Below are 72089 nucleotides of genomic sequence, written 5' to 3'. Positions count from 1 at the left end.
AGGAAGTGCTAAAATATACTATAAATTGAAGTAAACAACAGGTCTCCAGATTCTTTGTAGGACAGGTATTGCTGTTGTGCATGGGGTGGAATGCCCTATACTTTCATTTTTCTCGTTACATGAGCCTTTAGTGATAAACAGACATATCTCTTAAAAATATTGCATTTGCTTCAGTAAAGCTGGATGTAGTGATACCCAAAATATATAATGCAGGTTGCTGAAGAGATTCTTCACTGAAATTGGCAGTCACATTGGGAACCAGCTGTTGGCTGTAGGTAGATCATTTTAAAGTATTTTTAAAAAAGCTAGAGGATAATTCTAAATTTCTATAGCACAAGCCAAGATAATTCCCTGAGTGGTCTAACCAAGAAAATGACACAAGTTCTTGACACAGTACTACCAGATCTGATACAGCTTTTGTCTGTGATCCCTTGTACTAGAGAATTAAAGGAAGTGTGATGAATTCTGAGTGTGGCTATTGTAATTGGTACACAGGATGTGAAAGAAAAAATATATAGAATATGTTCGGTTACATACAGGAAATAATAAAACCTCCCTGGTTTATGCCTGCCTATAAAGGTGCTCTATTCCAGCTGGCCATCATAATGATAAAATACATTTTAGGTGATCATGGGGAAGTTCTTCCTGTGTGTTCAGCAAATCCCTCTGAGCCTCTACTTTATAGATACAGTTGTATTTATCTACCTAAAGGTTGTTTGGAGACTTTGAGGTCTTCATATGAAATTTATTGTTATTCACATGAAACTTATTATTATGCAATCTAAGAAGAAAACCTAACTTCCAACCCCCTGAGTGTTACTACCTGAGAGAACTTTACCCAGGTGAATGACATTGAGGTGATGTGAATACAATCTTGCTGATAGAGTACACAAGTTACCAGCTTTGTGGTTTGAGAAGGATTTAAACCAGTAAAGTGATACCTTCTTCTATTGCAGTCAGTTTAACGTGAAAGCTGAAACTGCTCTCTACCTTTCAGGTAAGCCAATGTATATAGTATTGTGTGTTTCAAGTAACAACTATTCACAGCTTTGGCAAATAAAAATAGGGTACCCCTAATTTTGTATGAAACATTTAACACAGTTTTTGGCCCAATAATTAAAAACAAATGTCTTGATGAATACCATGGTAGAATAAATAACAGTGAAACTGTATACTGTTGATAACTATTTACACACAGGATATGCATCATTACTGCCTGGTTTTGCACAAGAGACTTGAACAGAAGTGTAACTCTTCTATTATACTGTCATGCTAAGAACTAGGGTTGGATTGTACAAGTATATTAGAATTAATATTATTTAAAATATCAGTGGTAAAAATCAGTAGCAATTACAGATGTTAGAAAGAGACTAAATAGAGATGATGCAAAATAAAATATACTATGAATCTGATTTTCCAGTTAGGGACTCTGAACTACTGCTTGCTCTGAGTAGCACTTTTTTTTTGTGTTCTTGTATGCCCTGATCAGGTGTGATGCAATCAGGAATGCTATTGTATATGTGATACTATTTTTATGGATGCAGATGCAACACAGAGATGAAATAAATATAGGAAGTTCATATCTCAAATCTCTTCTGCTTTTTAGTACAGTAGGCTGCAGCTTTGGCAGACACTCTGCAGCTGCTTGTTTATTCTTATCCACATTTCTGAAGATTTAGATTCACTAATACAAGTATTAAAGACTTTACTTTTCCTTAAATAACACCTTGAATAGCCTTGTAGCTTCCTTTTACCCCTAGTTCATTCATCCCAGCTCTTGGTGACTCTGTCCCTATAACTGCCATGTTTGTACCTCACAGAAATAAAATAGTGTGACCATCCAGTACAAGTGGCTGGAGTTGCAGCTGTCTTCTGCATGCTGCAGCAGATGCATGGATAGAAGTGCCTCCTGAAGGCCAGGGTTTCTCAAAATACCACACATGACATTAAGCCTAAAGAGACAGATAAACGTCTAGTTGGTACATAGTGCTTTATTCAAGAAGTTGCTGGGGCTAACAGCATTGGACACAGAATTCTTTCTGTGCTGAAACTGAGGGCCCCAAGAGGCTCTTCACCACCAAGAGTTGCCTCTGGTTTTTAAGAGCATCCAAAGTGTGTCCTAACAATGCTTCAATAATGAGAAAACACAAAATAATTACCCACCCCAACTGGCCCACACTAACTTTGAATTACAGAGCAGGAGAAGTGAGTGTAGTATTTCAAGGTGAAGGGAATTTTGTCTGCTTTTCTTGTTATTTAGCCAGAAGAATGTTAAAATACTAGTGGCCATCATTTCATACTGCCTACATCTGCCCCAGTAAGTCCCTAAAGCAAAACACTTTTCTTTTTCTTGTTTTGTTTCAGGATCAATTCCAGTGCATAAGACTGTCCTCTATGCATGAAAATATAGGCATCCATTTTACGTTATTTCAATGGCTTTCAAAAGATGAGGACAAATGAGCTATACAATTTTTTAATTTTTTTTTTTTATTAATGTGTCAGGAGAAGAGGAGCTTTTTTCACTTCAGAAGGAGATAACCTTAGATAATAATTAAAAAAGTGCCAGTCTCACAGTGGGGTCTGCATTTACTGCTTCCCCTGATTTACTGTGAGACAGATAAGTCAGGGCAAGTTGCAGGTATTTTTTTAAATCTGACTTCTTTTTTTGGCTGATCACCTATAAACTGTCACTCACCTGTTCTCCTACCCAATGCCTGTAGGAGAGAGAGAAAATTATGGCTATATTAATCCATTTACATGCCTTTCTCTGTCCCCTCCCACCTTGGTGCTCATGGGTAGGTGCAGCTGCAGAGCCCCATCAGGGAGCACCACTGAGCTCTAGCATCTGGGTCCTCCAAGCACAGTTGCTCATGGTGTGTGCAAGGACGGCAGTCCTTCCTCTCACTGAGGCATGTATCTTACAAGTACATACAAATCTGCAGATTTTAAGGAGAAATTTGGGGAAATGACATCTGAAATGGACACACGTGAATGAAGATTGTTTGATGGATAAATCTGCATGTGGGTGAGCAGATGTTAGCAGGTCGTTCCTATTACAGACTTGCATCATTCTGGCAGTTTCTGTCCAAGTAGGACCATCTTTACCTAGATCTGAACACCCCACGTTTGCAATTCAGTTCTGTCAGTTTAAAATAAAAGTATAAAGAATACAAAGTTTCAGCCACTTCTAGCGGACTTGCAATGCTTTCTTATTGCTCTTTTATCCCAGGTCTGTAATTTCATTCTAACACAAGCAAGAGGCATTACACTGCAACCAAGAGAAATAAAAAATGACAGATATGTGAACTCAGAGTATTTCCAGTGGTCCATTTCCACTCTTTCCCACAGCTTTATTCTTCTCAAAGATAGTTTTAAAAAACAGTTATTAGTTTCAAGCTAAAATGTTTTGGATATGGGCAAGTATTATGGTTATTCTGCTACTCTTTTACCAATTGGATCCTGCATTGAATATTTCCTTAGAAACCCCACAGGTTAGATGTAGTTAGGTGGAGCACACTACTTTCCTCTAGGAGCACTCTGCCACTTGCTGATTCAAAACACTGTGATGACATGTTTCACAAACCTTTTAGCTGAGTTTTTGGATAAGTGTGATAGCATTTGCTAGAGCAGCTGAGAAGGTTTTCTTTGCCCCCGACCCTTAAAAGGGTCAGACTGCAGTGAGACAGGGAGGGAGATGACTCCATTCCCAGAAGTTAGTAGACAGCATATGCGAGACACCATCCTGGTTTCCAGCACCAGACTCAATTTTCAAGGCCTTTTCAGGAAGTCACTCAAGCTGACAGTAGTGGAATATAAGACGGTTTAAAACTTATTCCAGGTTATTTGCCCAACCAGGTGGTAGGCAGTGATTTGTATGCAGATGTAGAAGATTATTCCTCTGTAGATTTAATGAAATCCTGTTATTTTACTCAATCCTAAACAAAATGAATCTGCCTTTTTACTTGTCAACTTGAGCGGAGATGACCTAAATCTGAAGGGACTAAGTACTGCAAAATTTACTCCAACTAGGATCATTCACCAAAACAGTTAGGGAATTGTTTGTTTTAAAAATGTAGTCTAAGTAAATACTAATCTTATTATTAGAAAGTGTGTTTATTTAGATAGGCTTTCTCATAGAAGTCTAATGTTTGTGCATGACTAAGACATAGTATCCTCAAAATTTAATATAAAAATAGCTCTATGTTTAGGAAGAATAAATTAGGAACTATGGTACAGTATGATAAAAGTAGTCTTCATTTGCATGTGCTAATTAATTTCTACTTTATCCCATCAACATTTGGGAGTAGTGGCCTTATTAGCAGGAATGAATTTGCTTATAGTCTGAAACTAAACACTGAACAAGCCCAGTGAAGGTCACCCTTTTTCCTTTCAATTATCAAGGTTAATTATAAAATTAATTAGGTCAATTTGTAACTTTGATTAGGAGAGTTTACCTTTTTTCGGCTTTGACACAGAATCTGGATCTGCAGTGAAAGATTTTGCCTTCTGTACTAAGCTCAGTAGTTTTGTGACATCCTTCTTAAAAACATCTCCAGGATTTTGCTACTCAGATAATGTCAAATTATTGAACTCAGAGTGGAGAATGTGTATTTATTTTATCTTGTCATTATCATTTTCCTGGTCTGATTCAATAACAAAATCTGGTTTTATAAAATAGTTTAACAATTTAACAGGAAATTGATTAAAAATTAATTGGTTTGTGTTCATTTCATGTACTGTTAGTTACAATTATAATCCAGAGCATTGATATTAGTCATGGGTAGAATCTTACCTTTATTTCTGGTTATGTTCAATAGCCTTGCTTCTTCCCATAATTATCCTAAATTTTGTTCTTTGGCTCTTATAAAAATGAGGGATAGATGAGGACATATATTTTACTTAAATTTTCTGCTGCTGTCTGGCACATACTAAAAGCATTACTATAGCTTGATCCTAAATAACGTTAAGGCCCCAACATCATAGATGTGCACAGGCTAAGCACAGACATTCTTCTCAAGAACTTGCAGTATAAATAAACATGGGTTAATTGACAAATACAAAAAGGTCTGTGAAACAAATAATTATCCCATTTACTGGTGGGTAACAGAAATTTTAATTGATTTGCCTCCTGTGACAAATCTGTGCCTGGATCAAGAATTTAATCTTAGTCTGAAATTCACTGCCTTAATGAGAAGAACATCTTATTTCAGCTGTAATATGACCCTTTTCTGATTAAACGGACTGAGAAAGCATTAGTAGTTAACTTCTGCAACCTTCTGCCTCTTGGCAATTAACAGAGGGACTAATTCTGCAAGGTAGGGAAGACTTTCTGGGTGTCAGCAAACATTTCTCTTTCCTTCCATAGCCAAGGAATTTGAGGTTTTGGTGATATTAAAAAATCCAATTCTGATGTATTGTCTGCTTAAATGTGGGAAATGAAAGTGCCAGGTCGAATAGGCAAGTATTAGTAGTGGTTTGCATCCAGATCATCAGAGGTAATTAAGTGGCTGGACTTCACTTTGTCTTTGGCGGGTGTAAAGGCATCCTGAAGTGACATCTTCTAAAGGAAATTTCTGGTTGGTCTTCATTTACTCTAGTGATCCCACCTGATTCCTCTGCTCACACATTATTTAATTTCATTGTTATTTCAGATATAGCCTTCCTTCTCTGTGTTTTCAAAACACTTTAAATTGTCTCTAACGGCAGTACAACAATAGGGCAGGTATTGACCTTAAATATCTCCCTCTTCTGCGTAGATCCGGTCTTCAGGGCCTGACTGATGCTTTACTGCTGTCACAGTCATCAACCTGAAAGGGATGCGTGCCACTTCTCAATACTGTACATACAAGTTACTTCTCAGCTGGACCTTTTATAAGCATGATTATTAGCCTGCTAAATAAGAAACTAGTTCGGAGAAGAAAAATGGATTCTGTTCTCCTAGCGCAATTAGGCATACCTAACCCTCCAAAACCTGACTCATCATCTACAAAGGCTTTGTCAAACTGTACCTGGGTGAATAGCTTCTCTTGTTTAATTTGTCATATCCGTTATAGAAGCACAATGTCTTTTTTTCGTTTTAGCCTGACTGACAGGCAGCTAGTATGCTCATCAACTTCAATGAACTCGGTGCTTCTATATGAGGATCCATTTGATAGCAACCATGAATCCTTTCAGTGTAACAAAAGTCACTAAAATATGTAATAATCTCCCTTAAAGCAGGAGAGGTAGTCTAGAAGGCATCAACATTTCTTCTGGGCTATTTGTTTAATACAAGACAGATTCAACTAGATATAGTTATGTTCCTTATCTTAAGGCTATCAGGGATAGGGGCCTTCAGTTATCATAAATACCATATCAGCAGGTTTTGCATTTTAAAATATAAGGTTTACATTTAAAAAAAAAAGGCAAAACTATAAAATAGAGAAGTTTAAATAGAACTCTTAAAATTTCATTTTCTCCTTTTCTCATCCGCTTTTGCCATATGCAGACTTTTTTTTTTAATTAAGAGATCATCAAAGTCATCTTCCCCACTCAAATTATCATATCTTAGCTAGTCTTTAGCTATTGAACAATCTGTTTTTCCTCCATCTGCTAGCTTGCTCCTTCTCATTATTTGCTGCTTTCATGCCATCACTCTATATTTGCACTCCTGTGCCTTCCTGTGTTTTCTCAACTGTTGTGTCTTCAACACATGAAAATCTAGTGGCTTCCTCCTTGTCTATTAGAAACTATATACATTATTTCCTTTCAGTATTGAAGCAGGAATGTAATAAATTCAAATATTTGTTACTTCATCTGAGATGACGACCAAATAAATACCTCCATAAGTATGCCCTTACATTTCATTGCCCATAGCTATGGGTAGTAATGAAAGATAGAGCAAGTTGTTTTCTTTTGTGAGCAATAGTCAGGAATGTCACAGTCAGTAAAATGCAGCAAACTGACAGGTACTTGCTTGAAATTTTGTTGGGGAGTATCTTGGATCTACCTTTCTTTATACTGCAGAGACAGACTGTATTATCTGTGCCTAAAGCTCTAGTAATCTGCAGGTGTCACCTGAGGAATTCAAGCTGAGGAGGCTACAAACTGCTTTGGTCCTAATTGTTCTGCTGACCTATTTCTTTTTGCTGGTGGAGATTAGGGTACACTGGCACACCATGTAATCATAGGACTCTGTCTGTGCTGTACATGTCACAGAAAAGAAGCTTACATTTTTCTTTTAATAAGTGAAACTTGTTTAAGCATGTACACTCCTGGCTTGTCAGCTCCCTGCTGCTGTGGCTTAGCTTTTTGCCTTGCCTTGTCCTCAGATGAGTCCTGAAGGTCACTTGCCTACACACCAAGCAAATGTTTTAAGTGTTAACAGAATGAGAAGCCTTCTGCTAAAACATTGTGTAACCCTTAAAAATATACTTAGAGGTGATCAAATAATAATAATTTCAGTCATTGCTTTATCCTCACACTGACTATTTAGCAAAAGCTTTGAGGCTTGGAAATACTCTTGCCAGGATAATCACTTCTTGCCATGTTCAAAATGCTTCTGAATGGAGCAAGCAAAGCACTTCCAAAAGCATTCTGAAAAACCCAGCAAAAATTAACATTTACTGTTATTTATGGAATTGCACTGGGTATATTCCATTTTGCCCATCTACAGATGTAGTGAGTCATGATCACAGTAATACTGCTATGGATCACATAGATGCATATTGACAAAAGAAGGGGAGCCTCCAGCATCAGTTTACAGTGATGAAAACTGGGAACAGATTGGGAATGAAGATAAACCAGGTGGCTTTGTTTAGCCATGGCTGGGCACCACTGTATGCCTCTGTGTCATTGCTCACTCTGCAACCGTGACTGAATTAATGTGTGTGTGGGCGTTTGTATGACCATTGGACAACACTGTGAATGAACACATCAAATGTATAAACCTCCCAATCATAGCCAACTTATAATTTTTTTCCTGTAATTAAGCCTTTGTTTTATAGTTATTAACTTGCAGTGCCCACAGAGAGGTGTGTTCGAAGGGAAAGCCGCTAAGCTAGAGTGCATTTTTTTTACGCAAGTCAAGGTAATTTTGCAAATGGACAGTGCCTTCTCACTGAAAATTTAATCACCCTGTGTACGGGGTTGATACCTTGAGTAGAGCTAACATCTCCATTCATTTATGCTTTCATCTTGGGATGTTGCAGCTTAGTATGCAAGAACAGCAGAAATCAGTGCAGTAACTTTGGCAATTATCACAATATTTATTGTGCTTCATGTGAACAAGACTGATTTATATGGGCTGCAAGTGGCCTGAAGATATAGCCTACTAAATTTCCTTTCCTCCAATGCAAATTCTGGATCAATGTAACAGACAAAAGGAGCTCTACTACCCTAGTATCCTGCATTCATTCTTTAGGCAACCTGAAGTTCAAGTTTGCTTCAGGGTATTAGAGCTGGTAGCAGATACTGCACTAGAACATCAGTCTTCCATAAATTCAGTCAGCCATTTCCTCTTTTACTGGATTTCACTGAGAAATGATGACCCACAAGCTCATAAGTAGCAATGAAGGTTTCGTCTCTACAGTGAATGTTTCCTGTTGTTTTGAATATGTATTTTAAAGTCAGAAGTTAATAGGAAACTTTACAGTATTTTCCCCAAATTATCATGTCTTAAAATCTGTAAGAATTTTTCTCCATGTGAGATACATTGCAAAAATACAGACATTTGCATGACATTCAGTGTCCTTTTTACTATCTCCTCTTGGCTGGCTGCCTTTAGCTGCTTTTCCTTATGACTACTAGAAGTTTCAGACCTTTTATCACTTCACTCCCGAACTTTTTTTTTCAGCTCAGAGTAATTGTGTGAAAATGGCTTTCCATCCACTTTTATCAAAAGACTGAACCCTGTGTCTCCCCGAGGCTGGGGCAGCAGCAGATCAGCAACATGAGCAACATCTCTCCTGGCTGGTAGGATGCACCTACTGCTCCTCATGCCCTCATCCTTCAAGTCAGTGAAAGGGAGACTGTAGAAAAGTCCACTAATACACAACTACGGCTTGTTAGGTTTTTAAGGTTTTGCTTTTTGTTTGTTTGTTTCATTTTGTTTTGTTTTAAAAAGCAAAACAAAGCACTGCAATCTTGTTGAGGGAGCATCAGAAATCAAATGCAGAATGCTTGTCAATTAGCTTCCCCTGGAGCAATACACAGCGATTTGCTTGTTTATTGGTATCATGCTAGTTTTGAGGAATCTTAACCAAGATGATGGCCTCATTTTTCTGTACAAACACATTCAAGAAAGCCAGTTACTGCAAATACAGTAGACTGACACAACATGAGTGAAAAGAAGTCTGGGGAACCTGAGTCTATGGGTGGAAGAGGGGAAAGCGGAGTGACAAATCCAAAGTCACCCTGAGCCTAGGGAAAGCTGGCTATAAATGTAACCTAGACATGATGGTCAGACCAGTCTGTGCATCTGTTGACAAGTTTGGGGGATAAAAATTAATGTACTTACTCTAAAGACCATGAGTTTTCATCTGTTAGGGAGAACCAGACGTCTTCAATGGGAAAGAAAAATATACCACAAAATGCTGAATGGGCACACCAAGAAAGAGGAATTATAAAATATTTCTGACGAAGTCACTGGTATATTGAGAAGAATTTGTATTCTGCAACAGAACCCAGGACAGTTTGTGCTACTTTCTTGCAATAAAACACCATAAAGAAACAAATGGTAATTATGTGCACTTCCTTTATATGCAGCTGAGAGATACCTTTAAGTACTGCGACAGCTTGCTAATGTACCACAGTATTTGAATAAATACCTGAAGTAAATAGGTTTATGAAACCTCTCATAAACTGCCAGGTGGATAAGGGACTATTACGGAAGTACCGTTACTTGCTCAGTTTTCTTTTTGTACAAGCTGTTCCTGACCAGATCTATAGTGACTGAATGCAAAGAACAGAGGCAGACATGGTGTTTCAAGGAAAAGGGCGCTTATTTTCATGATATGAATTCACCTAGGCTGCACTGGAATATGAAGACCAAATACCCCAAGGTAAATACCTGTGAGTTGCAATTTAGTTTTCAGTAATTAATCTGTGACTACTAAAACTATAATCTTCCTCATCAATTTTCTTGGAGGTCATTTGGAGGCTAGTCTTAAGCACTATCTGCTGCTAACTCAAACATCAACATCTAAAAGTCTTACCATTCAGTTTTACATGATTATGTGTTTTAAAAAATATAGCTATCAATTACAGGATAAATGTCATAATTAAAAAAAAAAAAAATCCCAGGATTAAACCTATGCCTTTTATTTGTAACGGTCTATACTAATTCTTAGGGCAAATAGAATGTTATACAGTGTAGCCCAGCTGTATTTCCTCTCTTTTTCTCTCAAAGCCCTGAATTGAGCCCCTTCTGCATTTTGAGTTTTTCAGAAATTCAAGAACGATCTCAGTCTGATTCTTTTTTATTCTTTTTTTCCTCCTCAGACTATTGTAGCAGTCTTAAAATTTGATGTCTCAAAGTTTCATTATTCTTCTGAAAGAGTGACTATTTTCTCATTTCATGGTACCTTACAAGGCAGATTGTTTTTTCGGAGTGGACTGTGTGGGGCCAGGGCACTCGACCTTGGCAGGGCAACATGGTTAGGTAGCTCTGACAGTGAGAGGGTGGCCGCAGGAGTGGGAGCCACGAGGCAATGCAGCTTCTCCACCTCCTCACATGCCATGTCCAAGGTCTCTTCCCATGGGAACAGTCCTAGCATTCTAATGCTGGGACAAAATATTAGGCAGGTTTACCTTCAGAGTTATCTGTTTTCCATTCCTCATCCGCTGATTAGACTTTTTTGTTTCTGTAACATTTTGTATTTAAAACACTTTATCCTAGCATGAGACGTTTGTTTGTTATCTAAACAATAGTGGGGCTATTGATGCTCTCAAAAGAACACTGACCTTTAAGCATATGTACAACATCTGTAGGAAACAGCTGGAAAATGTATCAGGTGTTTCTTCATGTAAAAGTGCAATGTAGTGTTCCTGCAAAGCCTTTTTCAGACCTCCTCTCTTCACATCAGGCAGCACACAGCAGTGCTATTCATTAAAAGCTGAAAAAAAATCCTCTATTGAGCTGAATATTCTAACACAGAGAATATAAAGTTGCATAGCTTCCCATAGGTGAAATTAGTAGTGCAAAAAAAACCCAAAAACCAATGAACTTTTTACTATGGCTTTTAGCTTTCGTACACTCATTTGCTAAATAGCCTCCTTTTTAAGATCCATTTTTCTCCCTTCTAAATATATGCTACTAAAATGACTCCTCCTGACTAATCACTCCTCAAGCGTTTACATACATTAGCTAATTGGTTTGCAGGGGTTAAAGTGAGTGGTTCGTAAACCTCAGATAATGCTGGCAAATATTCAGAGATTCAGATGATTATCCAAAATTTATCCAAACTCATCTCACCCTCCTCTGGCTAAAACCTCAAAGACTGCACTTACAATAAGGATTGTCATTTTTTCTTGTTTCAGGTTGGCTATAAAAGCAGCAGGTCTTTTGCTTGTGCTGCTACCTTTCAGTTTTCCTTAAGATACTTTCTATGTAGACAAATGTTTCTTATATACACTTCAGATTTTATGGGCAAACAATATACCTAAGTGGATGGCAGATTGAGAAGGGATTTTGTCCCTGAGTTTAGGGCATCATATTCTGGCCTTGCTTATGCAGCTGTGTTATGTGGCCATGGCAAGGCCCCCCATAGCTCAGCACCCTGTCACTAGTTTCTGATCCTTTCAGTGCAGCCATTCCAAGAGCATTCACTTTGTGCTGGTGCCTGGGCCTATAGCTTTTTTCTTGCAGGATACAGCTGGTGACACATGACCCCTGCATGGAGAATAAAACAAACCAGTCTTAGGCAAGGGGCAAGGTCTACGGGTCTGGACAAAAGAACGAGCCTGACCCTCTCCAGTCCCCCATTTCCTCTGGTACATCCCTTCAGCTGGACTGAATAACAAATAAGTTGTTCAAAACAATGCTTTGTTTTCTGAGGCAATCCTCTCTCCTTGCCTTACGAGGGCTCGCTTTAACCTTGACTGGTATTACAGTAAAACCAAGCCCTGTTTCCTAGCTACAGAGGCATTTCTCTGCTCTCTGAGGCTTTTGGTGTGCTCCCTGTGCTTCTATTTTGCTTGGACATCGGGCCAACTGTGGGCAAGCAGACACCTCTCACCCTTCCGGCAGGGAAGGCTCCGATGCGGCCGGGGCTGTGGCCAGGCTGCCTGGCTCCTGGGAGGATGTGTGGGTTTGCTGGGGGCCACCAAGCACCGATAGGTCCCTGAACCAGGTCTGGCTCAGTGCATCACCCATTGGAGCAGGGGCAGGAGAAGCCAGAGCCTGTTTGCTATGCTGTGTAAATATGCCATAAAGTAGAGGGCCTGGGTCATTTACTCTGCGTGTCAGACGTGCACCCTTTGCCCCTGCAGCTAAAGTGAGGGTAAAAGACAGTGAAGGATTTGACTGTCACCTTTAGAAATACATGAGCACTCTCCCCTCTTCCCCTGTCCCTGAACTCTGGGATTGTATTTCATTGCTATCTGAGTGATCACAGAAAGTTTAACCTGCAAAATTATGCACTGTAAATGACAACCATTTTCCTCTCAAGGTGAAAGACTTGGAGATGGAGAGAAGAGGGAGAAAGAGAGGCCCAGTTTCCATGGCAACTCTATGAAACTTATATGCTGTAGGAAAATGTCATTTTCCAAAAAAGACAAAACTTCATGGACAAGTGGTACAGTACATCAGAAAAAGAAATTGCAGTTTTAAAATGAAAAGCTCATTTGCATTTATGGTTTTGAGCTTCATTTTCTAGTTACAAGACCCAATTGTGCACAATTTAGTGGAGAAAATTATATTCAACATTTCAGGTGAATAATGTAGATTAAGATCAAGTTCAGTCAGAAGAAGTTCATTGTGACAGACTTGGGTTTGGAGAACGCAGGGGTGGATGGATTCTGCTTTAGTCGGGTTAATGCTGTTGTGTCAGAGAAATTGGCTGGCATTTTACACCCTCTAATAGACCTTGCAAAGTCAGGATCTGTCCCTAACTGTTGAGATTCCTGCCACAGCTTGCAATTTCAGCATGTAAAGTTATACCTTCTAGATTCCATGTTACCTTTGATACTATCAATCACCATCCATTGTAAGCCACATTGCATAGGAGAGCATTTTATGATGAGCATTAACGTTGTAATATAGCAAAGAGCATTGTTAATGAAGCATGGAAAAAGAATAAATTCAGCTAATGGGTATATGTGTCAAATTTCAATTAGGGATATGTTGGAAAGGGAAAGAGAGAGATGAGCATACAAATTAAACCTTTGACCTTCAGAGTAAAGGGAGAAAAACCTGAGAGAAAAGGGAGATGTTCAGAGATGTTTTCCTTGCTGAATGTCAAAGAGTCTGAGCAGGAACTCTGAAGTACTGTTTTCTCTTTAATTACCACTATATAAGGAGTGACTCAAAAAACTGCTGGTTTGATTCAGCTGGTTTATTGACAGCTATATTACTGTTTGTGCTATTTACTGCATGGGGAAGATATAAAGATTGCGAGCATTTTATGGTGATGGAAGACAAAATCTCACCTACATGAAGCCTAGGCAGAGGATATTAAAACTTATCCTTCCCTGCCTGTGAAATGTTACTGGAAAGAATCTCCTCACTCCTCTTAGTCTTTCAAACAGGCCTTAGTTGATTCGAAGTGTGCTTTAATGCATAATCTGATGATCATGGTTTTGAATGCAAATAAACTGTAGCGGGAGGGGTTGCAGCAGGAGCACAGCTGAGCAAGATGCAAGGTTCGGACACAGTCCAAGGAACCTGGGAATTGGTAGTTTGTTTGCTTCAATACTGAAGTGAGTGATAGTTCAGATACGCAGCAATGGGTTCACACAGGTGCTATTGCACCCCTCTATGCATGTGATTTAATATCAGTTGCTCTACTAAAACAATGTGGGTTGAATTCAGCTTGAATTTAATAGGGAAAAATTGCCATTAAAGGCATATATGTCAGGGTTTAATTTAACTAATTTGTCTGCTCTTTCTGCAGCTCGTGGGGAAACTGGTAAGACCTGGCAAGAGTCTGCCTCCAAGGGGGAGCTCTTAAGTACTGTTGCCCCTGCAAAAGCTAATGTTCTGATGCTTTCTGACTTGTTGACTGCTAGAGAAATGTGCTTCCCTGGACACTTGTCCCAAGGAGTTTGGCTGCTCCCTGTACCCATATGCCCCCATGGATGCCTGCTCGCCACTTGGTGCCAGCCCAGAGGGACACCTCAAAGTCCCCTTGCCCTGGGCACAGCATCCATGAGGATGAAGGCAGTGGATCAAACACACCAAGCAGATGTTTCACAACACTTCTGTGACAGATGTGAGTTTGTGTTTCAGTTGTAGTGTTGGTGCAGCTCTTCTGTGTGGTGTACACCTGAGGACAGTGCTAGGACAGATACCTCTGCATATGCCCCATCAGATTCAAATGCCAGGCAGCCCAGCAAGGAAACAAAATCCATTTGTATTATTTCCCCCCTAATCAATTAATACCTCTAAGTGCCAAAAATAGTTGAACATTTGGCCAGGAGACGAACCCTCTAAAGATCTCATAGTGCATTCCTGAATCGTTGCCATGGGTTCTCATTTCACACAGAAGTTCATCGTCATGAGGATCTCCCTTATATTTATTTTGCCTTCCCTGATCACAAAAGCCTCTGGGTCCTTGATGGTGCAAGGCTTCCCTCTCATCTCCAGACATCCCTCTTGTCTTTTCAGGCATGCCACCTGCTCTACGGGTGTATGCAGCCAATTTCAGATTTAAACACGGTATGGTGCCCTAGTTTGAGTCAAATTCAATGCAGGAGGCAAGATTATACTGTTACCTGCTGTGTAGTAAAACCTTGAAAGGGATGAGGGAAAGGAATCTCTATGTCTTGGAGAAAATTCTCCTTTTCAGTTTCAAGCCACCCTAGGCTTACCAGGAGGAGCCTGTGTGGGCCTTGGTGCCCTTTGACCAGGTCTTTCACCTATAGAGTTCAGTTTCCATCTACAGATGTAAAGCAGATTTTTCAGACATCACAATCCCTGTATGACAAATACTGGATTTGTAGTAAGTATATGTAAATGACTGTTATCAAAAGGGTATATTACATGGAAAATTGTGTCCCTCTTCTTCAAAAGCTTATGAAAAGACTAGAGAAATGTTGAATTTATCCTTCGCTCAGAATTACTAACATTTTTCTTAGCAAATTTTTCCCTACAACAGGTAGGTCAGAAATATTGGCATGATTATCCTTGGCATTTGCTAATGGAAGTATGGAAAGCAAATTATCCTGTTAAGTCATATGACATCACTTTTTTTTTTTTTCATGACTGAATGATGTATGTCCCTATAAGTAGGTAACACATGAGTATTTTTAAATGACAAAATTTGCTTTGACAAATCGTGCAACCTGAAAACTTAAATTCTCCTTCTTCCCCTCTGGTAGTGTATATTTAAAACTGTTTTTTCCTTCTTTTGTATTTACTTTTATTCGGTAGTTGGAAAGAAAATATTTTCAGTAGAGTAGCTTCTCTGGTATAATGAACATCTACATGCTTATTTCCAACTATATTGATTGGTTTTAATAGCATAAATAGGTCACATTATTGTTATTGGATAAATATTATACTATGGAAGCATATTTCCAGTCTTAATATTCTCATTTACAGATTGGAGAAGAAGGAATCTTCTGTGAACTTCCTCCAATATTTACTTTCAGCTTCTGTTTAAGTGAACGTTCTTGCCAGAAAACTTGTTCAATAGCATATTTGGGAAATGCAAATACAACAGGAGAGCTACAACCGTGAATTGAATTATATTTCTTCATCAGGCAAAAATTCATCAAGCTCTGTGTCAAATGAAGAAAGTCAGAAATTGTCCATGTATCTGCTTTCAAGACATAGTCACAGTCAAATCAGTTTTATCAATCTCAAATATTAAAAATCAAAATAATTATATTTATTGGGATTTTATTAATCATTTAACCAACAAGTGTCTCATTTTTAAAGTCACAGACGTTTCAGAGTTTGTATTTGCTCTAGTGGTTTTGAACCATAGGAAAAATGTAGTCATATTTTTTAACTTTTAAGAGCAATTCCATAACTAATAGAGGCTTTCTTTAAAAACAAAACCCCACATAAGCTGAGGTTCTCCAGGCACTGCAATACTCAGACACACCTGTGGCCAGATACAGCAGGTTTGCACTGGGAAATGAGGTCCTCCAGTTTCTCATCTGGCTCATATCATCACAGGACCTGGCATAAAGATGCAGCTAGCAAAGCAGATGGGTGATCCAGCACTGTATTAATTGAGAGTTTCCAGAGTAGCTCCTTGGGAGGTGGGTACCGCAGAGCCTGCAACGTGCATCAGTGTTCCCCAGTGAGGATTTTGTTCCTGTTTAGGCAAATTCTTTCCAAATAGGTTCAAGCTTCAGATAACTCTTTTTTTCTGTTCCACAAGAGATGATCAGCTGAGTGCTACAGGCTTAGTCCTGCCAGGCAGTGTTCAAAACCACAATACTTGTTAAAATCAGTGAGGGACATCTTGACCCAAAGCTACATCCCATTTGTCTCTTGCTAGTAAGGATGGAGATCTGCCATCCTTGGCAGCTGATTGGAAACAATATCTAATGCAATATAAATCTGATACTGGGGTGTTGTTGCCAGACATAGAGACATTCCTCAGTACATTAGAAGGAGGAGTCGGGTGAATCAGAGAAGAAATTAGCCTGCTTTAATTTAGGTCTGGATATGCACACCACACCAAGAGTTCAGTATGCTCAGAGAGTCAAATAGATGAAATGCAGTAATTTGTTGCCAAGACAAAGGGTTTAAGCACAATGGATACGTGTTTACATTTTACATCCCTGACCTTGCCTGTGTTGTGCAGATTTTAAAATTATATTGGTAAGAAGAGGATGAGTATGACTATCTTCAGGTATAAAATGGAGGGGGAAGGAAATTTAAAAGGCAGAAAAAATTAAAAGTATGAAGAGTCCTTCTACCACAAGGAATTTTTCAGGACCTTTTTGCTACTTGATGCAATATGGATTTCTACAATACATTGTTAGAAGAATGTCATAAAACATAGATTAATTTTCATCCTTTTGATGTGCCATTTAATGAAGTATATGCTCTTTCATACTTGACATCAAAAAGCCAACCGCTGGAATTCTTCACATATACATCAAATGAATTTTTGTGTTAATAGGTATAATCATCTAGGCAAAAGAATGCTGCTTTTATATCAACTGGTTTGCAGCTGATTTGATATAGACTGTCTAATACCGGTGTTTATTCACTAGAGTAAAACGAAAATGTATGTGGAAGTTCTGCAGCCCCTGTCCATTCTGTGTCCCAATCCCAAATGAAAGGGAACAAGATCTCCCTTTCTGGAAGTTAGATTTGCAATTTTAAAGAATAAATGTCTAGTTACCTCTGGTACCAGTGAAGGGCAGTAACTAAAGGTGGTGGAGTATGTTAAAGCTAATGAAAGCAGTGTTAGAGTCACTTACCCATTCGATGCTCTGCCAATGCTAGTATTTCGGTAGCCCTGAAACATGTAAAGGGCAGAAGCTGATCCTGGACACATGGAGAGAACAGCATGGACTGAGCTTACCTAGTCTACTGCTTCCACCCCTGTGAGGTTTTTCCGTTCCCTGTGACCTCCCAAAAGAGAATTAAGCATGGTTTACTGATTATAGGATAGTAGGATGATAGGATGTGTCTTGTTTGTCAACATGTGGACACAGCAATCTGAGTCCATTAAACATGTCTTGTATTTGAACATTCAGTAATACTGCAGTTATTCTTATCCATTATTTGGCTATTCTGTTGATATTTAAAAATAAAGATAATTTTCCCAATCTGTTCTGTGCAGGGAGTAGCACTGAATGGGAGATTGGCTATACCATAAAATACTTAATTGCTAGGTATTAAAAGACTTCATGGTTAGTGGTCACCGTCAGACTGGTCAAGTCATAGACTGACAGGTCCAAATCAAAACTTTGTGATACCAAAAGCATACTGGTTTTACTGATAATCATATCTAAAATTTCTTTGAGCCTGTATGCATACTTTTAAACATGTCCAGCATATTTTTACTTATCAGCATTTGTGGCTTTCATTTTAATCAATGTCCTTCTCTTTAAACGGAGCTACTTTCAACAGTTCCAGCTCTTATAATTGTGTCTATAAAGTGAATGCAATTACTCTGAAAGCACTTAGCAAAAAACTTATTAGGTGGTATGTTGAAAAGATGTTCAGCTTTTCATAACAGTCCATTTGCTTCTGCAGGTAACTATCGCTTTCAAGTAACAATCACACCACAGGTATCTTGAGCAAGTTTTGACCTGCAGAACGAATTACCTCCTAGAAAGACCAGTACATTATCTGGCTCTGTTGCTAAAATAGTTTCATTTGACTTGAAACACCTTGAACATATTGGTGTCTCAGCTCAGACAAGTTTTGCAACTTTTATCACTTCTTATGCCTTTGTACTGGTGCAGACAGCTATCAGTGTTGGGAGAACATGGAGAAACTTCCTTCCTTTGAAATCTTTGTTCCCATTGCTTTCAAGTAGTGCTTTTAACCGTTGGTTAGCTACAAGTGTAAAGTCACTAAGCATTTTGGTTTTTTACACAACAGTATTCCTTTGTGGGGCTAAGTTATTTACCATTTGGCCATTGTCTTTGACTTCTTGCCAAGTCTGCTGCCATGGAGGTATTATTTCCTGCCATTTCTATGGACTTCACTGTGGTTTGAACAAGTGTCCCGGTAGATAGCAGTGTTGCCTAAAAGTGTTGAGAATTTGTGTGAAGAAAGCTTTCTACTATATATTCCTAAAATTCATTTTATATCTTAAGACTATTCATTCAAACACAATATGGGCAAATTGCAGGATGCCTCCCAAAATATAGGCTGTAACAAGTATGGATTTCGACATTCATTCGTGCAAATTTCTGCATTTTATCAACCTGTTCTTCTCTGTACCACCCAGTCATTTAGTGCTTAGAGTCTGAAGACATTTTAGAAAACCTGTGGAATTACATTTTAAAAATAACTAATGAGAGAGAAAGCTCTGTTTTTGTTTCAGAAAAAAAACTATCGTCTCCAGTGTCTTTATGATGATTTGATATGCAAAAGCTCTTTAAATTCTTTTTCTTTCTCATCTCCAGTGGCAGGCTCAGCTGAAGCAGTTCTCTAAAGCAACACAGGATAGTCCTATGTACTGTTTTGCAGAAACACCATTTTTCTGAACTAAGCTGCATGTAAGTGAATAAGCACAACCACTAGTGCTGGTATACAATTTGTTCCTGCTGCTATTCCAGGAAACATCACAAATAATTTTATTTTTTTTTAAGTATTTGGATTATATTAATACATGCCTTGTCACTGATTAATTGCTAATCTGTAACTATATCTTCAGGTCCTAAATTTAACTATTGCTTTCCCAAGGTCGTAACAGCAGAGGGGTATATGGCCAAAAAATGTCTTTTGAACCACAATTGTAAATAAGGCAGATGATTGTTTGGTTATTGCTTGGGTATGTGTTGCCCAATTTTGTTAAGTCTAATGTCACCAAGTCCTCTCATCATGACAGTATACTTTATATATGTATACACATAAAGTTTAATGTAAGAAATTCTGGAATATTAATCTGGAAACTAATGCTAGTCCTAGTGTTCAAAGCTTTGAGCTAGAAGCCCATTCTTCCCATGGACCTCAGACTGACAGGTGGCTTTGCAAGTGTTTTTAAATATATCTTTGAAGATTTAAAAATAGTTTTATACCAGAAGGCAAATATACAGTAGCTTCTTCTGTGAAGCTTATCTTTCAATTGGCAATAAATAGTGTATGGCTCAGGGATTTTTGATATAGTTTGCCCTATTTATTCTGTTATACCCGAATGGATTGCTTTAGTATGCTATTGAGATGAGCTGCCAGTCTGGAAGGTCATTATATGGTAATGAATTATCATCTTTTCTTATCCCAGATACTGAAGCACAGCTTTCTCAGTCTGCAGTGCTAACAATAGGGGTCTGCGGTGAGAGGTCAGCAGGGGAAGTGCTTCAGGCAAGGGTCTGTAATCTGCGAGGCACGGGCCACCAGTGGACCTTTCCTTTTATCAGTGAGGCAGCTATCTCCTGGGAGGTTGCCATGTCTTTATCACACAGTAGACTTTAAAACATATAGTTTTCCTGTGAATTTCTACTGCTACCTTCATTGGGAAAGGTGACATTTAAAGTTCCACATCATTTACTATAATCTTGTTTGAGATATTTTTCTCCTTCTCTTCCCCCCCCCCCCCCCTTTTTTTTTTATTATTTAATAAGCACTCTATATGAATATTCTCTGGGGCAAAGCAAATTTGAGAGAAAAGCATGTTTTGTTTTGTTTTTCTGGAAGATTATATCATATAGCAACCATATAGAACTGTAATGACCTCTAACTGAAAACTTTGTTTACCCCATGTTTCACTTTCCAAGTATAAATGAATACTCAGTGAGTAAGATGTCTAGCTTGAATTGAAAATTAAGGTGAATCTTGGGGAGCCAGGTCCTTGGATTGAGTATTGGTTGAAGTTTGTCTTTATCTGATGTAGGTAAAATAGCTTTTATTCAGTATGTGTCCTGAACAAGACAGTCTGTGGTATTAAGAAATGCCAACTAATACATAGATAACTGAAGGTGAATTTTATGTGAATTCCTCTTACCCAAAACTCTTCAAATGTTGACAATAACACAATAATTCTGATAAATAAGCTGAAGAACAATTACTAGCAGTGGGATAGTTAGCTAGCACCTGAAGGCATAACTCTATAAGACAAATGCACATGGACTTTGACAACGGATAAGATGGCAATCTACACAGCAGAAAACTCTCCTCCCCTTACCACCTTACTTGTTTGATTATTATCATTCATCTTTTGCACTATATGGAAAAAGGAATTCTAGTGGAGGTAAAATACCTTAGAAATTACCTACCCTTTCTTTTTTATAAGTAAAAGCTCTCTGTCCTTATAGCATACTTATAATACAATTTCCTTTCTGTCTGAGAGATGAGCTACACCCCATCTGATTCACAGGGCTCAATTTTCAAGGAGAAGGCCAAAGGAAATTTCTGTGGGTGATCCGCCTTGTTATTACAAGAGAGAAACTGATCTGGCTGCAGAGGTCTTGCTAAAGCTGAAATTCATCAGGGTTCTCCTGTTCAGAGTTAAGTTACTGTATCTGATTTAGGAAATAGGCTGGAGAAAAAAAAATCATGTTCAGCTCGTTTAGATATCACCTATAAATATAGTTAATTTCATACAAGTTAAACATGGTTGTAAGGTGCCAGGAAAGTAGATGATGCATAAAACAGGCCTTCCAGAAAATAATTCTACAGTAAATTGTACTTTTGCTCATAATGAAGCTATATATAAACTACACAATGAGGCAAGTCATGCCCATATTGAACTGTTGAGTAATATGCCAAACTATTATTACTTCATTATTCTTGATTCCTTTATTTCCTACATAATTCTATTGTTTCCCACTTTAAAAAATGTTATTTTCTGTATTAAAAAAAATAATGAAGGTCAAGAAACATATTGCTATGAGTATATACTGCATAGAAACTGAATTATTTGTGTTGTCCTTTCAGTCTTACAGAATTAATAGCAGGATCAAGTTTTAAAGATCCATAGATGGTTCCCAGAGCACGCATTAGAAAATTGGTGTGATAAACAGAGTAGAGTCTGTTTTCTATTTTTTAACTTCTGCTTCCTATTTGGTGGTGGTAAGTTTTAAAAAATTTGAATATTGGATTTATTATCTAATCTAAGGAGGTGTGTGGACTGGCATTCTCCATTTTCATTCTGTCTCATTGCATGAGAATGAATGAGATCTTAAGAAAGCGTTGCTGGAGAGGCAAAAGGGCTGGTCACTGCAACCACTCTGCAATTATTCCTGGTAAGCTCTGTGCATCCTGGTAGATAGAAGCTTGATTTTCATAATGTCATGTGGCTATTTATGTAACAAAGATTAAAGGCACATTTTAACAGACATTTGGTTTCTAAACTTGCTTATTAAAAGGAAACAATGGCTTTTTTTCCCTGGTGATATTTTAATATAATGGAAATCATCAGAATGAGCAATCATTTTCTGAGCAGGTGCTTAGCATCATTACCCTGTATTAGGAAATGTAAAGACATGATATATAAAATTGAATCTCTGGTGTCACGTACTCTCTAGTAAATGAAAAATAATTTCACTCCTGTCAGTTGAGCTTAACCAACATTAAATCAGTGCAAATGAGATCAGAATCAGGCCCTGAGACTATGCAATATCTTGAAGAAGAGATAGTGAAGTGTATTATTTATCATTAAATTAATTTTGCATTTCCCCAAACTACTCTTATTGGCATCAAGTACACTGAATATATTTTAAATATAAATACCAAATTACAAACCTGAGTACACTTCATTTGTGTAAGCCATAAGTTAGAACTTGTTTTCTTTGCTAGGAGTGGCATTAGCAAGGTGTTTAAATAAAGGAAAAATGATGATAGGATTACTAAAGAAAACAGTAGCAAAATATGCACAGCTAGAAGACCTTATGTTAAGGAAATAATGTACAGTAGCAATGTATACTGAAAATCCTTGCTAATTGTTGTGTTTAGAGTAATGTGCATTCTGCAAGGATGCGCCGTAGCTCTTGAAAGCCAAAACCAAACTATTTTCTTGCTGAACGAAATTCAAAGACAACAATCTTTAAAATAATTTTGATGTAAAAAACATAGTCATACAGAAGCTTATACTCTTAGATTTGGTCTTGGTCTCAGCGTGTTTGTATGAATGTTCTTGATTATTGCTTGCTTAATTGAATATAAATTTATATTTGACATACGTACATAGTTGACACATATAAAGTTTACTTTTGTAAATAGTTTCTTAGTCCCACAGGCTCTAGCAATCCTGGAAAGAACTCTGGTCTTAGGCTACTAGCCATGCAATTAATTGTTTCTCTGTGGTAATCGGAAGTCTCAACACATTTTGCTGTTTTTTAATTTGGAAACAGTTTCTGATTAAGGAATCTTGCTCAGATTTTGTGCCTGTGCTTTGTACTCCCCAAGAAATTAATCTTAATAGAAAATGATCAAGTAAATGTATGTGTGCTCTGAAATCCATGTAGATTAGAAGTTAAGGTGCTTTTGTATGTGAAGAGCTGCACCCCAGATTAGTCTGATGCATAAAAACGTTCCCCATCACTTTCCCCATCCAGAACAGCTTGGGCAAGATGGTGTTGACTGAACAGCTTTGCCCTCAAAATGGGGTTTTCACTGTGTAGGTACAAGTGCAGCCTCACACAAGGTTGTTTTTCAGATTGTACTCTTGTGCCAAGGTGCTAGACCAATTGCTGTAATTAGGAATTCAACACATTCTAATTTTGGAAAGCAAATAGCATTCTTAGTGCAAACCTTTACTTGAGAAAAAAAACATACAGTAAGCTATAATTCCCAGAAGTCTTTGAGAGAACATTTTAAAGCTGGCAGAGCGGAGATAAATGCAAAGAAAAGAAAACACTTTGAAAGCATGTTTCAAGCAAAACATTTCAAAGTGCTACCAATAAAAAGGCCAATAAAGGCTTCCATTTCCACATCACTCCACAATTGTAAACCTGTGCAAATAACTTTTTCTTAAAAAAACCCAACTCCTCAGAGGAGTCACCACCCAATCAGTCCTAATAGCAGCTGTCTGGTACTTCAAGAGTTTAGGAGAAGAATTAAGGAAATCCTGCAACTGGTGACTCACTTCACACAAAGGTAATTGCAGATGACCTGAGCAAGGTCCCATCTGGAACAAAATGAGGAAAAGTCACAGAAATGTGCTGAGGCAGGTTCTGTTTCCCGGTGTAACAGCTGGTGGGACAAAATTAACTATGTCTTGAGTTTGAAGCCATTGGTAAAGGGAAGAAAACCCAGCAAAATATACATACCTCTTGCTAATCAGAAGAGAGAAGATGGTATCTGAAAATATGAGAAAGCAAGGCTAAAGAACAACCTGGAAGGCTGATGATGCTCTGACTTTTGAAAAAGAAAGTTCAGGTCCTGTTTTGTCCTCAAATGCAGTGTGGCCTTGTGCAAGAGCTTCCAAGATCAGTCAGCAATACAGAAACTACTAACTTGCGAAACCGTAAATATTGTAAAAAGCACTGCTAAAGAGCATTTATTTTTCTTGTGTTTCCATGACTGATAGGATTATCTCCTCCAAGTCTACTTTTGCAGTTATATATGATGACATTCAAGAACAGTAGAGAAAAAGTGGCATCCTTCACACAAGATGCGCTTTAGAGCTCTTCTAACTACCCTCATAGTAAGACTTCATCCAAGTTAAAATAGCATCCCATAAGTGAGGCCATATCAACCAAGAAGTCATCCTTCTGTTATCTTAGAAAAACACTGGATTCAAATGTTCAGCTAGGATGCTAATCAGGTATTTTGCAATCTGTTAAGTGGTAGTCTATAACCATCAGAAGTTACAGTCCTCTGCTAAACCTGGTAGGATCACAACAATACTAATGGTTCTGGGACTTCTAATGGGGGGAAAAAATGGCTGGATTCTGGAAATGAGGCTAGTTTCTGCACACATTATCCAGAGACCCTCTGTCTTTGGGAAGATGTCTTTGCAAAGGCAAAATGAAGTTGGGATTTTCCAGGGCAGTCTAAAAGTGCTTGGAGATACTACTTCCATTAGCATAGAAAAGCTGAAAAAATAAAAGCAGATGTCATAGGAAAATATTTCATGAATAAGATAACTCTTTACATTGCATAGCTGCACTTTGTGTTGCTTTCCAAATGCAAGTGTCTGCACAGGGTACTGAATGTTACAAATCTGTTTGTGTAATAACAGATCCCTCCCTCTTCAATATGCAGGGAAAGCAAGATACAAATCTCAGTTTTATGGATCTTAGGTGTTACAGCATTAAGTGCAACATCTCTAAAATCCCACTGAGACAGATCTCAGTTCCTTATTTCCCCAAGTAGAAGATGCACTGCACCTAGAGTATTTATTGTGGGAGACAATCAATGGATGTGCTGGATACTATGAAAGGACTTCAGATATAGTGCTTGTTGGTTGCTGCAGGAACAGGGAGAAACACCCTCTCAAAAGGGAAAACAGGGAATGCTCAGGATGAAATCCCTTTGGACATTTTGCCTCAGGGTAGGGTTTAGTATGATTGCTTTTAGGTGAAGGCAGCTATGTAAGGTTACTTTCCTCCCAGATTTATAACTAGCTTGATGAAGGGAATTATTGATTACTGATGAAATGCTAATGCCAGGCTAAATGTAATTTATTCAAGAGGTAGCTATGCCATTAATGAACAGAAACATTACTATATCTGAAGTTTACAGGAAAATGTAAAAAGTAAAGCTCATGCTCAGGGTGGTTTTACAAGGTATTTGAAGATTGTTTTTACTCAAAATAGTAGATGAAAATTCTGGGATTCCATTTTTAATACTGTGTTCTTATGAAGTCTGTATTTGATCAGAATATAGGAAAGAATTAGGATCACAAACAGATTGTTTACTGATCGACCTGCTGCAGGTGCAGGGCCATGCAGCGCAGGGCCACCCACAGAGCCCGGGGCAGGGGGCTGGGGGTGTTCCCTGGGTTGGCACCAGGGAGCCCTGGGATAGGATTGGGAACCCAAGAACATCTCTGGGACGTGAGCTGTGTGTGGGGAGTAAGTAGCCTTGAAAGGGCGAGAAGAGCAGCTGACTTGCTGGCAATGTGTGTTTTAGGGGAAATTTGCAGGTTCTGCGAAGATCACAAAACAGCCAAATGGAGCTCAGAAAGGTCAAGAAACTTGGGGCAGCAACGACAACACTTCTGTGTGGCACTAAAACTTATCATGGAAATTTTTGCAGATGACTTTTACCTCTCAGAAAATAAAGGCTGATAATGAAACTATGGACATGAGCTTAATGATCCCAGTGTGAAAGGGCTCCTATAAAATGATTTCTCCTCTTGTTGGCTGCTTCTAACCAACACTTTAGAAACAATTTACAGCAACAAAAGGCGCTTTTTTTTTTTTTTTTCCCCTGACCCGAATGTAATAATTGCTGCATTTAGTTTATGGTTCTTCTATTGAAAAAGAAAATAGAAAAAAAAAAAGACGATGATCAGAGCAGAGGACATGCGGAGCCAAAGGAAGTAAGTGACAGATGGCCGCTGAATGACCACACAAAATCATAACATCAGAGATCCTGGAAAGGACTCTGGTCTAGGGAATGAGTAGAACAGTGCAGTTTCCAAAACTTAAGTAGGTACTTTTGAAACATAACTCTAACACCACTCTGAAGTATTTTTAAAACTCCTCAATATTGTGCCTAAGGGGGAAGCTATTTTTTTGTGTTGCCGGTGACTTCAGCAATGAATTTTGGCAAACTCAGCTGAGTTCCCTCACTGCACAGTACATGGTAATGTTCATTATGATTATATCAAACACTACTCATTCTGTGCAGAATTAAATTTGATCTAATTTTGAAATGAATTCAAACTCCTTAATACCCAGGTGTGTTCTGGAACTATTTTTTTCTTGGTAATTAGTCCACCACTCCTTGAAGCTTAATTTTTAAAATTTTGTACAAAACTCTTACTGCATTTTACATTACTGCATTTCAAATGGAAAATATTTAGCAGAGCAATAAATGGGTCTTCTATTCTATTTTTTTTTTTGTTAGCGGCCAAGAAACCACAACAATGGACCACAAAGATCCCTGAACTTGCTGTGTTTTGCTCCTGAACAAGCAGAATACCTTTCCAATCTCCAGGGCTGAAACTCTGGAGAGTTTTGAGTGTTAAAAGTTTCTAATCTTTTATTCTGCTTTACTTATCCAGCAATACATATTCATGAGGAAGGTCATTATAGCAGCACCCAGTAGTGTGGCTCCAGTTTCAAGCGGTGGCACTCAACGCTTAACAGCCAAACTCACAGAAGAGCATTGCAGAACTGAACATCGATGTAGTTAGAAGAAAGCAATTTTCTGAAACCTAATGAAACCAAAAAAGTTTTCACTTACACTATTGGGCTACCAGGGGAAAAAGAGATTCCTAACTTATTTGAGTCTGTCTTCCTACAGATTTTAAAATGCCATTTTGCCTTGAGAGCGCCCAGGCAGAGTGCTGCATAATGTATTTTTCCGATGCAAGAGGAGTGCTGCACAGGGTGAGTGAGGATGGTGTGCTGAACATCACAGATTCAAATAGCCTGGTCGCTGAATTTCAGAGAAGACTGGACTGAAAAACAATGCAAGGATCAGGTTTGTTCTGCTACAGCCGGGGTCTGTGACTACTCGACATCTTGATGACAGACTTGATGACACCAAAAACCTTTTGGTGTAAAGCAAACTAATAACCAAGCGAACTTTGGGTAACAATTAGATGCAGAACTGAGAATTGAGGGGAAGCTCCTGGAGTCTCTCTCAGACTGTCTGAGCTTGAAGGAACTCTGCATGTCCCAGAGCTATTTCAAATCTGTCCACTGGTCCCATATGTGAGCACATACAAATGCAACGTGAGGGCATCCCTCCTGTAAACTACATTTCTCAAATACCTGAAAACCCAGCCACCTTTGAGTACCCTGCTTGTACTCTCAGTAGAGTATAAAACTATTTTTCAAGTAATTTATAGTTTCATGATAATAAAACTGTATGCAGATTACTTAAAGCTAAAATGTTGCTAAGCATTCAAATAAGTATATTTGTTAATATTTCCCAAATCAAGCATTTAGTTCAAATTACTGCCTGTATCAATGTCAACACATTTCAATGTTTCAGTGCATGTGTTTGGATGAGTGGGTGGCAGTAAATGTAATATATAACCAATGTATTTCTATACCACAAACTGGATATTACTTTCTTATAAACTGTGTTTTGTCAGAGTATTAGTTTGACTCATTAGATTCAAGTACTTATATATGTATGAGCAACAAATAACAGCAAAACAAAGAGAAGCACCCCTATCCCCCAGCTGAGGCTACCCCTCTTTCTCTCTAGCCTTTGTCCACTGACTTTATCTCCTTTTCTCTTTCATGTTCTGCCAGTGTGACCTTGATTGTAACCCATAGCATGGAGGAGAAAGGCCATTTCCAGCCATTCTTACATATTTATGCCTCGATAGGAGGAAGATGCAATGCTAATGAGAGAGGCTGGTGCCACGATGCATTTTCTGCAGGTCACTACAGAAGGAAGTGAAAAGAAAAAAAATCTCAAAGTGGCAGCAAGTCCCTTTTATGCAGTCTGCGGCTGCTAGTGTCTAAATAGAGATCTTGCTCCTGCTCCCTTTCTAGGACCTGGCAGCCTCCTGTTGGTACCCATCTCTCATGCAGTCTGGGTCCTGAGGTTTTTTTCCCTTTCTTTAGTGTTAGCTTTTATATTCACTGTTCTGTGGGATTGTCTGTCTCCACACTGCAGTCAGGGTCCCTCACCTTTTTATTTCAGTGATTACAAGGTAAGATTTTGTTGCATCCTTATCACTTCTGTGATCCTGGAGATGGCCTCTGCACCTTCCCTGTACTTATCTGTATTCTGCCCATATTGACCTGAAAAATTGTTTCTTCTCCTCTGAACGTCACCTTCCCTGCTCTTGAGCCTGTGCCAAGTGACTGTGTCTGACACGTCCCCTCTTGACCTCCCTGCCCGTCCCTGGCATTGGCTGGCTCACTGCAGGGATAACTGAAGTACATCTGGTGGTCTCACACCAGCACTGTGGAGCCGTGTCCATGCTGCAAACCCCACATTCATCCCTGGCAAACTTTGGGCTGCCAAAATCAGAGCTACACCAGCACACCCCATCCCTCCGCCACTGCAGTGCTGCTGGGCCAGGGGTGCGGCTTCAGCTCCAGGCTGGCCTCGTTCTGGCATGGTGAAGAAGGTGGTTTTACATAGCTGCTCATTCCTGCTATTTGCAGCACTTTTGTAGCCAGAAAAATGGCCTTCTCTTTCCAGCGGTTTTAAAATGGCAACTTAGTTTTAGGGTTTTTTTGAACGAAGAAGTGATCTTCCAGAGCTGAGATAGCTTTTATCAGATTATTCTTAATATTAAACAATGATGCCATTCAAAGAGTTAAAACCACCACCTTCTAGAGACTATTAAAAATTCAGTAACCTTGGCAACAAAATAAAAAGCGATACTGGTTTAGTTGTTTAAAATGAGGAACATACACCCTTATGTGTGTGAACATATTGTTAACAGATTGGTTTGGGTTGTTTTTATTTTCCTAATTGTTTGGCTCAATCCTACATTTCCTCCTCTTGCTTCCTTAAACATTCCAGTATAAGAAAATACCATTTTTTCTTCATATAAAATCTGTCCTACATCACAGAACATCATCTGATCAGGAAAAAAAATAAATCTTCTCTCTGAAACAGAACCAGAAAGTATCCAGAAAGTGGTGCAGGACCCTATAGACACTCTTGTCAACTGACTATAAACAGAAAATAAAAGTATGCACTCAGGTAATTTTTCAAGGCAAACTGAGTAGTCACTCATGATTATTTTCATATCAAATCTTTTAGAGTGTATAAACTTGCTCTGTTCCAGTTGGTGCTTTTCAGAAGTCTAGATTTGCATTTTAAAAGGTTAAAAAGTGCAGGGAGAGGTAGATAGTATGTATTCCAGGTTAGGAATCAAGAAGAGAAATATTCCCTTCAAGGCTGAAGTCTGGTATAACTCCAGAAGCAGAGATGTGTGTTAAGAGCCAAGTTGGTGAGTTTGGACAGTGCTCCTAAACATGGAAATATCTGGGAATAGCAGGAAAAGACTGGATGGCCGCATGCCCCAGCATCCAGCATCACCAAGGTTGCTGGTGCTCTGTACATCTGCAAGGCTTCGCAATTGAAACTTGTTCTTATATTTGGCTGCCTGAGCTTTTGTGTGCATTTGCAAATTATACCAGAGTATTCCCCTCATTCTTTTAAGGGGCTTGAGGCAGTAAGTTCAGGCCATCTAACAGCAAACTACAAAAAGTGCTATGTGTTTTCTTTTTTTAAGCTTATGAAATAATTTGTTTCCTGAAGCTAGTGATAATATGGATTTGGAGCACAGCTTTCCCAGATTTATTTAATAAAAGGTTACCATTTTTCTTCCAGCAGAAACAAGCAGAGAAAAGAAAGCTATTCTCCTCCACACAATGGAAGGTAGGATTATAGACTAAACGCAAGGGAGATAAGAAAGGTGAATCAATTTAAATGACCTTTATTCAAGCTTCATTGAAACAAATGAATAAGAGGATTTATCCCCCAGAAACTAAAGCAGAAATAAGAAAATAACGACTAAATAGCAAACTAAAGGAAAAATTCTAATTACATTGAAAGAGATTTGCCAGGGTTTCTTAGTTGAAAATTAAAAATAACTAAGAGTATGATAAAACATGTATAAATTAAAGCTGAGCAAACATAATAAAACCACTTGCATAGCTAAGCTGGGAGTAGGATATAGTGCAGTGCTTGCAGCTGAGAAATGGCTTTGCCTGCTTGCGCCATTAACCTTCTAAAATTTAGTCCTCCTACTTTATGGATCGACTGTTTTAGAGATTAATTGGGTCTCTAATTCTGTGAAATCCTGTTTTTATATTTCTCACATAGGACAGGACCCTAAATATTCCATTGCAGATCTAGGCAAAAAAAGCAAGTAAGCGGGGTTTTAATGGAGTCACAAACAATAAGTGTGGGCTCAAGGTTCAGAGGATGGGGTAAACCCTACCATGGTGCATGGGATCCTCAGCCTAACATTTGATTGCCTGGTTGTGCAAAGCAGCGCCATCCTTGAGGCAAGTTTCAAGTGTACAAAGACTTGCTCCCCAGCACAGGTGGGGAGCGTGCAGTGCACACCTGAGCACACCAACACCCCTCACAGCCCTGGGCACGTGCCTGGAGGTTTTGCCGCTTGTGGCCAGCTGAACACTGCTTCTAAGCACGCTGAACATCATCTGCCTTGCAATGATGGGCAGAATTCTATGTGGTTTTTTCCAAAAATTTTTTTTTTCATATGTTTTAAACTCCCCCCTTAATTTAATAAACTGCATATGCAGTTCTAGTGCCTTTTTTTGTTTGTTTAGCTTAAAACCTATCTCTTTGTCTCTTTTTAATGTGGGAATCAACCAACTAAAACCATTAATTACATGGTTATACATTTCTGCCAGCTCACAGATCCTAGAGTAATAGATTTGAGCAAAGTGATGGAATTTGGCAGCTTTCCTTTCCTAGCAAGATTATGTCAGTTGCTACTAAATCCATCGATCCAGTGAGACAGTAATTAGTTAATTTAATGAGAAACAAAGGATTTTAGCCTGCAGAATTTACAGTACTAACAAGACAGGTTATTATTGGAAGCTATTTCCAATAAAAACACTTCAATCAGCCAACAATATTGTCCCTTGATTAAAAAAAATGGGACATCATTTATCGTTATCACCACAGGGTTAGGCTAATGCTAGAAAACATCCTATGCTTATACTGGTGTTGTCTACAGTTATAGAGTGCCTGTTTTGTTTTAAGAGCATTAATATGAATCACCTTTGTGAACATCTTTGTAGGGTGCAACCACGTGTATAGATGGGTTTAGTTCTTTTTAATTACTTCCCCACCAGTGAGGAAATTTCTGCTGGTGCCTGACTGCCATGGCTGCCAGACAGCTGCTGGGGGCAATGTGCTGGGCAGGGGAAACAAAACTTTGACTTGGAAAAAGCAGCTTTCCTTCTCAGCAAAATGTGCCCAAGAAGTATTGGTTTGGCTGAGGGGTTCAGCATGAGCTGAACGTACAAGAAAACTGTGTTGAACTTGCATGATACTGGAGACTGTCTTTGCCATATCTCTAAGCACAATTAATTGTTCTGAAGGGACGTCCTAAGCCTGGCATTTAATTTAACTCAGCAGAGATGTAGCAACTCTGCTTTGTAGCAGAAACAAGCAAAGAAACCAAAACTCTGCTCAGCAAAAGAGCAGACCAAATAAAGCCAACCAGGAGCCAACTAAATGAAAAATGTATCCCACGAGCCTCTAGTCATTCACTTGTGCTGTGCAAGGGCAGCTATAAAAGCATCTCACACACACCCACACCCACACACCCCCCAACCCTGCCCCAATTTTCACTGTGCAAGGGACTTCTGGTAAGCAAACATATTCTGGGGACAAGTGTCTCCTGCAGTTCCAAGAAGTCAGAGCAGTAGCCAGGAGGTGCAAGGTAGTCTCCACACTTTGAATTATTGGAAATACATACCTAGTGACTCTGGCCTTTGCAGTGGTAGCCTGTGTTTGCAGCATGTTTTAACCATGAACTGAGAGCAAAGATGCTACAGCAAGTGGTAATATTGCTTATCTCCGGAATTGTCTCTAATTCTGGCTTTCACCACAAGCTTCATGGCTCCTTCTGTGGGTGATATTGCTTATTCTCCAGCACCCGTTTTGCAAATAGTCTGAACACTTCAGATGGCTTTAAGGAAGAAATGGGAAGATGAGAACTATTTTGTGGCAAAACTTTTCTTATACTAAAAATATTTAGAGAGGCATGAACTTCCTCAGGTGTTTATTTAAAAGCATCTTCAATTTACAGCCAGCTCCAGAATCATTGCATAATATCCCCATCATACAAGTAGTAAGTCAGTTTACACGTAAATATAACATGTCTGTCTCTTGTATTTCTCTTTGCTTACATAAAATAGACATTTAAGTACAAAAATATTGTGATTAATTTGGGGAATTAGTTGTCTGAGTACTTAAACAATTCACATACCAGAAAAATAAGAACTATTTAACTAAAAGAAGAGTCAGTGTCTTCTCTGAAGATGCTTTAAAAGATTATTTAAAGCTTATAAATATTTAAAGACCTGCATAGAAGCTAATGGATTTTTAAGGAAAAACAAAACAACAATGTGTTTATGAGAAACAGTATCATATCTTCTACTAAACCAATTAAATAAAAGAGTAAATCCTATGTTGTGACTGTGTTTTGAAAACAACCTCTGTTGAACTAGATTGTATCTGTTGAGATACAGTTGGGATTTTGTTGAAAATAATATTTCAGCTTAAACAGGTAAAGCTGCATTGTAAAATTTTTACATTTATAAATAGTAAATAGGAGCATTGCATGGCCTTAAAGATCAATGCAAAGATGCATTTTTCTCATCCTTCTTTTTCTTTGCTGCAAATAAAAAGCCCTGGCAAATATCTGATGCCCATGTTCATTTTAAATTGTGGTTTGCCTGAAGACAAGACCTTCATGGTCTAAAAGCGTAGATGTGATGTTTCTGAGGGGTTAAAAGAGAAATTTAAATCTTAACTTTGTTAAGAAAACTACTCAGTGCAATAATTTCTTTTTCCCTGATGCTGGTGACAGAGTGTGTGTTTAAGCACATGTTTACACAAATACTTGTGCATTTGAAGGTGAGCACATACTCAAGCATGTGCGGTAGTGTCTGGTTAGCTAGGTACTCATATGGTGTATCTTGGCCACTCATGAGGAAAGCTCCCTGATTTCTACAAAATTTCAGCTTTCACAGAAACAACATGAACCCAAACACCTTCCACTTTTATGCTTTTTGAGTAAACAAACATCTATTTCATTATAGCTCTGTGTGCTAAATGTGCATTTTCCACTTGGTAATTAAGCTTGATCATGAAGACAAAAACACCATTTGCACATAATTTGAAGATAAAATAGTAGTCTGGTTTCATTTAGTTCAATGCAAAGCTGATGTGCACCATGCCTACCTGAGAGGAGAAAAAAGTCCTTGTTACTGTAACCCTTGAATCTGTAGAAAGTTGAAGGTGATGTGAGTGGTATGGGGTTTTTGTGGTTTTGGGGGTTTTTGTGGTTTGTTTGTTTGCTTGTTTGTTTTTAATGCTCTGCTTCAGTCTCACTGAACAACTTGACAAATGTTAAGATGAAACCTCAGCTGAAGGAGATTCTGCAGAAATACTGTCCCCCTAGCAACACTGTTACTATGCACAAGGAGTACATAAAACCCCATTCCCCTAAAAGACTGCGTTTGAGAAGGAAATAAAATTTTATTTTATTTTTAAATAAAGATAAGGTGCTTGCAAATGTTTCACGTACCTCTAAATATACTGTAAGCACAATTTGAATAGAAGCAGGATTCATAATACAAACTCAGAATAAAGACTGCAGTACCGAAGCAGATAACTAGTGGAACCACAGATACAGATCTTTTCTGTGAAAAGTGTGTTTCTACCATTATGCATTGGGAGAAACAGAGCATTTGATTTTGATTCCAGAGAAATAGAAGTAAAGAGGACAATAGCGTTCACAAAGGGTAGCTGCTATAATAATAGGAGAGGGCATGTGAATGGGGAAGGATTGTGGCAGCCTAGTTATCATCACCTAGAAGAGGCCTAGACCCTGCAAAGAGAGATGGTTCACAAAAGACAGTCCTGCAAGAAAGCAAAGTGAATAGGAGAGGAAAATTAATCTTTTCAGCGGCCAGATGAAGGATGCACTCAGAATAATATGCGTCTAGAAATAAATCCTTTTTCTCCTCTCTCAGAAGCTTACTTAGGAACCACAGCTTACAGAGTATTAACAATTGCATTGAGTTAATGAATATGTGTCACATTGGTGCAGTTTACAATTGACTAGCAAGAAGCATCCAGTATTTTTTAAAAATTCTGTTGTATCCTTCAAACTGTCGCTAAGGAAGAATCATATCACCAGGAATCTTTAAGCAAATTCTTTGAATATGTTGCTTTTAGTGATTGTATTCTCTTTATCCACCAAAATGTTTGTGAATTGTTGTATGCATGTCTGTCACCTTGCTTATATAAACAGTTTCAATAGGATGCACAGGGTTATATCCTTATATATTTGGTCACCAGAAACAAAGGGTTTGTTTCTGTTCCAACAGCACAAATGCACACAAAAAGCAGACTGGACTGCTGAGAGCATAACTACGGGTCAGCCACGCTGTGAAATCTCGGTTGATATCCTGGGAAGAGGGACGCAAGCTCCAATGCGCTCATAGGCTCTCGGGCACCCCATTGCCATGAGGCTGGCAGGGCTCTGGCACTGACTGGCAGTGCACAGCAAGTCATTCTGATATGCAGAAATGGCCATTTAGCACTCTTGCCTCCCCCAAGGAAGCAGGGGTCCAAGTCCCAAACAGCTATACAGTACAACTCCGGCACTGCGGTGTGCCTGCTGCTGCCACCCCTCAGCGGGGACACGGACCCAACAGGTTCACCAGCTTCTGCCATGTCTTGGCACTTCAGCCCCATTGCAGACCTGCAGAAGGCAGGCAAATGAGCCTTAGGGAAAACGTTTTTCTTTCCCTCTAAAAACACACTTCCAGCAGCAACCTCTCTTTAGCCTGTTTTACTTTCCCAGCTGAGCAGACCCAGTGCAGGTGCAACCTAATGGAATGCTTCTGATTTTGTACACCCACGTTCACGATGAGTTTCTCTAAAACTGCGTTGTTCACACTTGCAACAGAGGTTACCAATTATACTGCATGTCTTACATGGCAACTGTTTACAAGAGAATTACATTGTTTATATATTTTTGCTGCAGTTAACAAATTATCTTAAATGTCAAGTTGCTTGATACAGAAATAAGGGAGTTTATTGTATGCTTTAAAGCACTACAATTGTTGGTAAATTGCATTCAGCACAGAATTATAGACATTTAAACATCATTTGGAAGGAAAATACTTTCCCATGGGATTCATCTGACATCATAAACTATGAAAGTGAAGGCTTAGCAATTTATAAATGTCAGCAGAACAAAACCACCCCAACTTCTGAGCACGAGTAGTCACGTGCAGTTAACGGTTTAACTAACAGTTGCACTGTACTGCTATTGATTTCTTATTGCTTTCCTGAAATTAATTTGATAGCTGTTCATTTATCATTAATTGTGCTGTAAGCCTTAGAAGGGCTTGGCAGCATGGGGGAGCTCAGCCCATGAACTGGACCCAGTCATTTGCAGCATAATGATTAAAAGTGAGCCACATCTGTCATTCTGCATGTAAGAGCCACCCATAACCACCGTCCTTGTCCTCACCACTTCAGTGTCACCCTGGCAGGACTTTTTATCAGCTAATGCCATTAAGGCACTTAAAAAATTGGTGTTTGCTGCTTTCCTAGAGAGGTGCTGCCAGTCAGGGGCTGTGGCTGGCTTGCAGGTGCAGGCCAGACCAGCAATGAGCCAGCACCTGTGCCAGCACCCGCTTCTCTGCTCAGTCACTGGCAGGTGGCCAGAGCATCAGCGCAGCAAGTCCACCTCTCTCGGCTCCACAGGCAGGTTGGTGAATCCCAACAGCTTCAGATAACATCCACCGCCTCAGGAGTTTGTTGGTGGTACTGTTGTCTCACACTGACCAGCACATTTTCTCCTCAAGGCTGACCCACTGCCTGGGAAGAATTTCTGACACATCTGGAGACCTGCCATACCACATGGTTGTATGTACTCCCTCCCTCACTTCCCCTCCCTCTCCTAATTGTCTTCCCTAAACAATCCAGTTCTGGTGAGCAGAAATGCCACATTTCAACACCCTTGCTTTCCTCCTGGAGTCCCCTTGATCACATAATGTGCATGAGAAGATATGGTCTCTCCGTCTGCCTGCAATCCCCATGCAGTACCCCAACCTGAGTGAATCATGGTGAACTGCCTGTCGTATTCAACCACTGCTTATTTGGGAAAGTGCCACCAGGGCATCACTTTGGATCACAGGTTTGGGTAAAGGAATCCAGTTTTTCAGGATTAGAAGGACAGAATATCCCTCCAATGAGATCTGCAATTTGCCTTTGTTGATCTGGCCAAGCTCTGGAGGAGCAGCAGCCCACCAGCACCGCTGTTCACAATGGGAACGACTGATCCACAGCCTCTCAGCAGACCTCCATCACAGGTCAAAGGCAAAAAGCCAGAACAACATGCCTGCTGCTTTGCTTCTTGACACTACGGTGCTATATTTCAGCAGACTGAGAGTATGGTCTGCTCCACTAGGTAATGTTGTGTCAGTACTTGGTCATTCTGATATAGATCCTTGTTTTTTCCAGAGTTACAATGGTAAATCATAAATATTTGCTCCGGTCTTTGTAAGGAGTGTCAGTGCAAAATTTCAGAAATGCCTACTTAGTTCTCTTGTCTGTATTTGCTCTATTTAAATGGAGTAGTAAACAGGGGATGGACAATTACACAAAATTGCACTAGCAAACCATCACTGTATCATAATATACACTTTCTCAGACAACAGTGTCTTTCTGTACCTATCTAGCAGCAGATCCCTAGTCGGTGCAGAGGGAGTTTGATTATTAATTATGATGATAATGTAGTATGATCTGCATTTGCTTCATACATATTACATATTTCACATGGATAATAAGGGGAACAGTGTAAATACCCCCCAAAAAGGCATAATGGATTATAATACCTAGACAGGGATTTCAGAAAGAGAAAGAAAAACATAATTGTTGAGAAGTATTTTAGGGTAATCTGAAGCAAAAGGAGTCTTAACAAAACTGACTGTGGAAACAGGAATTAGAACATCCCCAAGAAGAGTGTTGTTTTCATGTATTTTCTCTCAAGTAACTTGTGATTTAGAATATGAACACCCTGTGCAGACTGACATTAAAAATGAGATTAAATAGGAAGAGGAGAAAGGAGGAATAATGTTCAAAAGGAGGAAAAGGTGAAAGAGATGCATGCATTAAAAATGGTAAATTGTCACTCAAGTAACAGTGACAGAAGTATGATAGATAAATTTAAGGATTTTTTTTCCCAACAACAGAATCATTTCAAGCTTTTTTCACATTTCAATGTTTCTTCTTATTTACATCAAAATGTACTTGATCATCACAGGCTATGAGAAATGACAGCAACAATTTTTCTTCAGCTAGGACAGTCAGTACTTATGAAAGAAGATTGGTCTACAGCAACTCAAAGTCCACAAACAGCCGATGCAACTTTCTGTTCCCAGTCAAGTCCCTGCACTCCATTTGACTTTTGTACAATGTGAAGGTTGTATTTATTGTAGTTGTGATGAGTAATTAGCTCATAACTTTAAAGAGTTTAATTAACAGAAGTGCCATATCAAGTATATGTACTGTTATTATGGAGGAAGGAGAATTCTTATGTTTGAAAGGTTTTAAAACAGGAACCCCATCATTTTACAGTGTTAGGGTAAGGAAGACTGCTGTTTGCTAGCTTCTTTTCTCTGAGCTTTTTATATGGGATACCATCTCATATGTCAGATAACATTTCATTATTTCTCATGGTAATGATCAAGTCATATATCATATATTCTAATAAATCTTAGATTTGCCAGGCTAGTGGAGTATCAATAACATTACCTTTCAAAATGCTTTCAGCATTGGATACACAGGGCTACATCTTTCACATGGGGTTTTTTGCAGTTTATCAAAATGAAACATGACTCCTACTGTAAATGATATTCCCACTTAGTGCTTAATGATACATCTGCTTCCCATCATCCACAAGTTCTGATGGTTTGCTAAACAGATATTTTGTTTAGTGACAACCTGTATGCCAAACTGAAGGTTCGTTAGCTTCAACCTATCAGCAACAGAAGCTGGTGTAATTACGAGTTGGGTCTACAAGCTAAAATGGCTGTTACTGGAATAGAAAAAAGAGTTTAAATACCAGATTTAATACTGCTCTGACTTCTGTAAAAAAGATCAGTTTTAAAATCTGAAGTGCCATCAAATACTGTTATTGCTTTCCACTCAAAAGGGTAAAAATGGTGCTCTGTCAACGACCCAGAAGCTAGCACTCTTGGGACGGAAAATGTAAGGGAGAACATAATAATATCTTTTTGTTAGCTTCTGGTGTACTTGATAAGCCGTGTGGACACATTCAAAATTTCACGGGATTCAGGGGCAAAAGGGCATAGAAAAGCCTATTGCTCCGGCCCCCCAAATCTGTGTCCTATTTGGCAGTCTCTAAACTGGGTAGCACCCTCTTCTGTTCAATCTGCAACTCAGCAGGATTTTAAGTACTGTAGGTTTAGGCAATCAGTTTCCAAGTGTTTTTTGATGGCAGAACATGGGAATTACAGTAGACTTACAGCAAGGTAATTTTGGAAAATTAAGATGTGAAAAAAAGATTAAATGCATTTTATTAACTTCTGTCTAAATTAACTTTATATTTAATTTTCTTTTTTTTTCTCTTAGACTCTAAGCTTTTTTCAAGAAATTTTCTGAACTTTGACAGAGTCTCTTAACTCCACCAAGGCAATAATCTGAAGGAGTTATAAGTACATGTTTTTGTTGTCATACATAGTTAGTAAAAAAACACAGTTAACTTGTGATTGGTATCCTGACTGTACATCCAAGACACATTGCTTATCTTATTATATCTCATACGAGTGGCTGTTGCACTGTTTTCAAAATAATTCATGGAGATTTTGATTCTATGGACAGTTACACTAAGTTGACTCTGCAAAAGTGAGACTTAGACTTGTAAGAAAGAAAAAATAATTATTTTTCCTAATTTCAGTTACTTTCTAAGGTAATCAAAAGCTTGTTTGATCAAATAAGAAAGAACAGTACATAAGTTCATATTTAAAATATGTTTCTCACACACCATATGTATAATATAACTTTACATCATGATAAATAGGGTGATTTCCATGAACTGACCATATGAGATTTCTGTATAATTAGAATAAATTGCTAGCATAGATAACTGATGATTTCAAAAAGAATCTCAATGGTAAAAGTTCATGCCATGACCTAAAATGGGGTAAGTCTCATGGCCATGATTACTTTGACCAGCCATAAATTAAAAAGCCAAGCTGTATCTGATCTGGTTTCAGCACGAAGCCACTAAATCTGCTCAGTCTGAGTGTTTAAAAGATCAGCAGGTAGAAACCTCTTTCTAATGTTTGTTTCAGAACCATCTGTCCTCACCCTGAGTTTGTCCCTGGAGATTGCATGTCCGTAATTTCAGGACAGAACTCAAGGAAAGTTGCCCCTTCCCTGACATATGTTGCTTTCCTGACGACAATCTGCAAACCACAGATAACCCGAAATTAACTTCCATTTCAATTTTTAAAATCAGACCTCCTCCAACTAGACCTCACTTGATATCACCAATTTTAGAGCTGCTTTACATGGCAGCAAATTATCCATGCCGTTATGCACTGATGTTTATTAAAAAGTTACTATTTGATATCCCCAAAGTGGCTGTAGATTATTATAACCATTTACGGTTCAGGAATGGAAATGGCCAATACTGTAACCACATCCAAGGCCCTAGATCGCCTGGTCTACAACAATGATGACAATTTATTTGCAGAGAATGGGCATCTACATTTCTAGAAAAGAAGAGGTACTCAGGGAAATTAATGTGTACAGAAAGAAAAAAATCTCCATTTTTATCTCTGGAGAGAAGTTCTCCCAAGCTTTTGGCCAGGCCGGTGTGTGGAGATGGGGCTTGCCTCCTTTCTCCATTCCATTCACGCTGAAGCTCAAACTCGGGAGCAGATGGCTCTCTGGCCATCACTCAGAAACCTCTCCTGCACACGTCTCTGACAATGCATCGAGCTGTTAGAGGCTGACCGTGATCCTGAGCATCCCAGGGACATGGCCTTGTCAAAATAAAGTTGACCTCTAAATGACACTCCAAATATTGACACCTAAGGTGCTACAGGGAGAAAGCAGAAAGTTGATTTAATGTGAGCCTTTCACCTGAGTTTCCAGCCTTTGCCATGCTCACATCAGGTTAAAGGAAGGATAAGAGGCAAATTATTATTTTTGATCTTACCTGTCACTCAGTATATTTCTTCCTAAGAAAGCTGATAGCTCAAGAGACACTCCGCAGGCACCATTTTTTGGCACTTGTCCCAAAGGAAAAAGTAGCAATCCACTATTCTGAAAGATAATTCAATATTTAACAAGAAATTATTTTTTTTTAAATATTGCACCTTTTCTAAGTGAAAACTCTTTAGTCACTTGAGAAGATCATACTTCCGCTTTTGCTTAAAGTCTCCAGTTCTGCATAGTTCTCTTTCTGCCACTATGGTCCCTTTTTTCTTGACACCCACAGGAAGGCTGGGGATGAGGCAGTTGTGACAAGTGCTGTCATTTCTACACATCCCAGCTGAAAGCTGGCTCCTGTCCTCTCTCCCACCCAGGCCACTAAAATGACGTTTGTTTCTTCACACTGCTGCTGCCTTTGTCTCTATAGTGACACTGATGCTTTAGCTGCCACCTCAACATTGTCCCTCAGCCCCTGCTCTCCTGCCACTAGTCTGGCCCCATTGCTGTGTGCCAGGGCACAGGGATGTTGCTTGGAGCTGAACTACCGTGCTAACATTTCATTTGCCTTCATTTGCCTCCAAATTGGTTTTACTTCTCCCCCTCCAGTTCAGCAGCCAAATGAAGAGAAAAAAAAATAAAAAACGTTCATTACCTTAGATGTGTCCAACGTGATTCAAGTTCTTCACTGCAATCCTCAGACTCGTCCTGGAATTGCATGCAACCCTCTGTAGTTATTAAAGGAAATTCACTTCACACAGACAAAAATCTCCAACTCAGGAGCAGAAGTTATGTTAAAAACAGTTTGGCTGTGTAAAGCGCTTGATGAAAGGAAAATGTGATGGCCAAATTGCCTTCTCTCATCTGTATTCCTCCTTGGCCTAGAACAGACTTCATTGAAATGAATGGAAAGACTCCCATTGATGTCAATGGGCTGGGGATCAAGCTCTTGATATTCGTGCTTTGAGGGACTGGGCAAAAAGCACCTCTATACCACGTATATCTACGTAATTTTAATTGTGGCAGCAGAGTGAAACAGCACCTGTACCTAAAGGATGGAAAAGGGAAAGTTAACAAGGGGCTGTGAAGTGCTGTAAGAGAAGGGGAACTTGCCTGCCAGAGAAAATAATGAGGAGTCTAGGATATGCATAATTTTTTTTTAAGAGAATGTTTAAAAGTTTAGTCTCTGCCTCTTCTCTGTGTAAGTGCATTATTGACTTCTGTTAATGTGTGGCTCACAGGACATGTATGTCCGTCCTTACTGAGATGCAGTGGAGAACTGTGCTCTTCCTCAGTTCTCCTCATCCTTGGCCAGAAAACCAGCTTCTGCTGGACACCAGTCCCAACATCTCTGCTCCCAAGACCAGGATTTAACCACTGTCTATCTGCCAGATGCAGCTTTTCTCCTCTGAAAGACCTTCTCTCCTGCCTTCTCTGTGCTGAGAGCTTCCCTAGAGATGCAGGGCAATTTCCTCCCACTCTCCTATGTGAATTGCTTCCACATACATTGTCTCCAAGACCAGCTTCAGAGTGCTGCAAATAAGATATGCCTCATGATATAGGGAGCACATGCCTGGAGGATTAGCAAGGGTTTCACACCACAGGGAGCTGTAACTACTGCAATTTTCCCTCAAGATAGGAGATCCAGTCTATCCTGCTGCTTGATCCTTAAAATAGCCTCTTTATTTTTTTGTTTGCAAACTAGCTCAATTTTCTGAAGATTAATTTCTCTCTACATTAATGATGGAGGCAATCAGCTTTCTTACAAGAAATTTAACATTTCCCTCAGCTACAAAGAAATCTAAGCTTTGAGAAGTTGCATTTTAGCAAGAATGCCTGGGAATTTGAAATGCTCATACTCTTACTGGTATTACAGGTCACTGCCCTTCTCAGCATTTACCAAAGCTGAAACACTAAATAGCTTGTTATTTCCATGTAGAGATGTGTCTATGCTTGCACCCGCTAGTAACCTTAGTGTAGCAAAGAAAGATTAAACATTCAAGCAATTTAGCTTAGTTCCAGTTCATTTTCAATTAACAGGAGAAAATCCTCTCAGACAAATAAGCTATTTTAGGTTTAGTTTTAGTTTATTTGCCTGACAAAAGTAAGCATTCAGGCTTACAAGTTAAAATCACTAATGCTGTTAAAAATACAGTTTATTAAGTAAAAAAGATAAAAAAATAATAGAAAGTGAAAATGCTGCTTTCAAGGGTATTTTCCCTTTTCAAGATGTTTTAAACATAGTAAATGCCCCACAATGAATACTATACAAAATATTTCTGGGAAGAAATTGAGTATTATTACATAAGGTTTTATTTCCTAATGTTTAACCTTCCTATATACTTAGAATGTTAAACCTGCTCCTGCCTAATTTATTGATGTCAGCTTGTCTTCTCTGGTACCATTTTTTGGCTGTCTTACCCATTTGGAGCTGGGAAGGTTTATCCAAATACCTGTCTTCCCTAATGTATTAGGCATCTTCCTGACTTTACAGGCAAGGGGAATAAAAGTCCAGGGAAATAAGAAGGTTGGCTGGCCAGTGTCTTCCAGTGAGATTGAACACCATGTGACCAAACGAGAAATAAAAAATATTCTTTTCATAAACTGATGTTAATTGTTAGGAAAGTCAAAGTTTCCTCTTTATGTAGCAAATGAGGTCCAGCAGTTTCCATAGGTAGAAGATCAGAAAATATAAGGGTGAAGAAGAGAAGAGATATACTTCAGGATTCTTGGTTCAAATCTCATATAAATGGATACCTTTGAAAACACACACATCCCAGTTTTTCTGGTACTGATTTTTCTATTAAGGAATTTTTCTTCCCAAAATCAATAAAGACCTCAGACTAGAACTTCCTGCTCCACCCACCCCCAAGCTGCTAACTTTTACGCTTTTATGTGTTTCTTGTGTTTCTCCCTGTCTTTGATAAACCCATCAATTTTATTGTTTCTTCATGGAATCATTTTGTTTTCTGTAGCAGGACAGAAACTATAGATGGGTATGTATCAGTGAGCTGTATTTAGAAAGGTGGAATGGAAGAAATGGAACAAGAAAAAACAAAGAAAAATGCAGAAAATCCTAGAGTATTTTTAAACTGCCTCATACACTTCTGATGTAAACACCTGGCAAGAACTCTGGTAAGGGGTAATGAGAAAGTTACAGAGGTACGAGGAATCAGCAGTGCAGTGGACACTGCATCTGTGAGAAATGCATGAAAAAAAAGGACACCATTCTCATTAAAATTAGTTTGACAGAATTAAAAATGAATGCTTACACAAAACAAGTAAGCACCACAGTCACCTCTCATCCAGCAGTTCTCATTGAACAAGCATTTCCTCTTGCCCTCGCCTGGTGACAGAAGGAAAAAATACATATCCAGCTCCTCAGAGACACAAATGCTCCAGTTCCAGAGTGTTTAGAAGATCAATTGAAGTGGAAAGGAGACTGATAAACACTTAAGAACAGTAGGGAGCTAATGATCCTCTTACAGTCCAAAGACACCACAATTATAGTAATCTTTACAGAAGACTGAGAACAGCAGCTCCTACCTCGAGCACACATGTGGGAAACCTCTCAAGGGACTGTGTGCTCCTGACAAGCCAAGGTGGCACGACAAAGCTGTCATCAGAGAGAAATGTAGGACAGCCACTACTCTGGGGTGAAAGGGAAGTCCGTTTGGTGCCATGTTTAAGTTAAACTGACACATCTCATTTCCATAAGGTATTTTTGTCCTCTTCAATTCTTTATTTTCTGACTCACCTGCACATTATTTTGGTGTCTTTGTACCTTGCCATCCCCCATTACAGAAAAATAACCACTCTTGGACCTGGCTGGCTACATCTAGGCAAAAAGCCCTGTTGCAGGGTGATATTTTTTATACAAAGATGTCTCGGTGCACTGTAACCCAACTTCTCTCCCATTGCCTCCCAATGCCTGGCCATTCCCAGCCCAGTCTCTGATAAGGGAGCGCTGATAAGTTCAGCTGTGGAGCCAGCAGTCATGGGTCCCAGTTACACTCTGCCTGCCAGAAAGCTTCAGAAACCCAAACATGTTGAGATTTAACCAGCTTCCCATGACAGAAGTTTGATTTTTCTTTCCTTTAGCAAACCTAAAAGGACTAAACCCGTTTAGTCCTTTTCTTCTTTCTTGGTTGTTCTGGATAGATAAATCCCAGTTTGAGTCAGACTTAAGGATTCGCACCTGAATCAAAAATTTTGCTCTAGTTTTCTAATTTTATCTGTGGCTTTTTATTTTATCTACTTGTCCTGCATAGCTTGTTTATCTCCTAAATTCTTCCAGCCCACTTCTGTTTGCTTCGTGATTTGTTTCTTAGCACGTTGCTCTTCCTCCTTCCTAAAAATAAAAAGTCTTAATTTTCCTATGGATTGCTCTGCCACCCACCACTGCGATTTATAAAGACCTGTCACCACATTCAAGTGCCAATCTTCCTCAGTGAACAAGTATCATTCATTGGTGCTATACTTCTTTTTAAAACCTCAGATACTGTACTAGATCTAACAGACCCAGCCTAGTATACAAAAATTTTGAAGTCAAAATTTTGGATGGATGGGATTGGAACTAGGCAGCATCTTCCTGGCACTGTTTGTATGTCCCACAGACTGATTTGTCTATCTATCTGCTGTCCCATAATCCACATTCACTCTTTATACAAGAATCTGTCTCTTTTTTGCAATTGCAGAAATGGAGTGCTGTAAACAAGTTGCCATCTCCTCGCTTGCAAGCCTGCCTCTTCCTAGAAGTTTGTGCAAATAAGAGAAGTTTCTCAGGTGCTTGATATATGTTTTCCTCCTTATTCTACTTGTTCAGAGCCTGCCTCCCCTCTGAGCAAAACCATAAAAACCCAGTGACATAATTAGCCCAACAGGAAATTGTATTATTGACTTCAGAGAGCATCAAATATTAATTCCAAGCCCGAGTACTTCTTGATGAAAATATTTCAATTTAGTAGCTATTTTACACAGTGATACTAACATAATTAGCTGGAGCTTACTTTTTTGTCCCCCTACAATGCCCATATGTAGCACCACAGTTTATGCAGGTACCATGCTAGTTTTCAAAACACAGAATTAGATGGGTAGTTAACCTATCTTAATGCTGAAACAATCTCTTTTACCTTTATTACTGACTGAATAAAGACAGATTCGTAGAAATTGTTCTCTGCAAAATAAGCAATTGCATTTAAGAACATTTGTAACTCTTTAACCATACCGGTCACAGAAACTGTGGCTAAAATTATGGTGTCATACCTCTTTTCTCTGTACTTCTAACATAAACCAAAGTTTAAATACTAGGTTATTTTAAGCAGTGATCAGACTTAACTAGAAGTCAAGACTGATGCAGTTTGTCTTTCCTAATCAGAAAAAAACCCAGAAAATCCTACAACAATCACCACCTCAAAGTCCCAGTGTTCCGCTTTTGAAAGAAACAAAATGACTTCTCAGAAAAGAAGATGGGCATCTCAGCAGAAACATTTTAATCTGCAAAATAGCAAATTGCATGATTGAGTGGATATGGCTCCGAAGCAAAATTTACACGGTAAGGACTTCTGGGAACAACCAGATTATGCTCAATCCAGAACCCAACTGCTGGGAGTGGAGCAACTTTTTCACTTACAGTTTCTTTTATAACAAACCCTCAAATCTGGGACCACAATCTTATTTTTTCTTTTGTAAGACAATTTTCTATGATTTTCTGATTGGTTTTCTCACTTTACACTTTCTACTGAGTTTCCATCCTTTGACCTCTATTAGACTTTGTCTGCACATAGATTGCTTTTTCACTGAAATTTAACAATATTCAATTTCATTACAAGTTTTAGGAGAAGAGACTTTTGCACAGTTTCCTTTTAGACAGTAAAGAAAGCTCAAGATGGAAAATGTTTGTCTGAGTCAAACAGAGCTCTTTTGTATATGAAAAATTTGAGTCTGATGTTACTCTCATGCTGGAAGGAATGTAAAGTCTTTGAAGTCACTCCATCAAAGTCAACAACTACACAGTAATAAAGAAAAAAATGAGCTGTTTATGTTTTATTTTTTGTTTGTTTCGTGCCTTAATCTGAAAAAATAATAAAAATAATCAGATTTATGATTGTTCTTTGCTTATATAAGGCATGACAAATACATTCAAAAATGCAGACCAAATACAGTTCTGATAAAAAATTCAGGATTTTCATTTTCATGGACTGCGTTTCAGCTTTTTTTTTGTGATATTTTTAGAATTCACATTTTCCAGTGTGGTGTCCTTTATTTGGTTTATTAATATTTTTCATATCGTGAACAGAAATGACAGGGATTCTGCTGCACTTTCCACATTTAGAATCAAAAACATATACTGAGTTAAAATAAATGAAGCTCACAAGTTTCTCTCCATTTTGTTTTTTATGACATAACCGTGAGTCATAACTTTGAAGCAATCATGAATTATAACTCTGATGCAGTGGCTGTAAGAAACATGCATAAAGGGGGAAAATTTCATGTAGGAAATTAAACTCAGAAGATAACTGAATTAACCAAAATGAATTAACTATTTTTCCTGAGATGAGCTTAAATTAATTTTCACAGAAAGAAATGGCAAGTGATTTCAAGTATATAAATACAATGGTAAAAGTTGAATATTGATGTTTTACTCCAGGATGTTCATTCAAAAAACCCATAAAAATCAGGGTATTTAAAGTCTGAGGATTTGGGTTTTTTTAATTATATAAAATTAAATTACGATGATTATTCTGAGAACAAAAGGATGAACAAGGCACACATTTTGGCAGGGGAGGAACGTATCTGTGCCAAAATTTCTGCACATAAAGATCATAAAAGCAAATTTTAAACTGAGTAAAAATGTCAGAGCAGGCTCTTTGGGTCTGTGAGGCAAAGGCCGCCAAGCCCAGCACAGGGCAGAGCAACTCAAAACATGCTTGATGCTGCTGGGACTCCTGCCGCTTCCTTTCCGAGGTCTGCAAGGTTCATCACTAATTTGTTTTCTCCTTCGGTTTTGGTTTGACAGTCGGGCTATCTTTCCTTTCTTTGCTCTATTATTTATGTGTTTACCATTAAGTATGCAGAAAGCACCTGGAATAGACTCTTCAGTGCCTTCAGATGTCTCTGTGGAGGATTACCCCAAACTTCCACTGGCTGAAATCTGGCTTTTACTGGTTGAACACAAATTTCTTTCTCCATGACATTGTGGAGACAACCTTCCTACCTCACAGGGCTGGTTTAATTTTTTAAAACCTACCACTAGCAGCAAATTACCCTCAACATGCTGTTTTCAAGGCTTCATGAATGAAGATATGTGATTTTTATTAACAAAATGTCTTTCTCCTGCGGAAGAGAGGTATTCCAGGTATTCTGTGAATTCAAATATACACTGAGCAAGGGTTTCCCATGGTCTCTCATATCTTTGAACTCTGTGTTATATTATGCCCCTGAGAGCAGCTTTCCCAAAGCATTTCTGCCATGTCAAGGTACCAGGGAGTCCAGTCACAAGTGCCAGCACGAAGGTTACCGCAGTTGTCCCCAGAGCAGCCGCACCAGCTGAGGACCTCATTTCATCTGCCTGCACGAATGGAGAGCTGGCACCAGCCGAACCCTGAGTGCCTGTCTGTCCCTGGATGCCAGCCTGGCTTCAGGGCATGTGGAGAAGCACCAAGAGCAACTGTGCAGTTGCTCCTCCACCACACTGGTGGAGGAGATTGAGGAGATTGAGAGACTTTCCCTGTTTCACCTGTAGAAAATATTATTCCTCTGGACAAGTCATAAATATACACTTAGAAAAAGCATGAGGAAAAGTATAGGTTACTGTGAAAGAAGAGAAGCAATGGAAATGGCAGTAGGTAATGTAATGGCCTAAAATCATGAGGGACCAGACAGTGGGGTGCCAGTGGGCACCTTTACATTGGACATATCTTCATTTCTGAGGAATCTGTCCCTCTTAAGGGCTCGGCAGCACTTGTAGTGCTTGGCATGCTGACCTAAATCAAATTGACTAGAGAAGTCAATTTGCTTTAGTTTGGGTAGGGAAAAGGGACATGTTTTCATATCACAAATCTCTTCAGGGATCTGAATTATCTTTCTTTCCTTGCAGTCGAAAGAAATATGTGTTCATCTCCTATGCCTGTGCATGGTTAGTGGCTCCTGGGGGAAGGAAAAAGATGTTATCCTTGCTGCCTGGCTAGCATTTTAGGAGTCCCCAGAGGTGTTCCACTTCTGTGCATCCTCAGGAAGGCAACCGCCATGCGCAAGCACGAGCGAATCAGTCAAAGACAACGTTCAAAAGGAGGTGAACATTGTAAATGATCTTGTCATCATTGCACACAGGTCCTAGAGTCTCTTTTGCCAGGAAGATGTAAACATTATGGCTTTTGGAAGGAAAGTGAGCCATGAAGCAGTTGCAGTGAATACAAACACAACACCCATCCTGCAACAGGGGTGATAGCACAGAAGGAGCAGAGGAAAAGTGCAAGTTTCAGTATTTCTTCTAAAGAAATATTTAATCTAAAGCAAAGAGAGGAGGCAGAAATGTCAAGGAAGTGTCTTTTAATTATGATAGGGAGAAAGATTATAGCTATATCTGCATGGAAGATGTAAAACCTATTTTGCAGAAGGGATTATTAAGAATTTTCCTTCAAGTATAAAAATGTTAAAAAACCTCTCCCATTTCAAGATTTTCTATAAATAAACTGGAAGCAAGTTTTGTTTAAGAGCATAGAGTTTTCATATAATTGAAATATGATTTTATTTCTAAGAATATAAATTATAATAAAAAAATTAAAACCCCCTGACAATCTCTTAATCCCAAATAGACCTCAATTTCAAAATATGGCTTCCTACATCACCTTTCTGCCCCATCCTCCAGGTTTGATATTAGTAACATATTAGAAAAGGTTATTGAAACTTCAGTGAAATTACCTCCTCTGATCAAAACAAAGGTTTCCCAGCCTTTCCAAGTCTCACTCCAGCCACGGTGGCAACCAGACATTATAAATAGACTGCGACCTTTCACTCTCCCTCTCGCTAACTAAAATGCAATCAATACCTCATCATCCTTCTGTGCAGTAGCCCACAGGTTCTTTAGCTTCAAAACACCACTATTGAGACTGTCACTGTCAAAGGAAATGGCAGGATTGTCCTGCACTAATGTGATTCTGTCCCTAATGTGATGGCCTGTGAAAATAGGTTGCCTCTGTCTCTTGTGCCATATTCAAACTGCATTCAAGCCTCTACCAATTTCTTCCTTTCTGTCTTGCAATTGTTTTCTTTTGTTATGGAAACTGAAGAGGCTCAATACTCCTTTAATAATCCCTAATTGATGATCTCCAAGAGTCACTTGGGCAGCTTGTGTCCTAGAGTATCTCCCCTTGGGATCTATTCAGTGTATCACTGCTGGAGCTGTGGCACAGGGAAGAGGGATTTTGGGACTGCATGTCTCCCCCACTGTGCCCAGAGGTGTGTGGGGGAGGAGGGTCTGGAGCTCAGACTCCCTTTAGAAAGTTTTCTGTGATTTCCCTTCACTGAAGACTAAATGTTCATTTTCGTGGTATGGGGATCAGTAGCACACAGATCACTGTGTGTTGGAAACAAGAGGAAGCCACCCCTTCTGAATGGCTTGCCCTTATCCAGTTCTTCTCAGTTTAGGGATGAAGGAATTTCACAGGCACACTCTTGCTTAGTCTGATTCAAGCTCTTTGTTAATGCCACAGGATTTTGCCTAAAGACCAGGTTTGTTGTGCTCCATCTTCACAGAGAACTGGCATTTCTGATGTTTGGTGCTATTACACTTTCTGGCATTTTCTGTGTTCTCAAAAACATCTGCAAAACAGACTCCTGTGGTAATGACCTCTGCAGGTCAAATCTTGCCCATGGTGTGAAATATACTTGTAAGCTACACAACTCAGAAGCATAAACTCATGCTCAGAGAACCTCAAAGTTTGTATGATGGCATTATCATACTCTACAAAGCTGTTGGCAACTGACAAATACATTTCATTTATATTGAAGTCTGAGAAAAACATAATTAGCACCTCATATTAAAAAGAAAGCAGCATGCTGTTGACAGCAAGCCAGGAAGTTGATAAACACAACTTCCTCAAATTAAATTTTTCTGAAAAACCTAGATGAGGACATAAATTCTGAAGAGGCTGGTGTTAGCAGCTGTGCAGCACAGTCACAATTAAACTCCAAACCCTGACGTTATCACTTACTCTTATAATACATCTTTTTAGAAGATTTTCAAATTATATCAAGCAAATATAATGTTTTGGGTGGGGGGGCCTCTGAGCAAGGGATGCTTTGCTAAAATAAACACCACTCAAAAGAGAAGCATGCAAGTTGCTGAACCAACTCTTGTAATTCCAGAGCTGGTTATCATCCATGTGTACTGCTCAATTCAAAATGCAGTGCGACTTTCTTTTTGCATCTACATATAAATGTAGCTTTTCAAAATAGAGATTCCTTTAACAGGTATAGCATATTTAAAAAGAGAAAAAGAAGTGAATCCATATGTTACATAGTGAGGACTTCCCTGCTTCTTAGAACCTGTGGTAAGCCTTGAATGGCAGGGGTATGCAGCTCCATGGCTTCCCCCATCCTGGCACTGCCACACCAGCTGGGTGAGTGCTGGGAGATTGAGACTGGAAGTTGCTTGTTCCTGTTCTCGACCAGGGAACAAATTTCAAAAACCCAGAAGCCTCAACCCTGACACACGGTGTTCCTAGACCTATTTCCAGTGCGGCACTACTTTAGCACACTCCACATTTTCTTCGGGGTTTATCCTGAGAAACCCACAGTACAATCTTCTACCATCTGGTCTGCTTTCACGTTTCTTCCTTCACTACCCCATTCCCCCCAGTCTGCATAGTATAGGCTTTCTTCCCATACATACCCCTTCCTCCTGTTACAACTTAGTAATTGTTTCTCTCTAATTGTGTTTATTCTTTGGTGTTCATACCCTTCTACTTTATTAGCCCTTTTCTCATTGTGCAGATGCATGTTACACTGTAACAACTTTTATGTATTCTGTACCAAGCTTGGCCTTAGTAAATATTAAAACACACACACAGGCACAGTCATAAATCTGAGAGAAGATGAAGGGACTGATTTCTAGAAGCACATCAGAAGGCTGCCTATTTTCTTTGGCTTGGTCCCAAATGCTACCCCCATTTATACCAACATAAGATTATAGTAGGTGCAACTACTTTTGGTGATGGCAACTGCCCTGGCAGTAGGCTGCATTTCTTCTGAAACCAATAGGTGAAAGGAGTAAGAAATATCAAAAATGGAAACTCCCATTATCATTAAATCCAACATTTTTTGTGGGTATCTAGGTATACCTGATATCACAGTGCAGCTCAGCAATGATTGCACAGAATTGTCTGTTGGCAGTCTGTGCAAAGGGTGAAGAAGGATTTTTCATTTCATGCATCATTTGCAACTACCTTCAATAATTCAGCAAAGTCAATACATATCCTTGATGCAAAATTAGGAGAAAAACCCTGAAGAAAACAGACAAAAGTAAGTAATCCAGAGAGTGACCAAGCATAGTTAAATCCTTTTTTGCTTTGTTCCCCTACTCCACGACCCCTTTTTGCTACATACTAAATGGGAGCATGTAATTATTTGCACAAAGTTCATTACAGTCATGGAAACTCCTTGAAATAAATGCATAGGGAACTAACCCCCCTGCATCCCATAGTGATTTCAAGGGATTTTGTAATGCCTGTATTTGCTCAGACCATTCAGGGTTCAAACTGCTTATTCCCCTGTGGTAGTAGTCTCAGGAGAACATTTAATCCCCAACAGTAAGAAGAAACCGTCATTTCAACATGCATCTTTAGCCTGACCTCTGCTTCTCAAAATGGAGAGAAAGCAGTCAGAAAAAAATGGGGTAATACAGAAACCAGAAATCACTGTAGAATGACAGCACAGCCCATAGTCCAAGGTCAAACAAGTCAGGACTGACTTCCTTGAGATGACCAAAAGCTCCAAATTTGATATGTATCATACTCCTCATGTGACAAATTCTGGCTCCAAGGGTGGGCATGCCACGTAGCCATCCTAGAGTGGGCAAAGGACTGAATCAACAAACCCAGACCTTCTGCGAGACAAAGCACTTCTTTATCCTCTGTGGATTATTTTTTTTTAATTCAGGAATGTGACCTTCAGCCTGCCATAGCATCAAGTAAATGGATAAAGTCCTGTGACTGTGACAGACTGCATGGCTCTGCTGGGAAAGTGATTAATGTTTTAGACTTTAAAAGGGAGATGATCATTCCATGAACGTGACAAGTAACTCTAGAAACCCCATAAAATGCCTGTAGAGAAGAGGAGGAGTGTGTCTGAGACACACATAAGGCAGTGGGGTCAGCAGGTTGAGAAGTACAATTTTTTCTAACAGAGTCCTACTCAAGAACCAGATATGGTTGTTTTGGAGACTAGACAACAGGAGTAGGACATTTGTTCCTGTGCTGCTAGATCACCGTAGCTGCATTTATGGGATAAAGCATATTACCTGCAGAAGTAACCACCTCTTTGTCCATGCCATTCCTCTCGGACATGGCACTGGGTTGGGAATGCCAGACAGCGTTGGAGATGCGCCACGCTGCTCTTCACTGTTTGGAAGCCCAGCCTGCAAATAGAAGAGCTACAAAAGCCCCTTCTATGTGAACAGAAGAGTAAACTTTCTTACTCATCACAGCACTCCTTAATTATAAATGGCTTTCCTTCTCAACCTGCTTTCCAGACACTGCTCATAAAACAAGTTCACAGCAGTCTTGTGTGTGAGGCAGCAAAGGCATTCACTGCTGGGGCAATAAAAGGGAAAGCCTTGGTGAATCATTGCAAGCAAGAGGCATGCTGGATTCAGAGACTGCTTGAGAAAATACTCTTGGAGAAACACGTAGTCAGTGTTCCAGGGGTTAATTTTTCTCAAAGTTTCCTTTTGAGAGAGGTTTTCTTTCCTGCTAAGAATTCAGATTTCTTTCAGCTCCTGCTCCATCCTCTTGCTTCAGCGGAACACAGCAAACACATTTCATTTTCTTTCCTGCCTAGTGGGATGCTGAGGAGATGTGATCTCTGAATTGGTATATGTTTCAGCTGGCCCATATTCGCAGCAAAATTTATGACACATGCCAGTGCCTCCGCTAGCTGATTGGATATGGCCAGAGAAATGGAGAAAGCCTCAACTCGCTGAGCTTCAAAAAATGAACTTCACTTAAATGATGTATTGTTGTTTTGCAGCAAAAAGGAACACCTGGCTTGTACGGTGGGGAAAAAGAACAAAATGCAACATTCATAAAAATGACTGAAAAGGGACTGGAGAATAAGGTTATTTTTGCTTCCACATGAGAGAATGTGCCACAAAACAGTGTTTGCAATTATAATCTGGCATATCTGTTGCTTTTGTTTGATATGATTGCATTGGTATGTCCACTAATTCAGTTTTAATCTTCATTAACATTTCCTGTACTTTACAGAACAGATTCAGACAGTCTGATGTTTCCCACGTCACTTGGAAAAAGCATTAGGAAATTATTATCGCTTTTCTTATGACACTACATAATTACTTCAGACATAAAAGTCATTTATATTGTATGAGTGGGATTTTGATTTTGCTTATCCCATTGTACATCTTCAGTGCAGATGTGTTGGCTATATTCTGAAATAAGCGAGAGTAGAATTGACTCTAGAAAAAAAAAGGTTTTTGTACGTAGCTTCAGTGCAAAAAAGATTTGCAAATATTTTTAGTTAACAGGGTTTAGAATGCTGAATATGGAGCACATGTTTAATTCAGCTAAAATAAGAGTTAACCCAAATTGTAACTGAGCAGAGAGAAGCACAGGCATGGGAGAAGAGCAGATGACCGGTGAGGACCCACAGGTAATCCTTTACCTATTGAGCTACAATAGAGAATGTAAAATATGAAGTCTGCATGTGTGTGCATGTATCTGCAGGAGAGATAAGATCCATATTTATTTATGCATAGAAGAAATATATAAACCAAGAGATATATTTTTAGTAAGAGGATATATAATGCTACAACATGCACTAATTTGCTTTTTCCTAAATGCTAGAGAAAAGCAAATCCTGTAGCAGATTCAGCATGAAGATATAGATGCTATATCATTCATTAAAGCCAGACCAGCCCTTTTCTAATAAGTAAACACAGCTGACACTGACTCTTATTTACATTTAGACTCCTGCACTGTACACTGAGCAGTAAAAATTTTTGAGTAATTTTGATGCTAGATGAGTGTGTTATGAGATCCTAGCACCAACATGAACAAGGTTCCTGGGCGAGCAGACATACCTTATGGCTGTCCGTTACAAGCATGTAAATAAACAGTTCTGGCATATGAGTGCTGATGTAGAGCTACTGCCTGGAAGCGACAATAGTTAGTGCCTAGCAATCCTAATGGCAAATGAGCAGCTCCACCTAATTGGTCCAGCAGTATTAATATAATCAAAGTATACTCGTCTTCACTGGGAAAACATGATGACCATTTTGGTCTGTATTGTTCTTGGAGATTTCATTTGAGCCTTTGTTCTTGGGAAGCAGAATCCATTTTGATGTATATCTTTTAAAGAATAATTACTTGCCAGTAAGTGTTGGTCCCAGAAGAAATATATTTTGAATTGATTAGCACTCAACCACACATCCCTCCATAGAGTTGGGGAGTTCTGTAATATCTTTTGAAACTTTTCAATTAGCTTTTGATTTGGGAGCATTTTCGCCTCCTGCCATGGAGGGAGTTGGCTGTCAGAGTGCAGTGAGTGGTGTAAAGGTACTGTGAACCCTCCAAACCCACAGCTGTCTGGGGCTCAACGACAGGCTGCCATGCCCATTAAAACTACTAACATGGTATTTTCAAAATAAAGTGGAAATTAAACAGTGCTGCTAAATACATGCCATTGCACGCGTCCTTTGGTTTTTAGTTTTAAATATTTGGTACCTGGGTTCCTTAATATTCTGATGCTTGGGGAGGGCACCATCACTTTTGCAAAGATAATTCACCTATAGCAAGCATTGTTGTTCTCCTATTTGTATGCCTTCAGCTGAGTGATCCGCTAAACAAGAGCAATTCCTGAGACTGCAGCGGACAATCCCGCTCTGTGCACTAGTCTGCCATTCAGTATAAATCAGGAGGCGATCAAATTCCTGGCAGTCTGAGCTGTGGGGCCAGTTATTTTAGGAGATTACATATGAGCAAATCGTATCAGTACAGAAACCACAGTCAGTTTCAAAATGACCTGCCAACCACAAAATGAAATAAATTGGCTGGATAATTTATTGACAAAAAGTAATTCCACCAATTTTACCACTTAATCTCCTCCCTCTACAAATGGATGTATGGAAAAATCAGTGTAACAATGTATATATTTTTTGAGAAGTATTATATGAGAAATTATTATCATAACATACTATCAACAGTTACCTTGCATTTGTATTTTAATAAAGGAAAGAAGCTGCTCATATGCAAATTACACAAAAATATAATAACAGTTATTTCTTAGTATTATAGAGAAAACCAAGACAATTTCAAGAGACAATCTGAAAGTACACTACTTTCATCAAACCAAAGATTAATTGTTTAACAAAGGCCTGGTGGTCAGATCAAAAATTAGCTGCTGTTTCATCATAATAATTATAGTGAGCAATTAAAAGAAAAATCAGTACAGGGAAAGAAAATTTCTGAACTGCTGATTCCAAAACAGTAGTCTATTTCTGTGTTTTTGAAACAGCAACATGGTGTAGCAGCATTTTCAGGATAAAAGCCTGTTCCTTTCAAAAGCAATAACAAATCTTTCATTAACTCTGGGAGAGAAGGAAAAAGGACTACTATTTTACCTTTATTTCTGTCTTGGCATTGGTTACAAGAGTTTGCAAAGTCTCTTTCAAATGTGAATAAATTTGTTTAAATATCAGGATTCTTTCCCATGACATGGTATGGTATTCCTTCCCATGGTCTCCCTGTGGTGTGAGATGTGTGTAAGGATGATAAAGCATGTGAGTTTGGGAAAACATTGCCTGCGAAACCATCTCAGCATGCTCTTTTATACAAACAGATTATCAGCAGAGCATCTTTGAAAGCAGCTTCCTAATTTATTTTGTTGGGCTAATTTTGCCTCTGATGCCGTTTCTTCATGAACTATATGCCAGTTTGCATTGAAAGCCAATGCTCTCGAGCAGAACATGCAGAACTGCAGTTTGGGCTCCAGGAAATGCTTCAGCACTTTCTGACGCCCAGGAGATGCTGGACCTGATTTGCATTTCTCCTTGCTAACTCATAGCTTACTTGCACAAATTCTCCCATGTTCTTCAGAAGAAAATAATTTGTGAGCAGCTATTCATGAAGTTGGTCAGTACAGAAGACTAAAAATTAAATAACAGAGACACCGAGGGAGACTGAATCTCCCATGTCCTTGCTACTAAGGAAGAGTAACACCATGCTGCCTCCTCCTCAAAGACACATCTCCAACAGTGACTGGCAGCATGGGGCTGTCTCAGAGGAAGGACCCAGGAGAGGAGCTGTGGCAGCACCAGTGGGTGACAGTGCTCTCAGGGGAGGCAGTCTGGAGCTGGGGCAGCACACCATCCACTTGGGGGTGATCATGTCTCTATGCTACGTGATGGAAAATTAATGCTACCAGTACACAGCCAAGGGTCTTACTTAACTGTAATTCACATTTGATTTTCTCTGAAACTGAATGATCATTTCCAGGGAAAAGCAAACTCCCCCATGCTGCCCTCAGCAGCTCAGATCTCTGAGAAGTGGATCCACTACAAGAATCCACTTCTGAAGGATAGGGGGAGTTGCATTTGGCTTTTTTGAAGTGTTGCAGTGGTGATGAAACACAAACCACAGGACTGGCACTACATTTAGCAAACATCAGCTGTGTGGAGCCTCAGAAAATAATTTTATATGAACTGGCAAATGGCACTACTGACCCCTGCAAAAGGGCTGGAGATGAAAAGTTGACCTTTCTCTTTATGGCCCTGGTATATACGTTCTCCAGGTACAGCCTATCCCCTTCAGCTAACATGAGATCTCTGGAGGAGCAGTGAAAGGGATTTGGCAGATCCAGTTGCCTCCCCTCCCATCCTACCCTGGCCAGCCTCTGGCTATGAACTGAGCCAACTTTTCTTTGGGACCCTGTGGCCCAGTGGTGGTCTCAGCCACTTGCTCGTTTCAGAAAAAGGCTTGTTTTATAGGGCAAACAAACTACAAGGTGACTGTGTAGCGATCCCTGACAGCAGTTGTAAAGTGGTTTAGGTTTTTTTAATAGCAGGATGGTGAAGATGTGTTTGGGGTGGTGTGTGAGATTCTTACATTTGAGAAAAGACAAGCAACAACAAGGTAGTACCTTGTGGTGGAATTAGAGAAACACTGAATTCAGATTTCACACAGAATGGGAAAAACAATTGTTCCACTCCTGTCACTTAACTAAAAGCCTAATCCTGGAATAAAGACACCTTCTTTCATTCCAAACACTAAAACCACAAGAGCTCGTCACAGCTTTGGGATCAGCACATGCTTGGGTTTTTGTAGCAGTAGCCCCCACCCCAGTCCCTGCTCTGCACAGTTGAATTCTTCCTTGGATTACTAGTGCTTCCCCAAAGAAAATATTAAAAGTGCAATAATCAAGATAACTTGTTCTACAAGCAGTGACACAAGGCTTTTTCTCTATTTGGCATTCAGTTTCACAGCCTAATTAATTAGCATCTGTACAGCACTTTGAAAATATGAAATGCAATTGAAGTGCTAAGTATTATTATTAATATTAGCAGCAGCACCATTTTGCTCTACTGAATGCATTTTCCAACAGACTTACTATAGAAAAAAATAGTCAAGCTAGCTGAACTGACATGCTATAAACTTGAAATGCACTTAGAGCTTCTTCACCATATTTGATTACAGTAAGCCAAATGGCTGAAACATCTGCAAAGCTGTGCAAATTTTTTTAGTCTATTAAAAAAAATTGAACCTCATATAGCACAATCTATTCTGAATCTGTCAGTAAGGTAGATAGATATTGCTTTGCAGGACAATTTTGGAATTGTTTATGAACAGGATTCTGAGATGTTGGAACGCTGTAGGCTACCCCTCATTTGTATGTATCCAAATATGCCATCAAGAGAAAAAACTGCTTCGTGAGGTCTTGTAATTGTATCTTTCACATTTAGCACAGAAACTGCTGATAGTTAAAAGGCACAAACGCTTCTAAATAGGCAACTGATCCCTGTTGCTCTCAATTTAAAATATAGCTGTAACTTGTAAATGCAAGAGCTCATGGGACACATCTCTCTTGATTTTTATTTTGGTAGCTGCTGTTTTTGGCAGTGGCAAGAGAATATCTGGTCTTAACCTTCTGAATCAGTTTTATTTCAAAATCAATGACTTTTACCCCGTGCTGGCTATTTGATGCTCATATGCTTGCTAACACATGCATGGGTTAGTAGCTGCAGTCAACATTTCTTCACCTAGCTGCTTATAACTAACAGATTTTTATTTCTGAGGAAGTCAACTTGTTCTGCTTGAGGTAATTTGCAGTAGGCAAGAGCTAACTAGCACTTGGTTGCTTTAGGCCAAAAAAAGACTGCAAATGGCTGTGAGACTAAATCATTAATTTCTTGCGGTTTGCTTCTTACGATGACCCCAGTAGCTGTCAAGAGAATGGGACACGCACCTGAGATGTCACTAAGTCGATGCACGGGCTGACTTGGGGCAAACCTGACTGCAGAGGAGGCAAGCTGAAGCTGCCAGGCTTTGTGCAGGAGCAGATAGGGAACACTCTGGAAATCTTTTCTGACAGTCCTGCTACAGGAGTGGTACGCCCCCGACCACAGGCAGCAGTAACTCACTTCGGGGTCTACTTTGGTATCACACAGTCCATACCTGCCTGGGTTTTGCAGAAGGAGGTGGAACCCATGGACTTGCAAGAGGTGAACCTCCCAAAGCCTTAGCCATCTTGTGTATACTACTGCAAGAGAAGGCATGAGGAGACAGCAGGGGTCTGAACGAACACCTTTTTGGACATTTAAGGCATGACCGCATCTAAATATTTAGCTTACTGTACTGCAAGAATTTCCCTGTGCATTGACTCCTACCTCATGGTGTATATCTGTTAATTGAAATAAAAATAATCAAAGTTCAGGTTTATACTTCTTAGTTCCCTCCTAACACCAGTTGTTACTGCCATGCTGGTAGGAGAGGGAAGTTTCATAGTTGCAAGGAAGTAATAATGAAAAAAATGGGGCACCGAGGCAGAAAATAAAGGTAATAAGACAGGAAATTCTGATGCCGTGGAAGTCATGGGGCCCGAGATTGCACCCTGGGCACAGCTGGGAGATGGGTCAAAGAAAATCCAAACTTTTTGGGATGAGTCAGTTAATGAGTAAGAGGTCCAGGAAGCAGGAAACCTGACAGCATTTATTTCTCTGAAAGTCTTAAACAGCTGATGGATCACTACAGACAGATTAACATCCCAATAACAGCAACAGCAAAACAGAGCATGAGGAGCTGACAATTTTCATTAAAAACATGGTATTCAGTCATAAAAATATTTTGTGGTTCTAGTTCTTGTGAGTGCTTCATCCTCCCCTTCCAAATCCCCTGACACTGAGATAACACATCCCTCCAAGATGCATAGTAGTGGAATAGAAAGATCTGTTGAATTTCAAAGCTGTGTGCTGCAGCGTACAGCCAGTGCTAAAGTGCTGATGAAGATTCATCTGATAGTTTTCTGAATTCTGGGGGTATTTTCAGAGCCAGAAGACATGTTAGAGAGGCTGATTCATAAAGAAAATCAGATCCTTTGTTCATCTCGTGTTCAGGGTTCAAAGGAAAAACCCCGTGAAAATGTTACAAAGTACTAATAATACAAACCTCATGAAAATGAAGGAAAAAGAGAAAATACCCAAGAAAAAAAAAGCCTCCAGAAAATTACAGAATAGACAACTCAAACACTGTAAAGTTGGTCTTTGAGTACAAGATTGGCGCAATACGTTTCAAATCTCCAGCCATACAAAAATGTCTTTTTGCATATGAAAGGTCTTTGTAATTTTTGCTATAATCACTATAAGCCTCAGATGCATTCACTTTAGTATAGTAAACAATAAAAAGAAAGAAATAGTCTTAAGTCTTTTCTACAGATGTGCAAAGATGCTTTAAAAAAAATGTTATTGCTCCGTCCCCCATACCTGCTGCAGAGGGGACAGCCATCCACAACTGCTTAGGTTTTTCTTTGGGTTTGTTTTTTTTTTTTCTTAAAAAAAAGCTCACAAACAAAACATAGACTTTTAGCCTGATTGACTGTGTCTTTCTGGGGAGAGAGGGGAGGAGGGAAGAAAAAGGACAGAAGAGAAAGGAAGGTTAAATAAAACCAGGAGCAGTGGGGTATACTTAATGGGAGACTATGCATCAAAACAAATTAATAAAACAAAACATATGCCACTTCCCAGTTCAGCCATGAGGAACTATTAAGCACATCTTAAAAGGTATTGTTTTGAAACAAGTGGAGAAAGTGAGCTTTGTAGGCTCAGAGTTTCTCAAGGATACAGTGCTTTGAACATTTCTGATATTTTTAGTTGTTCAATATTTGTTTTCTAAGGAATTATTTTTCCACTGTTTGTATTTATTTAGTGTTTGAAAGAGGCATGAAAAGGCTGCTCAGAAGAAAGGCAGTTCAGTTTTATGTTCCTTTACAGAAAATCTATAAAAATCAGAGCCTGAACCTCAAGTCCCAGTGCAATCATAGACCAGGTCCCAGCAGCCAAGGACAGTGAAGTACGGAGATCTCTCCTCCCAGAAGCAGCAGCACCAGTCACCTGTGGTCCTTGAGCCGCAGGATGCTCTGAATCTACACCTCGCAGCTTCTACCTGATTCTCAGGTAACAAGTGCTGCATTTGTGCAAGACACAAGGGAAAGTCTGAAATTCAGGCGGAGAGCAGCAAACAGATCCCATGTTTTCATTTTGTCCAAATGTCGCAGCCATAACCCAAGACGCCTTGCCTGTGGTGTGACAGAAAGGCTGGACCATAAGTATTTTATGGTCAACCACCCAAAGTAACTACTATGCTTGTTTAATGTGTTTTCACTCCTTGATATATCTTAAAGCCTAAGCAGAGTTCAAGAAGCTCATTTAATTTTAATGTATTTTATCCCTCTAACCAGAACAATTTTTTCTTCAATTACCTTTAGCAGAAATCTAATCTAGCAAACAAGAACAGCAACAAAATATGTCATTACAAATGATTTTTACAATTTTGCTGTTACTCTGATTTATTATGGTGTCAGGTTTTTCTAATTTTGTTTGCTGATTGCCCTTTTACGAAAAAAATATGTCTTTGAATTTGCAACAATTGCCAGCAACACGTATGTAAATATTCAGATGTAAAGAGGCAATTTCAATAGCCATTTAAACAGGGTAAAATACCTGCTTGGTTACATAGAGTAATGAACTCAGGTCTGTTTACCAAAGGTTTACAAAAAAATAATAGAAAACTCTACAAGACTATTACAATGTATAGCTGATAGCCAGAATTTAAAGTGGGATAAATACTTTCTGGCAAGGTCATAAAAGGAATCAATGCTGGAAATTTAGTCTTTCATCACAGAACTATACAGATAATGGCCAGGCAACAACCAATATGTTGGCAATGACCATTTTTTCTGTCCTTAAGAGATACAGGTGTATCTACATTTGCAAACATTGTAGTGCAAGAGCAAAGGGTCTAAGGAGATAAATAGCTCATGCTGTGGACTCAGTGTCCACCAGATTTATATTCAAGTTGTGCATTTCTGCCTCGGTTTATGTGGATCTGGGATATAGATGAATGCTCTTCAGGGACAGGAGGGCATTTGATGCCCTCCTGGAGGTCACCTCCCAGGTCAGGTTGATTTAAAAGGGACTTGGGTGGTGCAGCCCTGGCTGCTTGGCAGGGTGAGCCAGACTGAGGCAAGAGGGAACGATCCCACAATTTGCTTCAAAAGCACTCTCTTGATCCAAAACCAAACATGAAGGAAAGCACTCCTCCCTACAAAGCTAACCCTTCCCAGTACCACAGTGCCCAGGTGTGATGGGTGAGCTACCTCCATGGATGTTGGCAACTCTGTGTTCATTCCTGGTCCCTTCTAGCAGGAGCAAAGCCCTGGGTGGCAGGCACTTTTCTCCCTTGATTGCTCCTTCCAGATGTGCACAGGGACAGAGGGTCTCACATGCATCTCTAGCACGTCCCCCATGCTTGGTCTCTCACACAGCCCCACATGCCACCCATGGTACACAGAACAATTTTTGGGGCTGTTTTTTGGGCTCAGGATGGATGGGTTAACCAGGCTGGCACTAAGTTCCTATTGCCCCAAACATGACCACCAGACTAGAAACATCTCTCCTCAGGCCAAACGCAAACATTTAATCAAAAGAAAGATTCTAAAGACTCTGATTGCTAGAGAGCATCTACTAGGGGTATACATGCAGCTTTGAGTTTTTTTTCTGGCCTTGATTTCTGTTATTGTATCTTGACAGAACTGCAGTAAAAATAACGTATCGACATCCATTTCAGATCCAGAAGAAATACAGAATGCAAAAAACCAGATATATTACTTCTTCTTGATATATAAATTTTGGTTCAAAAATGGATATTGATAAATAGAAAATTTTTCATTGACTGATGGTGACTGCTTTCAAATTTTACCCCACAGGAAAAGTTATTTTAAATATAGTATAGAACACACAGTGAGGAAGGAAGGGGAGAAGGGAAGGCCATGAACAGCTCCAGGAACTGGCTGCTTCCTCTGAGGGGAACACCATGTAGCAAGTACCACCCCTGGATAACATGCAATGGTAACTGAAGAATGCTCTTCTACAGTGTATCTGCTCAAGGCCCCATGTTATCTTGTCATTACAGCTGCCATTTTGTCAGCTTTTGAATTCTTCCTGCTTTATGCTGCCATTCAGCTCAGCTTAACTGTGGACAACAGGATTTCTCAACCTTTCAAGTATTCAGCTTCCAGTTCACTCCAGTTAACTGTTCAAGTAAAATAAAACAAAAAAAAAAATCCCCCATAGTTTCTCTGGAGTTTTAAGTTATTTCATTGGCTTTTGCCATCACACATATTAAGAGAAATGCTGTACCAATTGCTAAAATAAATGTGCGACACTTGCAGTGAATTGCCAGTGAAGAGCATCTCAATTCAATTGAACAAAATCTGGTAATTACTTTGTGGTGACTTTATTGAAGCCTCTTTGTATCAAGTAGAAGATCTTTGCTTTGAAAGATTGAGGGAAGCGATTAATAAAATCAGCTAGAGCTTGAATTTCTTTATTAAGAAATTCCATTGATTTTATCAGGGCTAAAGATCAAAGTTGAAGTCCTATTTCAGAGGAGCCTTTGTGTTTCTATTTTTTAAATTAAAATAATTCTTATCAAAATTTTACTTCAAGTGGTTGTCAGGAATTGTCTCTTTTCTTCCTCAAAACTCCAGATAGTTCCTAACTATCCAAGTTCAGTAAATAAGTTGTATAAACAGTGCCAGATAATTTCCTGATGAATATAAATATTTTACATACAGATACCTCCTTTTATTTCTACTCAGGTATATCAAGGTCTTTTTATTCTGTATTTGGTCATAAAATATTTGTTACTAGTCACACGGGAGGAGTATCGGTAAGGTAATAGTAGAGGCTTTCCAGCAGAGGGAAAAAACAAAAAAAAACAGAACATTTTAAGCACTCAAGGGTTTCTCCTTTGTTTGTTTATTCCCTAAGTGAAAACCTGAGGTGAGAAGCCACGTTTCTTGACTATACTTGTTTTCCTTAAATTGGATGAACACAAAAGGCTTTAGGAAATGTTCTTGTGCAAAACAATTCATCTGCAGTCACCCTGCACTCTCTGAAAGTTGAAACGTGAGAGAAGGGTGACAGAAGGCCAGGGAATATGTATAACTTCTCTTTCAGATCAGAAAAAGTCTAAACTCAGCTTCTCCAAGAAAAAGCAGGAGAAGAGGGTGTTTATACACTGTGCAAAATAAAAGGGTAATGTTGTGTTTTAATGTCTAGAGTCATGTTTTTTAGGGTGTCCACAATCACCTTGAAAAGTAAGCGCACACATTTGGTAAAGTAAAAGGGTCTTTTGTGTCCTACTTCTTGGCAATAAATCAGTTTCCTTAAAAATGTGCCTAATTAGGCAAAATTTTCCACTTCATAAGCTGACACCCTGAACACGAGGTACCATGTTCTCTAAGGTTCATACATGCAAAAGCAATTTAGTAGCTCTTCACATTCAGTAAAGACCATCTTTAAATATTTTTTCATGGATATGTGACTTTATTACTCATGTGAGCACATCACAGCGATGATTTTTAAACCTTCATAGAATAAAATGCTAAAAAGTACAGATTCTTTAAAAAGCAACAAGAAAACCTGGAAAATGTAGGCTATGGATTTTTACTGCTAGTCTAATGCTGACTTTTAACTGCTAAGCAGCAGGAGGGTAGTTTCTGTTTGTAAGCCAAAAGCCAACCGTCCTGCTTAGTCCTGCAATCTAGGGAACTGTAGACTTTGCACAGTATAAAACCTTGGGATTGAGCATCATGTCCTTTTGCAGCTATATAAAAATAATAATAAACAACACAGAGACAAGCTTCCAGTTATTTTTAGTTTAAGATCAAATGCTAGTCAGTGGATGAAAATTTCTGCCCATTTTTGAACTTGCTATGCAGCTTCCTAAAGAGAGGTTCAGCATCTCCAGTATTTATTGCCCTCAAGACAGAGAGGTCCCTAGATGCCTTTTGTCCCTTCCAATTAAGTTACCTGCTGTGCTCCCCACATATATGCAAGGAAATCAGTTAAAACCACCTCTCCTCTCTGCTGCTTTTATGTCGCTCTATGAGCAGACATCACACAGAGAGGGCCATATGCTGGCCCTTTTCCACTAAACTCAGTTTAATGCTCCCAGTCTTTTCTTAAAATACACTGAACAAAGATAATGTAGAGGATATTTGGAAATGCCTGATGGCCAAGTGGGAGTGTTCAATCCCATTCTGCTTTACACTATGTGTGTGTCACTCCAAATTAAGAGATCTCTTTAAGGACAGTTTGTTGGAGGGGGGAGGTCACATATTCCCTCCCTTTGCAGTGGTGTTCTTATAAAACAAATACACATGACATACGTAGACTCTGAAATTTAGCATCATTGCCTATCATCTGAATGCTGTTAAACAGAGAAAATAGGTAGAGGCAATGAACATGGAAATATTTAGATATTTTGCTTTTCAAAAAGTGATCTGACCTTTGAATAAAGTTTCCCTTGTAACATTTCCAGCTATAGCTTGTAGTGACTGATGATGAGCCAGACTCCTCCATTTTGCTTAAAGAGAAACAGAATATTCACATGTATTTGGATGTGTCAAATGAAAAATAGTAAGATGACCTGGAAGTATTGCTTTTCTTTTCTTGACTAGAGAAACTAGGCCCTGGTGAACATATATAATGCTAGACTTGATGGGCTGGTTGTTGGGTTTTTTTAATCACACTTACACTACTCAGAGTGAAATGAACTTTGTTATGAAATTATTTTCTTCAAAGTGATAGAGAATTTGTAGTTTTGAGGTAGAAAAAGCAAAAGAAATCATAATTGTTATGAGTACTATTATGACAATGTGACCCAACACATCATAAATTACATAATCATGAAACGGAGTTATGAGTTGGGCACTGCATTTGACACAAGTAATCAATCAGACCTGCTCTGCAAGTACAATATTAGCAAAGCAAACATTCTGGAAAAGCTGGGATTTAAATTTACTGAGAAACAGTTGCAGCATGTCTTCAGTCACATTTTTTTTTGAGCTAGACAACAGGCAGGCTGTAGCAGTGATTTTTAATGCCATGATTTGAACTTGACAGCCAACTGCCAGGTAAAATGAGAGAAGATTACCTTTTGGCAACTACCCTCTCCATTTCCTAAACTAAATGACCTTCAACCAGAGCAGCAGTGAAAGTCACCACAGTCTAATCTTAAATGTGAACCATGTGATGAAAGAGTACTGGCTCATATCATAAGTAGAATGCATAAAGGCTTTGAATCATCATCAGATTAGATGAAAAATGCCACTGTGTTCAAAAAGAGCAGCTATTACACAAAGAAATGTAATAGGAAAAGGCTTAACAGTGTCATAGAGACAGGCTAACGGACTTCTCCATTTCTTTCAGATTCACAAAGATATTGTTTCCCTTGTTCACCTTCTCAATGTAGATAATTTTCTATAGTTTATCTTTTAATCTTCCCAAAATAAAAAAAAAAGCATGCATTGGCTGCTACTTAAAAGTAGCACTTTAATTTCTGTATGTTAGTTTTGCACCCCCTGTGGTGGTGCACTCCCCCTCTCTCTGGGGCCATTCAGTGGTTGGTGCGATTCCCCCCTCCCCCAGCCACACACCAACCCAAGATGGATTGGGAAAGGCAGTGGACCACAACATTAAGGCACCCTCTAGCACACCTGGCTCCTTTCTCCCCTCCCACTTGGGAACAGTAATGACAATCAAACACCTCCTGACAACCCAGTACATCTGTGCCTGGGCCAGGGCCCAAAGGGGATGATACCAGAACTTACAAATCTAGCAAGTTCTGGGCCTGCACAACCGGTGGAAAGTACCAGAGTATTTTGTCAACCGAGTTGGGCTAAAATGGAAAAGTAGCTGACAAAAGTCAGTTATGTTGGACCCTATAAATAGCGACCCTAAGCGAGAACCTTTGAGCTATCCTGGATCACAGCGGGCTGTGACCAGCATCTCCCCTGAGCTGGGACACCTCTCGGGCACAGAATCCTTGAGATGGAAAGATCATCTGCCGACAAAAGGCCAGAGCAAAGTCAGACTTCTTGAGGCTCAATTATTGCCCATTGAGGAATGCCGATGCATTGTGACTGTTAGCTCTAAGCTCGAGAAGAGAGAAATTTTAACTATAGGCTGGCCTCTTCCATCTATTTCTCTACTTATCTATGTGTTTGAATACGCACATTTGCCTTCATGAGTGTGGGTGTCTACATATTTCACTGGATCCAAGTATTTCTGCCTGTCTGTGTGCCTATATGTATTGTGTTTATACATATATACATATAATTTTGATTTAGGGTGCCTTGTAGTAAGTCAGTGTAAATCTTGTCATTCTCAAAACTGTAAGTCACTATTTCAATTATAGCATATTCTACCAAATCACTTTGTTAATCTTTAAATTGGTCAATCATTAAGTGTTGCTAAAATTCAACCTTTTGATTCACCTCACACCATTAATTAATCTTGAATTGCTGCTAAATCATAACTGTGTCAAATATTTCATCCATGACAAATTGGTGTGGTCAGCAGGATGACAAGCCAAATCACTGAACGCTTACAAAAGCATGGTATCCAACTAAATCCCACCTTCCCAGAGGACTGGACTTTTAATAATTGGCGTAACTGGGAAGTCGTAGAAAAACAGTTAACTGATGCTTAAGGTTCAACTAAAGTTGGAAAGGATAAAGGTGTAATTTGTAAAATGTTAGGAGTGTGCCTAGAAGCTGCTTCTCAGGAAAGAGGAAAACTTACCCATAAAATAAAAGATTTACAAGATGAGATTGAGGGGCACAAATCTACTGAGTTGCTGTTATCAATTAAAATAGAACAACTGCAAAAACAACTTAATGAATCTCAATTAAAGGGACAAAAACTGGGAGAATGCATTGAAATGATGCTAATGCAATTGCCAAAAGCCCCCAACATTGTTCAAATTAGAAGATCAGTTGTGTCTCCCGAAGACTGGGACAGTAATATTTGGGGTGATTCAAATAATAATAGCTCAGATGAAGATAATTCTTTCCATCTGCCTGATCCTTCCCCACTTGCTATCAAACCAATTATTAAAACAGAAGAAACCATAGGACCTTGGGGCAGTGCAAGAAATCACACTAGTAAAACAACCCAATTTTATCAGATTCAGATAGCCAATTTACAAGATCATTACAGCTGTAAACCTAGAGAAACTAAAACTGAGTACCTATGGAGAGTGTCTCTAATTGAGAGAAATAGAATTCTGCTAAGTGGCAATGAAGCCAATAGTCGTTGGGGTCCTGGTATCTTCCTAAATGCTAGCCTCAACCTCCCAAATGACCCCCACTCACTAACAAGCAGAGTGGCATATTGGACTGGTGGAATCAATGTCTTAGAGAGAGGAGAACCTCTATTAATACCTATCAAATCTCTAAATGAGCTCTCCACAGCTTTTACAAAGCCCACCTGTATTCAAGCCATGCATCAACGTGATCCCATTGATGTTCCTGTCTTGGCACCTGTAACTCCCACTATACTTAACCCACTGATAAAAGGAACCCCTGCCACACTCAAATCTTTTCTCATTGAAAAATGGGATGAAATCTAGAGGGACTTAAATCATAATGAATTAGTAAACTTAACACAGGTCATTAGAGATGGTGAGGAAGAAGGACTAGAACGAAGGGAGGTCCCCACCTGAGTGGTGTTAATGCATGAAGTTATAAATCATGCGTGAGAAATGGGATGGGATGAAATTCCTAGCAAAATGAAAAATACAGGTCATGCTGTTAAGCAAATTAAACAGTCACATGCGAACAGCTCTCAGAAATCAAAGTCCTCTGACTATTAAAGGGCCAAGAGTGGAGAAATGAGCTATGGAAACAAACATTGGCACCAGGAATTCCTAGAGCCATGATTCAGAGACAGCCTACTGATGTTATTCTGAGCTTAATTCAAGCACTTCAGAAACGTGACACTGAATACTCCAACTTTTCTGTTGCCAACTCCTAGAGGAAAAGATAACACTTTCCTTCCTCATAGGGATCAATTACAAGACACAAGGCCAAAAAACTAATAGTGCCTGGATGGCAATTGGGCCTACCAAGTCTGGCAAGTAGAATGACCCTTACATTTTAATTCCAGTTGGTCCTTGACAACAACTAACAAAAATTTTAATTGATATTGCAGCACAAATTTCAATACTTACACAACAGTATACCAACAAGCTGGGTACATGACCTGGACAGCAAAGAGTTAAAATTACTGGAGTTATGGGAACTTCTGCTGTGTGCCAAACTGCAAAAGTTAATTTATGGCTCCCTGGTGAAAAGCATATGACATCTCTTCACTTTGCAGTTAAAGATCACCATGAAAGTATCCTAGGTTTCAATGCTTTGAACAGCTAGGCCTGGCTTGTGCCAGACAGTAGTTTATGGTCTTTTGGTTCAAATGCCAACCCTAACAAAAATTAAACCAGGACAGCCTGTGATGGCAAAAATACCATCTGTGGAAACAATACCAGTACTTCTAATTAAAACATGAGGACTTCTAGCATGGGATGCTATTTACAGTGATGGAATAGAACACAAAATCAGTACCAGATGGATTGATTCTATATCATAAAAGGGACAACCTGTTCGGCCTTCCCCACCAAGACTGTTCGTTCTTTCTTTGTCTTAACAGAAATTATGAACTCCGTCAATGAAATTGTAGGAACAAACACCACATCTAATGATCCCACTAATAGCACTGTGGAAACAGTCCTCATCTTCGACATCAACATCTTCACAGCATTGCGACTACCCTTTCTTTCCCTCACTGCATTGATCTGCTGGGATATGCATCAATAGCAGTGATGACAACAGCTATATGCCCCTTTCCCACTCTCTCTTTTCTTGCTTACTGGAGTACATTCACAATAGCCCAAGCACAAGGTCCTTGGGACCGTGCCCTACTAAGATACACTGGAAGCACTGGAACACCAGAAAGCAAGGCAGGCCTAAACATTTCCACCTTAGTTTTACATGGAAATGAAGTATACTCAAAAGATGAATGAGGCTGGGATGACTCTCATCAGATGGCTCAACTCCAAGCCATGCCAGGAGAGAAAACACAAATTGGGTGCTAGATAATCAATGGATCTACTTACCATAGGCCAGCCAAAATTAAAATATTTTATACTGATTTTTCCAAACAAAAACACAACAATAACAGTTGTTATAAAATAAGAGAACCAAATTTAGATTGTTGGTATAATTTCACCTTTACAAAAACTATAACTGCATTTTGTATTTCAGGGTATAAAAACACAGACCTACTATTTGATTTTACAATTGGCACACACTACATTGGAACTTGTACAAAACAGGATGGCCATGGATCCATGCTCATATAGGCTATAATGGGTATACACCCAATACTTACCCTGCCAAACCTCTAAATTTGTCTGTAGTAGTGTTACACAATAACTTTGCCTTACATAAGCAAAAATGAGTTATAAAAGATGAAGATAAAGATTGGCAAATTCCATCTCTAAAAGGGATGAGTGGAGACACCATTTCAATAGGATGCCAAATTGAAAACTGCACTGAGTGTGTAACAGCTTTACATATTACTGTGGAATACACTGGAAATGAACTCAAACATGGTTTTGGCCACACACATGCTTGTCCTTATGGACACAAATGTTGCTATACCTTTACCATATTCTGCTCAGCACTCATAACATGTTTTTGGGCCAGTCTCGAGTTCCATTCCAGCTTGGCTCTCCAGCTCAAAATCAAAATTCAATAGCCATTTTTACTAACTCAGCCTCCTATTAAACTATCTCCTCACACTTATAACACAGGCCCTTACATAATCAAAAATACAGGACAACAGCGAGTTCTCTTTAACCCTAGTTGATCTCTAAAAAAGGTGGAGCTAGCACTGCACATTGATATGTCAGAAATTAAATCAAGCTGTTCTGCCTTTTTGGGAGTTGCTTAACACTGGCTGGTTAGCATGGTTACATGGATGATCTTTAAAACAATTCCAATGTATACAACAGGATGCCACCAGGTTATCTGGAACAGGATTAGGAGTACTAAATAGCATAGACAGTGAAGTCCTAATGAACAAACTGCTACTACCAACAACCTAACCAAATTGGAATGCCCAATAAAGTCATCTTTACCAGCCTTAGGAGCAAGACACTGACTCCTATCAGACATTTTATCTCATTGGAAATGAATTGAAGAAAATGATCATCAATTAACTGTAAAAGCCCTCGGAACAACCCAAGGTAATACCTCTCTTGCCTTGAGTTGTATCCAAGCACAATTATGGACATAGTCTATAATAGCAGCCATTATTAGAGAAGGAGGGATCCTACCCACTGAGAATCATAAATTGATTTGGGACAATGCCTCAGAATTTGAAAAGGAGTTT

This window comes from Strix uralensis, chromosome 6 (genome assembly GCF_047716275.1).
Source record: "Strix uralensis isolate ZFMK-TIS-50842 chromosome 6, bStrUra1, whole genome shotgun sequence".
Taxonomy (NCBI): domain Eukaryota; kingdom Metazoa; phylum Chordata; class Aves; order Strigiformes; family Strigidae; genus Strix; species Strix uralensis.
Note: the sequence above shows the minus strand (reverse complement) of the source record.